The following is a 72089-nucleotide window of genomic DNA, read 5'->3' on the forward strand; positions in this document are numbered from 1 at the left end:
AATGAATTTAAGGTGTTTATGTCTCAAGTTTCTAATTTTTTCAAGTTTACCCAAATGACTTCTAATTTGACCATTAACTTAACTAAAACAAATTTAAGCTATTTTATTTAAATATTAACAATTGACGTACACATCAAGTTTAGTCAAGTCAAGCTATGTTCATACCTTTTTTTCCACTTTTGGCAAGTTTGGTCCTCCAACTTCTTAACTTTAAACTTTGATCTCAAAATGGCATAGAATAACATTTCTACTTTAAAAGCTCTGACCTAAGCCCTAAAATGTTATATCTTATCAATTTAGGTCCAAAACCTAGTTTACTTACTTAAGTCAAATCATGCCTAAATTTCTATAATCGACAAGATCAATCCTCACTTCATTTTAATCTAATAAGGCTAGTATAACCTAGATAACATTTCTAATATCTAATCTTCTAATCTAAGCTTAAATAATAATAATAATAATAATAATAATAATAATAATAACATATAAGCTTATATTTTAATTAAACGGATTTACTATCAAAAGAGTATTTGGCCTAGTGGTAAGGAGTGACGTTTTCAATCGAAAAGTCATGGGTTCAATACCTCCTTAGACACATAGGTGGTAATTTAGGAGTACATTAGTTTGTCGTTCCAAAAAAAATAGATTTACTCAAATGTTATTCCTTAAGTCCGAATCTTTAAACTTTTGACCTAACTTAACATATAATTAACTAATTAAATTTTAATTTGATTATATTAGCTTAACCAACTTTGAAATTCCAAATTAACCATTTCATTAAATAATTATTTTTATTTAATTTGATTTTAGAAAATATATTTTAATTACAAGGAATTTCACATAAAGATGAAAACTTCTAACCATAAATTAGGGGTGTTACACATTAGTTCTTTGAGATTTGTAGTTCTTTAGCCAAAGAGCAATTTTGTCTTAGATTTTTTATAAGATCATATAGATTTTTAGTTAAGTCTAAATTCTTTGTCTACCCTATTTTGCTACTTCAGAGATGTTTTCCTATCACATTTCACATCCAAAATATTTACGAGATTGACTATCAATGAATACAAAAACGAGTTTACGAGCCAATTACAGTTATTATATAACATATAGTATGAAAAACATAGATAGTACAACCAACCATATTGACCAAATTTTGTTAATATATCTTTTGTTTAATATAATGCAAAAGAAATAGAGAAATTAAATATCCTCCTACCTTTTAATCTTACAAATCTGCATACCCATTTAATTGATGACACGTGTCATATTAGTATCCTAAAATATCATTAAATCTCATTAAATGAGCATTACATGTTACACATGTCGCCATTTCATTGGGTAGGAAGATATATAGGAACAAAAAGTAGGAGGATATTTAATTTCTCAAAGAAATATATTTTCATCAAATTTTGTTAATTTTCATTCCATATATATAAAAAAAATCGTTTCTTTCTTTCATTTCACCATATTGTTAGCTAGCGTGGCTTTTACCACGATCCAATCAATCTGTAAAGGTCATCAAATTACACCAATCATATTGGCCAATTTCGATCTAGTTTCATGTTTTAAACATTGTTTAAAAAAGAAAAGTTGCTTCTATAGGGGTGAGCATCGTGTTGTTCCGTTTTCTTTTTAAACGAAACAATCATAATTGGTTTTTGACTTCGGAAAAATCATTATATTTGGGATTTATGGTTTTGGCTTTTGGTTTTCTCCATTTTTTTTCTTGTTTTTAGTTTTTGTATTCTATTTATTGAGTTTTTTTATAAGGAATGTCAGTACAATATACGTCAGCAAGTGATTTCCTAAAAGAAATAATAGACAACAAAAACACATTTCTACTATTTTAATTTTCAATACAAACTGTTAAATGCATATGAAGTATTTTCATTTGTAACATAATCAAATAAACGAATACATAAAATGACATTGTATTGGATATTTTGGATTCGGTTTTGCTTTCATACAACAAAATCCAACACAACCTAAAAGTTCGGTTTTTCTAAAAACCAAAAACCAAATTGGCAGTTTTCAAAAGTCCTATTACGTTTTTGTTCGGTTTCAATCATTCGCACGCCCCTAGTGTATATACTTAAATGATAAAATTAAGATTATAAAGTAACTGAACGTTCAACAACGAACAGTCTGTAAATTGTTCGGCGGAAAATTCGTTTATTTAATAAAAAACAAACATGAACTCGTTCAACGAACGAGTGTGAACGATGTTTGTTTAAGTGTATTTATGTTTGTTAAAGTTTGTTTGTCTACGTTCATTTAAGTTCGTTTTTTATGTTCTTTAATGTTAAAGTATGTTCGTTTAAATTCATTTGTGTTTATGTTCGTTATGTTCATTTATCAACTAAACGAACACGAACACACAAAATTTCTTAACTAACGAACAAGAACATAAAAATTTGTTCGTGTACGTTTGTTTATAGTTCAAAGTTAAATGAACGAACAAAAACAAACATTTGTTCTTGTTCGTTCAGTTCGTTTACAACCCTAAATAAAAACACTAGTTACCATTATGATCACCTTCCGCATCTATATTGTATTTTTATAAAAGATATCTTTATTTAAACATAACTTCTACAAAATTGGATACCTTCATGTATTCATTTGTGCCCACACTAAAAAATCACATTTCTCCTTCACAAAAATCATATATAATGGTCAATATCATCCACCATCGGAGGCGAGAGTGGCGGCACTGCCCATAAATTTGCATCTTCTATTTGTAAAACATTCCTAGCAGCCACAGCCATCCGAGGTTCTTCATTGCCAATGTTTCTAGAAGAAACACCTTCAAAGCCTTTCGAAGAATTATTAATAATCTCGTTGTTTGACAAAAACGTATCCTTTGATAAATTTGTTTGAACAGACGCAATTAAAGAAGCGTAAACACCCGCTTCCCGTAATCCTTGCATGATCACCTGTTCAAACATTGAATATTACAAATTAAATGAACTATTAAAATAGTCTGTTTTTGATACACGGGATTGTCTAAAGGGTTATTTGCGTCTTTTGTATATGTGAGAGATAGATAACGAGTCACTATCTCACATTTTTTGGTGGGGCAAAAATTGTATGTTTTGTCCTTTAGGCAATAGTCTGACTGTCTGAGTCCAATGCAGACCAAATGCAGTACAGTCAGTTGTGTCATGTCACTGTCGAGGATATTGTATGTACCATTGGAGCGTAAATGCGGATTAGAATTCCCTTTTTCATGAGTTTCTTTTGTAGCTCTTTGTCAGTCCATACAACGTGTTCACGGTACCTAAAGATTAAAACATTAGATGGAATTAGGGGAGGAATGGATTCGTTCATTCCAATGGGAAAAAAATGTTTGTTTCGTCTGATGGAATGGAATGGATCATCTGTTAAAAAGTTTGCAAGTGATCAATTATTAATTTATGTAGCTTTTAATGACACAGACTAATTTTAAATTTCATGATTCTAATTTAGTTGCAACTTTATTTTTATTAAATAACTAGAAAATATGGTTTTCATTAGAAAATATGGTTTTCATCATAGTGTCAAGCTAAAATTATATATTGTATCTACATCTAATCTAAAAAAAATCCTTACAAAAATTCATTTGTGTTGAAGCCAACTAAACATGATCATGTAATGACTCTTTTTGTTACATTTCATTCCATGAAACTATGAACAACTGGAGTCCAAATTTTGTTGATTATATGAAATCCCATTATGAGTTTAAATTATGAAATAAAATTAGTAATAATTCTTACCAATTTAGCATCTCCTCCTCTGTTGCAGTTGAAGCAATTATAAAGGCCTACAGCAAATGATGCTCTTAACTTATTAGTTTACATCATGTGATACATGGTGAGGCCATATATAAGTGAATCATCCCTAATCTCTATTCATGTAAATTACCAAGATTACCCCTGGTATGAAAACTTCATGGACCAATGGGAGCATGGGAAAACAATAACTTCATGCATGAAATGACTAATTTGACCTTCAAACAACACATGAGTATCAAGGAAGAAGGTTGAAAGAAGCTTTAATACTTACAGCTCTATCGAATTCCAACATGAAGCATCTTTTAACCTCTTCTTTAGTAGGCTTGCAGCCACATCGATCACGCCTTGATGTCAAATCAGAAAACTTTGTATATGTGTAATGTAAAACAGCAGCCTCATCAAATTTCACCTCACTAAATACACACACACACATAATAAAGTTAATGCAGAAAGAACGACTTAATAGAAAAACAAACTTTTACCACAAGTAGTAATGGAAAGTGTGATATATACACGGGAGTCTTCATATAGTTATGCCATCTATGTGCACCATTAGGGCGTAAATGTGGCTGAACACGTGCAGCTGATTTCCCATTTCCATATGTTAAAAAGTAATTTGGATTACCACGAGTTGATTCTTTATAATTTCCAAAGTATGTTTCCTTCATAAGGTGATCAAAATTCTTTTTGAACATTGACACCTGCATAAAAACATATATTCAGTTTAAGATACATATGTTACAATTAGATAGTAAATTAAGTATTTGTATTAAGATGAATACCTCACTAAAAGGTTCTTTTATGTCATCTCTTTCAACACTGCTCTCCTGAAACAATGAGGGGAAACATTAGAATTTACAATGAACTGTAACAAAGGGTTATAATATTGTTGTATATTGTTTGTACAAAGTGGTTATGATCTAAATTTAATATTGAAGCATCAATCACAAAAAAAAGCTACTTGAAAACTTACATAGTTTGGAAAGACAACTGTATCAACATTTTCAGAGACTCCAGATAACAGTTGTCTGAGAGAGTATTCACGAGTGCCAGCTGGATGAATTAACTCATCTGTGTCTAGATGAAGAATCCAGTCCATATCGGTTTCCTTGAAATGCAATAGAAAATGTTAAGAACTTCATAGAAATGTCTGTATGCATATAGATTAAAGAAAATGTTTTCAGAAAGGATGAAAATAAAAAAGATTATACCTCTGACATGGTAATAGCCATTTCCATATTGAGAGATTGCTTGACAAATAATTCATAGTTGCATGGTTTGTAGAAGAAGCTTGACAACCAAGTCTCGTTCCAAATTCGGCTGATGATTCAAAATTCAAAATTATACAGAAATTTGACAAAAAGAAGTTCAATTTTACAATATTCATAAGTAGATGTAGAAGTTAGAACCTTTTGGCTTGCTCTTCCTCGAGTTCTTTTGTCCTATGAATCAGCTTCACATTCTGCAGTTCAGTTAATTTTGTTTTGTAAATGTTACTCTAGGACAAAAGATACAATCTTCTAAATTTCAGGGAATGCAAAAGAGAAATAAAGTCTAAACTTACAGGAATGGACTCTAGAACTTTAGATACACCTGGACTTGCAGCTTTTCCTTCCACAAACAAGAAGAAGTTTGTAACACCAATAACTTTATGATAGAAAATCCATGGTAATATTTGTTCTAAGCCAGCAGAAGTGCTTGAAGTTATGCATATCTATCATTCAACAAATTACAGATGACATTAGTCTTGAGGATAACAGAACTCAAGCGCATTTAGTCTTATCCCCAAGAATTAATCATTCGTCAAAATGAAAAGAGAACTTGTTTTCACCATGGCATCATGCATGAAGATAGTGAAGCTACACCAAAATACATGCACCTCAAATCGCATAAACAGTGAGAAATTTACAGTTCATTAACTTACATTTCGTCATCAGAGTCATTCAAATGGTGATCCTAGTTGATTAAATCCGTAGCTTAATTGAACCACATTCGATACAATTCCGACTAAAGAAAACAATTATACAATCCTAGATATTGGGCACGAAATTGTACGTAAACACCAGGAATTCGTTCACATAAAATCAATCCAAATCCAAAATCAACTAGAAAATCGATTGATGACAACGATTTATACCTTAGGTTTTAGATCGGATTCGTAATTGAATTTCCAATCCCTAAAGTAAGGAAAAGAAACAGAACGGCTTTGCCCCAAGATATCCGCGCAACTGGAGGAAGTGCGGGAGGTGACTGTGGAGGAGGTGGTAGTATCCATACCCGGAAAATCAAGGCGATTTATAGAAGACCATCGGATTGTCGGGTCACTGATTTCGCCACGCCATTGGAGGACGAATGCGAATGCTGCTAGAGAGAGCGGGAGGAGTGTGAGTAAGAGTAAGATTCTGGAAGTGAAAGCCTGAGAAGATTGCGATAATGATGATGAAGATGGGCTGTATTTCATAGATGAATAAAGACCCGTCATTGATGTTCGAAAATGGTGATACCTAACGTTTCAAACTCATGGTATGTGTGGTTTGTTTGAATAGCAGAGCGATCATGGAAGGAGAGAAAGAGTTTCAAATGTTGGCCTTTATGAGTGAGCCGTTTTATAGTTGGTGACTTGGCGTAAAATCTTTTATTTATTTATTTATTTTTTCATTTCAATTTAATATAATTTTTAAAACTTTATATGTGTTTTTGGATTATTTGTCGACAAGTTTTTTATTAGCAGCCAACCAAATACTAGCAATAACCAAAATAAACAAAAGTCCAAAACAAGTAAGGAACTAGACAGCAAAACTTGCATTATGAGTTAAATAAAAAAACAAATTTTATATATAAGTTAAATCAAAAAAGGAAAGTTTATATGAGTTAAATCAAAAAAGGAAAGTCTATATATGAGTTAAATAAAAATAATAACTTTTAAGTTAATCTATCAAACCTATTTGATACTTTGAGAATGGAACATAAATCAAAAGATAGCAAAAATCGAGTCATAAAGGGTATCTCTTTTTTATGTTCATGTAATAAAGCGAAATAATCCACAAAGTGGTAAGAATAACAACATCAAACTTTTTTTTTTATGAATAGCCTCAAACGACAATTATCAGCCAAAGAAACCAACACCCTCGTATGTGTAAGCCACTGAATCAGAATACTTCGCTACAAACCACTGTTAGACTACAACTCCAACATAGACCCACTCTAAACAAACAAATGGTCCCATGACTCCACATATTGTTTGCAAATAGGATAAAGTAAAGAATGCATCTCAACTAATAGACTTTAATAATCTTCTCTCAATATAAAAATTGAACAAATGAAGAGGTATAAATACAAAAATACAACAGTAAAATCTGAGCTATACAAGGTAAATAGATATAACTTTGACTAATTTAATAAATCTAAATTAGGTCATGATTTATCTCCAATACCCCCTTCAAGTGAACAGGTGGTGGATGAACCCGTAACTAGTCACGAAATGATTCAAATAGCGGTCTTGGTAAGGGTTTTGTGAAAATATCAGCCACCTGAAGCTTGGTAGGCTCAAATTTTGTGTGCAATTTACCGGATAACACCAACTCATAAACAAAGTGGTAATCAATATCAATATGTTTAGCACATCTGTGAGCGACTGGATTTTGGCTAAGAAATATGGCACTAAAATTGTCACATAATAAAGTAGGACGTGAAGAGGGCAAGGCGTTTAAGTCACACAATAAATGAGAAATCCATATAAGCTCAGCAGCGGTGTTAGCCATTGCTCGGTATTCAGATTCGCAGCTTGATCGTGAAACTGTGAGCTGTTTTTTAGCACTCCAAGATATAAGATTTCCACCAAAGAAGATTGAGTAGCTGTAGGTGGAACGCCTGGTCTCAATGCATGTAGCCCAATCGGCATCAGAGTATCCAATGAGCATAGATTTGTCAGGACATGAGAAATGAAGACCATGAGTAATAGTGCCTTTGACATATCGCATAATCCTCTTTACCAATTGAAAATGTTGATCAGTGGGTGAGTGTAGAAATTGACTAGCCTGATTAACAGCATATGAAAGATCCGGTCTGGTGATAGTTAAATATTGAAGAGCTCCGACAAAGGATCGATATAAAGTAGGATCATGAAAACTTTGTCCGTTGGTGGTGAAAACGTCATTTGTGGCAAGAGGGGTCCCGACGGGTTTTGAATCTAAAAGATTTGCCCGTTTGAGAATGTCATGAGCATACTTACTTTGACTAAGAAAAAGACCAGCTGATGTGTATGAAACTTCAAGACCAAGAAAATAACTTAATCTGCCTAAATCCTTAATCGCAAATTCATTTTTTAAACAAGCGATAAAGCGTGTAATGGTTTGATCATGATTTCCGGTGAGGATGATATCATCAACGTACACCAACGAATATAAAAGGCATGATCCACGATGAAAAATAAAAAGTGAGGTGTCGGCTTGACTACACATGAAGCCCTGGTTGATCAGAAAAGAGCTTAAACGTTGAAACCAAGCCCTTGGGGCTTGTTTAAGACCATAAAGAGCTTTAAAACCCAAGTTCAATACATAAAGACCATCTTTATGCTTCCCTGTGGCTAGAATTCTTTTGTTGACCGAATCCTGTATAGCAAAATAAGACCGAGAAAATAAGAAGTCAACCGGGGTATAAATACAAAAATACAACAGTAAAATCGGAGCTATACAAGGTAAATAGATATAACTTTGACTAATTTAATAAATCTAAATTAGGTCATGATTTATCTCCAATATCAACCTCCTCTTATCAACATTAACCCAGATAGACAACTCATCTAGGTCTACGAATATAAACAGGTTTGGGTTGAGTTTTTCAACCCATCAACCCGTTTATTAAACGGGTCGTATATGAGTTTGCCAAAAAACATGGGCGGAGATAGCAGGGGGGCTGCCGGATGCTTTGCCCCCCCTCAATCTCCTTTAAAAATCCAAACTATAGTATAGATAAAGAAAGGATATATGTATAATTTTAAGCCCACATAGGTTTTCTGTGATGCAAAGCAAAGCAGTATATAGAAAAGTAATAGGGTTATGACTATAAGTAAAATTGGGGCCCACAACTAAAATCTCATAGACTTTAGTACTTCAATCATATTTTAGTTATCGATTTACCTCCATTTAGTTTAATTCATTTAATTTAATTAGTTGCTATTTGTTTTTCCAAAAAAAAACCTATTCAAACCATTTTCTGCTGTGCGGGGCAGCACATGCGCAACATTTTCCCTCTCGCAACAGTTTGTTTTTTGGAAGACTTTAGACTATAAAACCTCTGCGCGTGTGCTGTGTGACGCAACACTTGACTTGCCTTTTCGAACCTCTTCAGCTTTCATTTTTTCCAAGTGTTTTTTTTTTAGAATTTTGGTATAACTTATTTTTTTTAACGTTTTTTTAAACTTTGATTTTTTAAACTTTTATTTACGGATTCAATACAATTTTTTTTATAATTTCCACAATTTTTTTAAACTTGATTTTAAAAAAAAAACTTTGATCTTTTTAATTTTTTTACAGTTTCTGTTAAAAAAAAATTTACGAACTTTGTAGACATCGTTTGCAATACTTTCTTAATTTTTTTTATTATTTTCTTTTTATGTTTTTTAAAATTAGTTTTTTTTTTCTAGAATAGAACTGTTAGCTTCTTTTAAATTTTTTTTTATACGGTTTTATATTTTTGTTTTTTTTTACATGTTCTTTTTAGCATTATTTCAATGTTTAAAAACTAGAATTATTAAAATTTCGGTGTTAAGAACTATTTTCAGTTTATAAAATTAGTTTATTTAAATTTTAGTTTACTACAGCAGTTTGCAGATGTTAAAAAAACAAACATGCTTCTTATTATAGGCTGCAGCCGTTTGTTCCACCTCTTCTGCTACAGAGGATTGCAGAGATGGTCCGCAGACTTCATTAATTTTCGCTTCGAAAAAACAAACAACACCTTAGTTTAATTATGGCTCTTTTAACTACCGATTAACCAATATATTATATAAGTCCTATATATGTAAGATTCTTTTACACTATCGTCCAAGACCTTTTTCGGACACAATATAAGCCCACGTTATCCTCAAATCTTGGCTCCGCCCCTGCCAAAAAACATACAGGTTGACACGCCAGCCCATTTAAGATTTTAATGAAAAAATTATATACTTTATAAATGTATTACGTATTATTCTATTATGTAGGATCTGATTTGTTGTCTTCCTTAAGGTTATTGCTCGTGACCCTTAACCTGTTAAACATTTTTACCACATTTGCCCTAAATAATCTCACAAAGACAAGATCGAATAAGCCTTTGCCCTTTAGCCTTATATGCATACGACGACACTGATGAACGATTGAATTTATCTATATTTGTATTAATGTTCCAGTTTGAACATGTTTGCATGAATGTTTTACATTTTCATTTGGATGTTTAAGACTTAAGTTTTCTAAAATTAGGATATGTTTGCATCTTTTTAAATTTATGGAATTTATTCATGTTTAATTATCAATTTTATTTATGGAATCTGACCGATGAACCCACCAACCCAAATTTGACCAACGAACCCGAATCTGACCCGTCAACCCGTGAACCTATCTAAATAGACAAGTTGGCGAGTCATATATGAGTTTATGTTCCAAACCCGCCAACTCATGACCTATATAATTCAATGGGTCATATTCGGGTTAGTGTATTTTGACCCATCAATCCGAATACGACACAATTGTCAGGCCTAAACTCATCCAATCTATTTTTCCATCATAAAATGTTATGGTATGCTTGTTACAAAAAAATATAGTTAGAATAAAGAAATAAAATGAAAAGATCAAGATCAATAAAGAGAATTGATTTTACTGTCGTCTCTTGTAATATATAATTTACCATATAAAATATACTTGGTAATATTTTTTTGTTGTATTATACCATTTTTTTTCATTTTCAAACAACATTCTTGTAGAAAGTGTCATAGACTTATCATGTTATGTATTCTTATTTTTTTATTTTTTATTTTGTCGATTACCTTTTAACAATTATTTGTTATTCTTGTCGATTAACATTTAAAACCTTATATATATATATATATATATATATATATATATATATATAGAGAGAGAGAGAGCTAGGTTCAAATAGGGATTGACATCTATTGTGCGGTCGTGTGGACAGTGTTATTCTGTGAGAATGACAAAGAAATTATGTTGTTTAATAATATGAATGCGCTCATTCTTACATAACTATTGTCATTATCACACACTCTCATTAATTAAATCATATATAATGTTATTATAGACTTTTTATTATTATTCACATTCTTTCAGAATGTTTATTGAGCCGTGTTCTGTAAAAATAAAAATGAGTGAAAAACGATGCGTGAGAACAAAAATGAACACACTCTCAAACTACTTATTGGTTTTTTGAAAAAGAAAAGAATTCCTAAAATTTTTGAAAAATCATTTTTTAACTAAAAAGTTAATGTTTTCCAAACACCTTTTTAACTTTTTGGCTTTTTGAAAAGCCAGTAAGTCAATAAGTTATTTTAAAAAGCACTATCAAACACCCACTAAGGTATCATGACGATGTACCCGATCATCTATATTCATTTAAAATAAAGGTTTAAATTGAGATATTTCGATGAAACCATTTTTCATTGCTTAATATTTGGTACATAGAAAGGCACAGGCTAGGATATATCTTTTTTATTGAAAGTGTTTTTAAATTGCGAGAATAATTTATCATAAATCAATTACAGTAATAACCTAGCCTCAAAATCTTAGAGCAACAAATAACACAAATTGCTCAATCAATTAGTATAATGGAAGCTCAAGACAAACTACCACCTAAAAAGAGCCCATCACATAGCGCATGTTCCATTCCTTTGAAAGATGAGAAAAGTTATGATGACCCGAGAGTGTTATATGAAGAAGAGGAAGAAGAAGTGGAAGTGGAAGAGGTTGTCAAAGAAGAAGAAGAAATTGAAAAGGCTGACAATGAAACTATAGAGGAAGTGATACGGGTTAATGAAAGAGAGGTTGAGCCACCCACTACCATTGAGAAACTAACTCCAGTGGTAGAACAACCACAAGATCCGGAAACGATAAATCTGTTGGACCCTTCAACGGATACGTATCCCGAGAAAGAAGACGCCCAACCGGTCACCTACTCAACCACCATGTCAAAGAGGAAAGAGTTGGTCACCTTATTGAACAAGTACAAGAAAGAATATGGTTGGATGATTGCTATTATCAAAGGTCTAAGTCCGGTATGGTTCTCCCGTAAAAAAGAAATTCAAATATAAGAAAAGAGTCTCCATGGAGGTGTGGAAATTAAAAAATGTAGACACGGGGCAAATTTGCAAGGTTAATGGACATCGATTGAAGCCATTTAATGAAGGTTTTGATTCAAATGTCCAAGATGTCGTCAATTTGGACGCCCCAAAGTGTTAAAGTGAAGTTTGGAGGCGTCTCGCCAAACACATTAAAAAAGGGCATTTTTGGAAAGCATTGTGCTTTCGTGTTTTTAATTTGAATAAATGAATTTTGAAGATGTTTTTGGGATTCAAAAGAGTTGTTTTTTGAAGAAATCAAGAGTTTCTAGGTGTTTGGGGCCTTCCAAAGCAAGAACGGGTGAAAAAACGAAGTAAAATGAAGCAAAAATGAAGATCAGGATCAGCGGGTTGCGCGACCAGGTGTGATGAAGCTACATTGGGCCAAGACTTAACTGCAAGGTCTGCGCGACCCGCATGTTACTCTGCGCGACCCGCACACTATGCTAGGCAATTTGGGCTATTTTTGGCTATTATTTGACCAAGTATTGACCAAAGGTTTTATTGAGTTGACCTTTTGACTTTTCTTGACCAACATTGACCGAAATTGACCCTTGTTGACCCATAGATCAAAATGATCAGCTTCCCTTCTTCTTTATTTAACCATCTTGACCTCCCACTCCATTCCTCTCAAGAACATAACCTTCGAATACCCACCTCACCGAAAAAATCAAGATTGTCAGAGTTCTATCGGCCGGAATTTCACGAAACCACCGCCACATACACTTTTTGCCTCCTGATCCTCCGATTTAGGTCATTTCTGCCCTTACCTTAAGCATTGTGGACGATGCTTGTTCTTAAGCTTGGGGTGGGACATTTCCTTTTCCTTTTACTTTTTCATGCATTTTTAGTTAGGTTGCATGTCATTTTAGTTTTGGGCTAATTCGAATTCATTTTTTTTTTATAAAATTCCAAAAAGATTTTTTTTTTTCCGCTTTTTATTCTTGCATAAAATTTAGCTTAGGGCATTAGCATTCATGCATTTTTGTTGTCTTTTTATTCTCACCCCCTTGGATGCCATGTAACAGGTTCATTATTATTGGTCTAGGATCTTGTTGTTATCTCACCCATCGAATCGGGACCATTAGGCTGCAGTTTGAGACTTCAAATTTTTATGATTGTGTAACACCCCAAGGTTTGGAGAGTCAAGAAAAGAAAGAAGACCTCAATTTCAAGGAGAGACTCGGCGAGTCCAAGGAGGGACTCGGCGAGTCCGAGCGGGATCCGGGTCGAGGTGTAAGCGACCGACTCGGCGAGTCGGCCAAGGAGACTCGACGAGTTGGGTCTGAACGAGGAAAACCCTAAATCCGGGACTTGGAGCCTATTTAAGCGTCTCATTCTCTTTCCTAGGGTTCCTTTAGTGCCTCTTTACCCCCCAGAACATCAACCCTAGCCGCGATATCCGTTTTTGAGCTAGATCTTGCATTGAAGAGAGCACTAAAGCTTGGAGGAGGAAGAAAGACCTTGGAGGTGCAAGAAGGGACTGTAGATCTGGGATTGAGGAGTCATTTCAGACCAATTGGAGGTAATAATCTGTTGCTTGGACTCCCTTTGCATCTAGATCTATTCTTATGTGTGAGTTTTGGTCATTATTGGTATGATTTGTAACCAATTCGAGTTGGAGGTTCAGATCTGAGGTTGCTACCTCAGATCCATGTTGGTTTTGGTCTTGAATCCCCTAAAGTATCAGCCCTTGGTATGTTGAGGAAGTATGTTTGCCATAAACCCTAGTTTAGTGTGTTTTGAGCCTAGATCTCTTAATCCACACGTAAAGTTTGCCACTTTACGTGGGGGATAGGCTCTAGAAGTATGGATCTATGAGTTGGAAGCTCTGTTTGGCTCGAAAAGCCACTGCATGGATTGAAGACCGGATAGACTCGGCGAGTCCTTCGAGTGGACTCGGCGAGTAGCTTGAAGATGAGGAGGAACTCGACGAGTAGGATGAACAGCTCGTCGAGTCGGTTGAAGTTAGGCATGGACTCGGCGAGTTGGATGAGCAACTCGACGAGTTGGTTGAAGATTGTCTAGGACTCGGCGAGTCTGATCTTGGACTCGGCGAGTCAGATCGCGAAACCCTCAAACCCTTCGAGTTGAGACTCGAATCAGTGAGTCGGGTGGTGACTCAGTGAGTTGGACAGGACAGGACTTGGAGCTAGTTGGACTCGGCGAGTCATAGACTGACTCGGCGAGTCGGGTCGCGAATAAGAAAGACCCTGAGCTTATGAACTCGGCGAGTCTTTAGGAAGACTCGGCTAGTAGGGTTGACCTGGAAGGTTGACTTTGACCAGAGTTGACTTAGTTGACTGTCAGACTAAGTGTTATATGTATATTGATAGCTCGGAGAGCTGGAGGAGCAGCGGTTCAGGGGATTGTCGAGTAGCAGCCAGAGGTTTATCAGCAGGGTTCAGCAGTTCAGGTGAGTTTCCCTTCAGTAGGAACGGGTCTACGGTCACAATGCCGACCCGTTTAATTATCAGTAGTTCCGGACTTGGGTCTGATGCAGTAGTTAGAGTGCTTGATGTCTTTGTGATACAAGCATGTTTGTGCTATGTGTTCCGGACTTTGTTCCGATGTAGTATGCAGTATATGTGATTATAATAGTTGTTATGTTCTATGCTATGCCATGATCGATCAGTTCCGGACTTCGGTCCGATGCAGTTAGTTCCGGACTTCGGTCCGATGCAGGGGACAAGGTCCCAATCAGTTCCGGACTTCGGTCCGATGCAGTCAGTTCCGGACTTCGGTCCGATGCAGTTAGTTCCGGACTCTGGTCCGATGCAGGGGACAAGGTCCCAATCAGTTCCGAACTTCGGTCCGATGCAGCTAGTTCCAGACTCCGATCTGATGCAGTGGGCAAGGCCCAATATGTGCTTTATTTATGTATTATATGGTATGTGGTAGTTTGGGGGAGCTCACTAAGCTTCATGCTTACAGTTTTAGTTTTGGTTTCAGGTACTTCCGCTAGCAGAGGGAAGAGCTCGGGATGATGACATCGCACACACCACAACTTCAGCTTTTATCCTGGGAGTTGATTTAGTTTTTGATTTTTATATGACATGGATATGATACAGTTTCCGCACAGTGTTGTCTTTATTATGTTTGGGATACATCACGTATGATTTTTATGATATGACACTCAGATTATGGTTTTTGGTTATATTGAAAAAAATGAAATTTTTGGATCGTATTTTTGGGTCGTTACAGATTGTACTCATTTTGTAGAAAAATAAAATTTCAGAACTTTGGTTTTTTCAATTTTTTTTCAAAAAAAGAAATATGACCGAAAAACTAAACGTGTAGAAAAAAAAAATTAAACAGCCAATAAGTGTTGGACACTTGTCATGCTGGATGGGGGCACGTGTCAGCACATGGAGAGACAACAAGACTGAAATTTATGTTTCTTTTGTAGTTTAATATTTTGCTTTTGTCACTTGTACTCTCTGAATAATTAACTTTCCCTGAAAATTATCAAAATCTTGTAATTAATTACCAAAATGTCATATTATCTCAAGAGATTTTGACGATAAATAAAATCAAATATTGGCCATTTATTTTTTCGATCTTAAGTTCAGAAATTGTCTTTGTGGTTTATAACATTTTTTTGAGTTACTTGTTGATCATCTTTCTCTCTCTCTCTCTCTCTCTATATATATATATATATATATATATATATATATATATATATATATATATATATATATATATATATATATATATGTTTTATTTTTAAACAAAATATTCTTTTTTTTTTTTTCAGTTTTTGAAAAATAACCATTTTTTTCCGAATGCCTCATTCCGGACTACTTTTCAATTTTTTTTTTCAAAGAGTGCTCCATTTCGGGTTTTAAAAAATTATATATATATATATATATATATATATATATATATATATATATATATATATATATATATATATTCAATTTTTCATGACTGTGCTCATTTTGTAGAGAATTAAATTTCAGAACTTTGGTTTTTTCATAATTTTTTTTCAAAGAAAATAAATTTATGACTGAAAAAGTGAAAACTAAGCGGGTAAAAAAACCATCGGCCAATAAGTGTTGGACACTTGTCATGCTGGATGGGGGCACATGTCAGCGCATAGAGAGATAACAAGACTAAAATTTATTTTTCTTTTTTTATTTTAATATTTTTGCTTTTGTCACTTGTATTCTCCAAACAATTAACTTTCTCTGAAAATTATAAAAATATTGTAATTAATTACCAAAATATCATATCATCTCAAGAGATTTTGACGATAAATAAAATAAAATATTTGCCATTTATTTTTTCAATCTTAAGTTCAGAAATTGTCTTCGTGGTTCCTATCATTTTTTGAGTTTCTTGTTGATCATCTTTCTTTCTCTCTCTCTCTCTCTCTCTCTCTCTCTCTCTCTATATATATATATATATATATATATATATATATATATATATATATATGAGTTTTTTTTATAGATTTTTTTTTTCAGTTTTTGAAAAATAACCATTTTTTTCCAAATGTCTCTTTCCAGACTACTTTTCAATTTTTTTCAAAGAGTGTTCCATCTCGAGTTTGATCTTTAATTCCAGATTATTTTTTGTTTATTTTTTTGTTAAATTTAAGTAAAAACAGATTTTTTTTTTGAAATCTTGAAATTATTCATTTGATTTCAGACTTATTCTTGAAATTATGGAGTTTTTTTTTTCTTAAATCCGAAATTTTAGTTCAGAATTCGAAATATTGGTTTGGAATCTGGAATGCTATATCAGAATCAGTTAAAAAATATTTTATTCTTGTTTCAGAGCAAATGATTAATTTTACTAAAAAAAATACTGTATTATCTTATTGTAATAAATATTAAAAGTTGGTTAGTTTACTTAATTTTCCATTATCTAAGATTTACCATAAAGTATTTACAGTGGACCTGCGTGCAGGCTAGCTAATCTCAACCATCTCCGTTTGAGAAAGCCCCCTGTACAGAGAGGCAGAACAGTCGTTGATCATAAAAGATCGAATTCGAAGCTGCTCTCTTTGGGTTCAAAAAGGAAATACCCAGGCTCACGTTATCAGTCCATACCCACTACCCGCTTACATTAGCACCGAGCCCTCTTATCAAATCGCAATGCCAGCCCTTAGCTTCTTATCCTGCGCACCTCCTCCGCCTTCTTCTCCAACAGGCTTAGGGTTTCTTTTTCTCTCTCTCTACTCCCAAATAAAATTCATCCTTGTCTTCACAACCCTACGGTTTCACTTTCCTTCTTGTTCTTCTTCAGACTGCCGCTTTCGAACACCCTATGGACTCCGATCGCCATATCAAGAACTCGTATAACTATTCGAATCTCTTCAATCTTGAGGTATATATCTCTATCTCGCTCTACTTTTTTGAAATTTTGTTTCGCAACTTTCCCAATTGAAAATTACTGTTGTTTAATTCAATTGTTGCTGGATGGATTCACTTTACTGGAAGTTAGGTTCATGTGTTTCAAGTTTCTTTAAGTAATTATGGGTTTTTATTTATGGTATTATCTTTTCCGGTTTGTATTTGTAGTCTCTGACGAAATTTCAACTACCTCAAGGTGATGAGTTTGATTATTATGCCAATAGTAGTCAGGGTGAGAGCAGAGGTAGCCGAGGTAGGCACTTGGTTTCTCAACAGATGTTCAGTAGAATTACAATTGCCTGTTTCAGATTATCTTTCTTACCAGTATCCGTTTACTTCACAAATGCAATCAATTAGTTGTACCCAGTGGTTGAATCATTGAATCTTGACAAAGTTTAGAGTATTTGTGCATATTGAAGTAAAATGTACATGGTTTGGATATCATCAGGTGGACCAATGACTGACAGAAGTAACGGAATGATGTTGGAAAAGAGAAAGAGGCGAAACACATACAGCAGTGATGAAGACCATGAAGGCAGTTATGACACATACTTCTCTGAAGAGCAATATAGGGCAATGCTTGGGGAGCATGTTCATAAGTACAAAAGAAGGCATAAAAGCAATAACTTGCCAGCTTCTGCTTCCACCCGAAATGGAATGTCTGGCATGGAGATTATTAGTCATGGATCAAAGGACCATAAATCATTGAATGGGCGCTCAAGAGGGGGTCACAAAGAAGCAGGTTTTGCTGCAGAATATAACATGGAGAGGTTTGTGTTGTGTTAAGTGTATGTTTTTGTTAATTTGTTATGATACTAATATGGTAATATGCAATATGTCTCAGCTCTTTACCTCAATGTGCAGGTCAATTTCTGAACCTGGTTATTTGGATATTGGGGATGGAATCACTTACAAGATTCCTCCAACATATGAAACATTGGCTACCTCATTAAACTTGCCTAGAACTTCAGAGATTCGAGTGGAGGAGTTTTATCTCACAGGTACCCTTGATTTGGGGTCCTTAGCTTCAATGATGTCTGCAGACAAAAGACTTGGCCCCAAAAGTGGATCAGGGATGGGTGAGCCTAGGTCCCAATATGAGTCTCTTTGGGCAAGATTAAGTTCCCAAACTTTAAACAACTCCCCTCTGAAGTTCAGTCTTAAAGTAAGTGATGCTGCATTAGATTCATATTCTGCTCCTGAGGGAGCAGCTGGTGGTTTTAGGCGTTCTATCATGTCAGAAAGTGGAGTGCTACAGGTGCATTATGTGAAGGTCTTAGAGAAAGGTGACACGTATGAGGTTTGTATGCTGCTTTTCTATGGTCCATTAGGATTTGTTGACTCATGTTTCTTGTTGTTCTTATGCTTCTTGAAATTGTTTGACCTCCAGATTATTGAACGTAGTCTACCCAAGAAACAAAAGGAGAAGAAAGATCCATCAATGATTGAGAAAGAGGAGATGGATAGAGTTGATAAATATTGGGTGAACATGGTCAGAAAAGAGATACCAAAACATCATAGGTTTTTCATCAACTTTCATAGAAAACAATTAACCGATGCAAAGAGGTTTTCTGAGACATGTCAAAGAGAGGTAAAAATGAAAGTGAGCAGATCACTTAAGTTGATGAGGGGTGCTTCAATTCGCACAAGGAAACTTGCTAGGGATATGTTGGTGTTTTGGAAGAGAGTGGATAAAGAAATGGTGAGAAAACTTGCTCAAAAATATATTAGACATATGAATCTTGTAAAAGAAAGTTAAAAACTGTTTTTTCCTTCAGGCTGAGGTGAGGAAAAGAGAAGAAAAAGAAGCTGCTGAAGCATTGAAACGTGAACAGGAGCTTCGTGAAGCCAAAAGGCAACAACAGAGGCTAGATTTCTTGTTATCCCAAACAGAACTCTATGGCCACTTCATGCAAAACAAGCCAACTTCTCAGCCACCTACTGAAGGGGACAAAGTTAATGAATCAGAAGTTGGTGAAAAAGAAGAAGATCCTGAAGAGGCTGAAATGAAATCAGAAGCTTTGAAAGCAGCACAAGATGCAGTCTCCAAACAGAAAATGATCACAAGTGCATTCGATGATGAAATTTTGAAGTTGCGTCAAGCTTCAGGCACTCAAGACCCTGAACAACAAGATTCAGTTGCTGGATCTAGCAACATAGATTTGTTGCATCCGTAAGTTCCTTTTTTGCCCTTTTCCTTACCTGAGTTTGTTCATCTTCTATTCTTCTTAAATGGGTACCTCGTGAATATTCTTTCAGATCAACTATGCCAGTAGCATCATCAGTACAAACACCAGAGTTGTTTAAAGGTTCTTTAAAAGAGTATCAGCTTAAAGGTCTCCAGTGGCTTGTGAATTGTTATGAGCAGGTAAGAAACTATATGTCATATATGTTTCATTTCTGAATTTCTCAATTACTCATCTCTTTTTTACTGACCTGTTGACTTTTGTTGACTCAAAGGGTCTGAATGGTATTCTTGCTGATGAGATGGGACTTGGAAAGACCATCCAAGCAATGGCTTTCTTGGCTCATTTGGCTGAAGTAAGTAAACTGTAAACTATTCACTACCTGAAAAAAAAATCTCTGATATCTACTGTTTAATTGTAATAATATGTTAACATGAAATGATAATTTGCAGGAGAAGAATATATGGGGGCCATTTCTGGTTGTTGCTCCTACTTCTGTTTTGAACAACTGGGCTGATGAAATTGGACGATTTTGCCCTGACTTAAAAACACTTCCTTATTGGGGAGGTATTCAAGAAAGAACAGTACTTAGGAAAAACATCAATCCAAAGCGTCTTTATCGTAGGTACTACTCTTCTGTCACCATGGTTGTTCATTTCTTTACATTTTTATCAATATTTCTTTTTGTTTCACATAATTTTTACTTTACAGGGATGCTGGATTTCACATTCTCATTACAAGCTACCAACTTCTAGTATCAGATGAGAAGTATTTCAGGCGTGTGAAGTGGCAATACATGGTATTGGATGAAGCTCAGGCTATCAAAAGTGCAACCAGGTAAGAAGATTCATATGTGATGTGGCCAGGGGTGTTTTAGTAATTTCTCATTTCTATTTGTTTTGATTATGGCAAACAGTATAAGATGGAAGACACTACTCAGTTTTAATTGTCGGAATCGCCTGCTTCTAACCGGAACACCTATTCAGAACAACATGGCTGAGTTGTGGGCCCTTCTTCATTTCATCATGCCTACTCTATTTGATAGCCATGAACAATTTAACGAGTGGTTTTCTAAAGGGTATGATTTAAAAACCTTTTTATTTCTTTTAAATTATTCCATTAGTAAAATTGCTTCTTTGAATCCTGATATTTCTTTACCTTGTACAGTATTGAAAACCATGCAGAACATGGTGGGACTTTAAATGAGCACCAACTTAGCAGATTGGTAATTAATAACCTGTTCCTGTTCACCTTACTTTTAAATTTTTAATGTTCATAAGGTGCTTATTATTATCTTCTTCTTTTTTTGTTTTTTTTTTCAGCATGCAATTTTGAAGCCTTTTATGTTGCGGCGAGTTAAGAAGGATGTGGTATCCGAGTTGACTCGGAAGACTGAAGTTACAGTCCATTGCAAACTGAGTTCACGACAACAAGCTTTTTACCAAGCTATAAAGAACAAGATATCACTTGCTGAGTTGTTTGATAGTAATCGGGGGCAACTCAATGAGAAAAAGTTCATGAACTTAATGAACATTGTCATCCAATTGAGAAAGGTAATTTTTCAATCTTATCCTCTTCCCAAAACACATTTCTTATTCTGTTTTTGACTCATAATGTTCTCTTTTGTACGATGTGATGACAGGTTTGCAATCATCCTGAATTATTTGAGAGAAATGAAGGAACTTCATATCTCTATTTTGGAGATATCCCAAATCAGCTTCTTCCACCTCCATTTGGGGAACTGGAGGACATATACTATGCTGGTAGTAAGAATCCTATTACATACAAGGTAATTTATTGTGGAGTAAGTTACATTTTTGGTCCTTGAGTATTGCTGATTTTTTCAAATTTGGTCCCAGAAAGACATAGCCTAGCTGTTAAATTATCTAAAAAATGACCATTTTACCCTTAGACCAGAACTGAAAAAACAGTATATCACACACTTACTTGCTAATCTTGTTTACAGGTACCAAAATTAATATACCAAGAAGTGGTGCGAAATTCAGATATCTTTTTATTAAGAGGAAAGCATGGCATCAATAGAGAATCTTTTGAGAAACATTTTAACATATTCTCCCCGCTACACATTCACCAATCCATATTTGAGCAACAAGACAAAAATGCCCCTTGTAACGGATCATTTGGATTCACTCGATTGATTGACATGTCACCATCAGAAACGGCTTTCATATCAAATGCTACTTTGATGGAGAGGTTATTGTTTTCTATCGCAAGATGGGATTGGTGCTTTTCAGATGAGATAATGGATGATGATGATGATGATGTTGAGTACAATAGTATTGAAAAGGGAAAAGTAAGGGCAGTTACAAGAATGCTATTAATGCCATCAAAGTCAGAAAGAAATGTTCTTAAGAGAAGACTTGCAACGGGACCCACAGATGATCCTTTTGAGGCGTTGGTAATCTCACATCAAGATAGACTTGTATCCAATGTTCGCCTTCTTCATTCAGCCTTTTCCTTCATTCCACAGATAAGGGCACCTCCTGTAAGTGTTTTTTTTTCTCTAATTATATTTTATTATATCAACTGATTAAAAAAGATTATATAATTTTTTTTTGATGTGATTGGTAGATTGATGCGGAGTGTCCAGATAGAGATTTTGCTTACAGAAAAGCTGAGGAATTACATAATCCATGGATTAAGAGGCTGTTGCTTGGATTTGCACGGACGTCTGAATCAAATGGACCTAATAAGCCAAATGATGGTGCTATTCACCATTTGATACAAGAAATCGACAGTGAACTACCTGTTGTACAGCCTGCTCTTGAGCTTACTCACAAGATCTTTGGTTCTTGTCCACCTATGCAAAGTTTTGATCCAGCCAAGATGCTCACAGTAAGATTATTATTATTATTATTTAACAATAACATTGTTGATGTTTACATCTTGCAATTATTATTCATTCCTTACTTGAAATTGATGGTATGGTGATTAGGACTCAGGGAAGCTTCAAACACTTGATATACTGTTGAAGCGGTTGCGTGCAGGAAATCATCGTGTTCTCCTGTTTGCTCAAATGACCAAGATGTTGAATATCATCGAGGTATAGTATCAGTATCACCAACTTAATTATTATTATTATTATTCTTTTTCTTTTCTAAAGTGGTGATGTTTTGATGCAGGACTACATGAACTACAGGAAGTACAGATATTTAAGGCTTGATGGATCCTCTACCATAATGGATCGTCGGGACATGGTCAAAGACTTCCAGCTACGGTGAGAATGAATCACAGAATCACTCATTCCATTCCTCATCTGTTGATTCCATTCCCCCATAAAGTGATAAAATATTTATATACAATCTGTTGTAGGAATGATATCTTTGTATTCTTGTTGAGTACAAGAGCTGGTGGGGTGGGGATCAATCTGACAGCGGCCGACACAGTTATTTTCTATGAAAGTGATTGGAATCCAACTCTTGATTTACAAGCCATGGACAGGGCTCATCGCTTGGGTCAAACCAAAGATGTTAGTTTTCTTACTTCATTTATTTAACTGTTTTGTTTTTTTACCAAAAATAACCTTATCAATAACGTATGTATATGTATATGTAGGTTACAGTGTACAGGTTGATATGCAAAGAAACGGTTGAAGAAAAGATTTTGCACAGAGCGAGCCAGAAAAGTACAGTTCAGCAACTTGTGATGACTGGTGGTCACATACAGGGTGACATTTTAGCCCCTGAAGACGTTATTTCTTTACTCATTGATGATGCACAGATGGAGCAGAAGCTTAAGGAAATTCCAGCTCAGGTACACAATTATTGTTATAATATTGATTAATTAATTATTAAAGGTTGTCATTTTATAAATTATATGATTTATGAAATATGTAGGTTAAAGATCGACAAAGGAGAAAGGGTGGGACGAAAGCTATAAGGATAGATGAAGAAGGTGATGCACGCCTGGAAGACATTACGGATCCTGAACCTCCATCAGATCCGTTCAACACCTCTCCTTCCGAGAAACCAAGCTCGTCTAAAAAGGTATGTTGAAGGCTATTTTGGTCTTTTCATAAAAAACAACATGAAACGTGAAACGGAATCTTTTAGTTGCAGAGAAAAGGTAATACAGAGAAAGGGCCTGCAAAAGCAAGGGGGGCTCAAAAAGGTTCAAAAAACCCAAATTCAACAACGGAGGACGTTCAGCGCCAGAAACCCAAGAGACCAACAAAGAGTGTAAATGAGAATCTTGAACCCGCATTTACAGCTGTGTCTCAAGATTAGAAAAATTCCATTCCATATTTATATAAATGCACCACTCCTTGCTTTTAAAGCTCCAGAATATAAGGTATAAAAATTAAAAACAAACATCATCCTCAAGTCATGTCAGAAAAACAACATAACAAATTTGTCCACTGGACCAAGACTGTGTCCCACAATGCCAGTTTGTATCAATCTTTTGCGTAACATACAATTGGCACAGATTTTGAAAATAATCTCATTCATATCTAACTTTTTTTGCCCACAAAATTATAAGATACTCTTGTACAGGTAATATGTACTTTTTTTATTTTTTAAAACTTTGGCTGATCGACATGTTGCTACTCCACTTGGAGCAAGAAGTGTTAGTTTCGTGTACTGTACATACGATTTATTAGGCTTATTTTGATCCAATGCAGATGATGATAAAAAAACGTTTAATTTTGATGACATTATAAATAAACATTTAATTGATATCAAGTTCGGTTTGATAGATAGGCTTTCACGATACAGGCTCAACTCAATAAAGAAGATTCAAGTTCAATTACATTGGTTGGGTTAAGGGTGAAATCGCCAACCCGTTTAAAAATTTTAAATATATTTTGATTTATATTTATTTACTATTATTTGATTGATTATTATTTTTTAATGAGTTCTTATTTCTCAAAAAAAAAAAAAAAAAAAACGTTAGTTTGGTCTCGACTGTTCACCTTCACAAGCAAACAGTAACCATAAAATATAAATCGTATCTCGTATCATACCATTCGCCTCAAGTTTTTAAACTTTCACCTTCACTTTTGTTCCCTATCAATGTTGAAAACTCTAACTCATTCTAAATCTAACCCTAATCTTTCGAGTCTCGACTCTTCACTTTGCAAGCTTGAAGGATTATTTGATTATAAAGGTTTTTATTAGAAATTTAAATGAGTCAACTTGGGTTCATCTGGTTTGCTAAATAGGCTGGGATGAAAAAACAATACAAATGTTAAAGAGTTCAATCCATTTACTAAAAAGGTTAGGAATTTTCAACCTATTTATTTAAATAGGTTGGGTTGGATAGGGATTTTCAACATTAATTTAGTTAAACATGTCAATCCAATTCAACCAAATGGTACATATTTTTATCACAATTTTCAACATCAACTGCTATGCCACCTCCGTTAGTAGAATATAAAATGATACGTGTAGAGGTTAGATAACGAAATCTTGTTGATAGGACCATGTTAATTTTTTTTAACAACTTCATATTATAAAAAGAAAGCCTCTAGTAGGCCAAAAATCAAAAAATTACAAAGAATATGCATTGATTGATTTTTTTAACCCGTTAATCCAAGAGAACATCTTTTCCGATTTCTATAAACAATCCAATTAAACGAGTAATCTCTAATAAAATAAAAAATCATCATTTTTTATAGTTCTTTCCACCGAACACCACATCATGATGAAAGCAACAAAGCACCCACCATGTAGTAGAATCTGCTATCACCAAGATCATCATTTTTTTTCCTGTATAATGCTGATGCATCCATCAAAGCTATGAGATCTAAAATTCACCCTTGAATTTTAATAGAAACATCAACCAATCTTACAAATTTCATGTTCTAGCCGTCACTTCACATTTTAAGAAAAGACGATTCAAGTCTTTGGTATCCTTCGAATAAATCAGACACAACACTACTGAATTCACATCAATACCTTTATGATGACAGTCTTATCTGCGTTGAAGCCTATCAAGCAAAAGATGCCAAAAAGAGTATATTATAATTTCTAAGCATAAAAGGATTCCATCTAGTATTAGGCTATTAGCCGAACTAGGGATGAGCATCGGAACTGGCCCGGGAACCGAACTTGATAGAAAATAGAAACCGAACCGGACCGCCGGTTCTACCGGTTCTTGTCAGGTCTTCAACGTTGGAACCGGTCCTCGAGAAATAGCAACGTATTTTGAGAAATATTTTGGTTACGATTTCGGTTTTTGCCAGTTCTTGCCAGATCTATAAAAAAAAACAAAGAAAATACAATCAAACTTTCACGTATGTTGTTGGAAAAAAAATATTTGGTATGCTATATTCCAAGAGATGTAACTCCTTTAGTTTTTAACAAAATTAAGAGTTTTTATAGTGTAAAATTAATTACAAAACCTAAATAACATGTAGGAAAAAAAATCAGGTCAATACAACTTAAAATGAGTGAGATATGCACATTTTAACAAAAAAAGTCAGATTACGTTTAAGTGCTGAAACAGGAAAAAAGTCTGATTTGATATGCTTCCTTGCGGCTCTTGTAACTCATTCAATTTTTAACCAAATCAAGAGTTTTTATAGTCTAAAATTAGCTACAAAACCCAAACAACATGTAGGAAAAAGAATCAAATCAATACAACTTAAAATGGGCGAGATATGCACATTTTAACAAAAAAGTCGGATTACATTTTAGTGCTGAAAAAAAAAAAAAAAAAGTCTGATTTGATACGCTACCTTACGGGGCTTGTAACTCATTCAGTTTGTAATCGAATAAAGCGTTTTTATAGTCTAAAATTATCTACAAAAACTAAATAACATTAGAAAAAGAATCATCTCAATCCAAGTTCAAATGAATGAGATATGAACATTTTAAGAAAAAGTCAGATTACATTTTAGTGCTGAAGAAAAAAAAATCTGATTTCCTATGCTTCCTTACAGGGCTTGTAACTCATTCAATTTTTAACCAAATCAAGAGTTTTTATAGTCTAAAATTATCTACAAAACCTAAATAAAATGAAGGAAAAATAATAATATCAATGTCACTTCAAATTCGTGAGATATAAACATTTAAAAAAAAGTTAGATTGCGATTTATTACTCAAACAGAAAAAAAAGCCGGTCCGGTTCGGTTCCTGGTTTTGGGCCGGGTCCAATGACCGGTTCCTACCGGTTCTCGGTTCCAAAAATCCATAAGAATATCGTCCTGGTCCCAGCCCGATCGGTTCTATCCGGTTTCGGTCGGTTCCCCAATCCAAATGCTCTTCCCTAAGCCGAACCACCATCTGCTAATAAGAAATCATCAACCCATTTATGAACCGTTACCTTGAACCTGATTTCTCAAAACCAAAATTGACTATTTACGAACCGTATTTACCGAGATCAATTTCTTATGGCGATGGCTAGGTTGGATGTTGCGAAGTTTAAAAGGTATGTGGAGAGAGCAAGAATGGATGATGAGAGGAAGAAGCTATTGGCGGGCTTTCATGATATAAGCTCAAGTCAAGCTCTGACTAGAAAAAAGATTCAACAGCTTTAAAGTCTCAAAAGTAGTATTAATTGTAAACAATGATAAGTAAAGAAAAAATTTATAAAACTTGACTAGAACACATTCTAGTCATGTTTAAGTTTGAATAACAAAATGAAAAACCACTTCAATTACATCAGATGAAAATTCAAATCGACGTTTTTTAGGCTTAAAGTTTCTTTTTAATATTAGAACTTGATAAAATTTGAAACAAAAGAACGAATAACTGGACTTAAATACGTATTATATATACAATTAAATCACATAACCCTAAATAGTATAGTTTCTATTCTTCAAAGTTTTGTATAGAATTAACACTTTGTCATTTTTGGTCATTTCCCAAAATTTTCAAAGTTTTGCCACAAAAGCTTAGGGTGCGTTTGGTTGTGAAAAACTGTTTTCATTTTCTAAGAAAATGTTTTTAGAAAATAGAGTTGAGTTTTCGTTTTCAAATTTCAATGAAAATTTTAGAAAACGCGTTTGGTTGAAACCGGGGGAGTTTTCATTTTCCATCTTAAAAATTTGGAAAACTTTGGAAAACTGTAAAAATCACTTTTCTAATTTACATACAATTTGGAAAACTGAAAATTTTCATTTTTTTGGAAAATTTTGGAAAAATGAATGAACCAAACACGTTTTCAAAATTTCCGTTTTTCTTGAAAAATTTTCCTAGAAAACTGGAAAATTTTCCACAACCAAACGCACCTTTAGGGTGCTTGTAGAATTTCTTTTAGTTTTCTAGGAAAATTTTCCAAGAAAAACGGAAATTTTGAAAACGCGTTTGGTTCGTTCAGTTTTCCAAAATTTTCCAAGAAAATGAAAATTTCCAGTTTTCTAAGTTTTATGTAAATTGGAAAAATGATTTTTACAGTTTTCCAAAATTCTAAAATGAAAAATAAAAACTCTCCCGGTTTCAACCAAACGCGTTTTCTAAAATTTTCACTGAAAATTGAAAATGAAAACTCAACTCTATTTTCTGAAAACATTTTCTTAGAAAATGAAGTGCATTTTGTTGTGGAAAATTTTCCAGTTTTCTAGGAAAAATTTCCAAGAAAAACGAAAATTTTGAAAAAACGTTTGGTTTGTTCAGTATTCCAAAGTTTTCTAAGAAAATGAAAATTTTCAGTTTTCCAAATTGTATGTAAATTAGAAAAGTGATTTTTACAGTTTTTCAAATTTCTAAGATGGAAAATGAAAACTCTACCCATTCCAACCAAACGTTTTTTCATTGAAAATTGAAAATGAAAACTCAACTCTATTTTCTGAAAATATTTTCATAGAAAATAAAAACAGTTTTCCATAACCAAACGAAGCTTAACACTTTATCATTTTTGATTCATCCTTAATTTTTTTACCACATTAGTTCGTGGAGTTCACACTTTTAGTCCCCTAGCTTCGATATTCTTTATTGCTATCTACAAAAGTTTCAAGAGTCTACTACTTTTCGTCCCTAAGATTTACTAAATGTAACACCTTAAGTTTTGCCACTAGCTTCGATATTCTCTATTGCTAGCTACAAATGTTTCAAGAGTTTGCCACTTTTCGTTCCTAAGATTTACTAAGACTGAAAGGAGTGGGAGTCGTTACCCCACTCGCTAAGCACGCTAGGAAGCACTTTATCATTTTTGATTCATCCTTAATTTTTTTACCACATTAGTTCGTGGAGTTCACACTTTTAGTCCCCTAGCTTCGATATTCTTTATTGCTATCTACAAAAGTTTCAAGAGTCTACTACTTTTCGTCCCTAAGATTTACTAAATGTAACACCTTAAGTTTTGCCACTAGCTTCGATATTCTCTATTGCTAGCTACAAATGTTTCAAGAGTTTGCCACTTTTCGTTCCTAAGATTTACTAAGACTGAAAGGAGTGGGAGTCGTTACCCCACTCGCTAAGCACGCTAGGAAGACTTGAGCACCGCCCCCTAGCGCTCGCTAGGGGGTCGCTAACATTCGCTCGCTGCATCTTTGACGAGAAGAGAGAGAATTGGACGCACGAATCTGATTGGTTGAAGGGGTTGGACCAGATTGCTTAAAGCCTTTACCAAATTCAATTTAACTCATAAATTTAAGGCTATAAAAATCAGAAGGAAAACTTACAGCCGAGCTTCTGTGAGGCATGGTGAGAATTCTAGAGAGAGAGAGAGGGGGGGAGAGGCGGTGGGAGGTAGAGAGAAAATATATAGATGAAAATGCTATTACGTCAAAACCCTAAACCGTGATATCATGTATATATACGTAAAATATGTAGACCTTGGTTGTTGTATCTTATGCATAAGATATTGTACGTTGTTGTGATAACTTTGAATCAAATAACTTTAAATCAAATAACCAATTCCTTCATATATGTTTGTGCATAAGTGCTTATATATTTGTGTAATAAAATAAACTAATTTAATTAAATTAGAAAAAGAAAAAGTAGAGTATTAGAAGTGTTAGCACTCTTTACCAAATGCTAAGATTAAGTGTTAAAAGGAAAAAAATGAGGTGACATTCAAAAACCTGACATGGCAAGGTGCTAGGAGTGTTACCACTCCCTCCAGCTTAAATGTGACACCTTAAGTTTTGCCATGTCATTTTGTAAAATTTGAGCTTATTCTACTATACGACTTTACTTTCGTCAAAACATTATACACACCCAAAATAAAAACCACAAACGAGAAAAAGAACCAAAAAAACATCGAAATATGTAAACGAAAAAAAAACATACCGCCGCAAAGGCGCAAAGCGTGGATCATATTCTAGTTTTGATTATATCACAATTTTACCACTGAAAACATAGAGTATCGTACTATTCTCAAATATCGACTCATGATTCTCATTTTCCCAGCTGACGAGATATGTCCTGTGTGTCGCAAGACATGTTTGGACTATTTTGGAGAGCATGCAGTTCACTGTAAAGAACTCCCAGGGTTCAAATACAAGCACGATATGGTTAGGGATGTTTTGTTTGACATATTTAAGCGTGCCGGGGTTTCCGCTAAGAAAGAGGCACCTGTTAATTTCTTGACTGACCCGACAGAAGGAAGGTCAACCCTCAGACCGGCTGACATTTTGATTTTTTGATGGGTCGGAGGGAAACACGCATGTGTGGATCTTACAGGGGTATCCCCTCTCGTGGGCCTGAGGGCTGGGGGTTTCACAGCGGGACATGCTGCTTTAAAAGCAACCACAAGCAAAGTCACCAAACATGAGAGATCGTGCATGGAAAATCAACATGTGTTCATACCATTTGCATTTGATACGTTTGGTTTCCTCACACCGGATGCGGTAGAGCTTCTTAAAAGAGTACAACGAATCATGCATAGTAATGTTATATCCCCTAGATCTTCAGATGTAGTCTTTAAAAAAATTAGTTTTACCATTCAAAAAGGTTTAGCGCTACAGCTTGTTGCCCGTTTGTCATCTCACTCATTGTACGATAACAATTAATTTCTAATATTATTTCCTTAGTATAAGATTAATTGAAAAAAAAATTATGTTATCAAAGGTACATGAATTAAACAACCAAATAAGTAAATGCTATTTTCAAAAAAGAAGTAAAGGAAAATTAAACAGTCAAATAAATAAATACTATTTTCCTAATAGAAGTGAGGAAAATCAAAAGGAAATCACCTATAAAATTTTAATATTTTAGACCAATTTAGGTTTAATCTTAATTTTTATTTTTTAAATAAAAAATCCGATTATTTTATATATTTTTTCAAATTAACGAATAATTATTATTTTTTTCAACATATAATAATATAAAATTAGATAATTGAGATTTTTCTATTAAAAAATAAATGTTAAAATTAAACCATAAATAGACTGTCATTTCCCAAAATTAAACAACCAAATAAATAAATACTATTTTGAAAAGTCAACCTCTTCATTTTTATATTGGCTATATAGTTTGTTTTGAAGTATAACAACTTAATTAATAATATATAATTAAAAAGAATTGAAAAGTACGACAAGGTTTTTGTATTATTCTAAAAAAAAGCGTTCACAGTAAATTTACGACTGATGAAGGGCGTTGAGAATACCCCACAGGCCCACACGTCTATCGGAGTACCCATAATAGAAAAAGAAATATAATTTATGAATTCTCAATAAATTAAAAATATAATTCTGAAGAAAAAAAAACTAACAATTATATATGATTATTATTTTTTTTTCAAAAATAACTGTTTTTTTTTTTTCGCTTTTAAAACATGATAATTTATTCCAAATGTCTAATTCTAGATTTTCAATCAAATATATGTAAAATTGTCTTTCATATCAATAATATAATACAATAATATAAAATATGGTACTAATAAGCACATTTAAAAAGGATGTGCTCATTTGTAAATACATTCCAAAAAAAATATAATTGTTAATATAATTTTGTTCTCAGGTTTTTTATTTTCAACAAGAGGTTTTATTAAGCCGATTATGCAAAAATATTATTAATATTATTAACGATATAATGCAAGAATAAATGTATAGATATATGTTTTGCATGTTTTTAATATGTTTTATTAAGCTGACCATTGAAAATAACCATCTTACCCTTCTGTTTTGTATTGTTTTGTTTTGTATTGAATAAAATGTACATTTTTTTTTTATATTGATCAAGTTGTTAATCCAACTAAAAACATAAAACGTTATTAAATCTAGCAGTGCCAGTTAACGTAACGACTTTACTCATACAAACCAATAACAACATAAAACGTTGTTAAATATAGCAATGCCAATTAATGTAACTACTTTAATCATACAAACCAATAACCATTCCCAAATTCAAGGTTATCTCCATCACCATCACATTTACTATAATTTATAAGCTTGAAACCTCTTCTAACATCTTCAGATCACATGCCTGGTCATCAAAATGGAAAATCACCCTGCAAATATAATTTCACATAAACAAAATAAGATCACTGTAAATTCATGCCTATAATTAAACTTTAACAACAACAACAATGAACATAAAGCTCCTAGATTTGTGCTTAACACAAACTTTAAAGCTTCTAAAGAGTAGTTAATAGCAATAACCAACAAGAAAATAACAAATGTAAGATTCCATAATACTAGGAAGATCCAAGATTGAAACTGGAAATTGATCATTGCATATAACAAATGTGCAATTCCTTCCATCCGCTATAATATGTGAAAATTGTTGATTTTCAATATTAAATATAATCATCTGCAACTTAGTTGCAAAAATACTAAATGCAAACCCTTTCAATAGGCACATATGGTTCTAACATACACACCATAATACCTACCTACACTCATGGTTCTTTATACACTAAAAAAAAGGCGTGTTCAATACATAACCAAGTAGGTTTATAAATAAACCAAGAAACATCATATTCTTATAAGGGAATGAGATTATTGATTCTCGATATACTATGACTAGAACTATTAATGTGGCGATTGTAGAAGATGGAGATGACCGCGATGGAGGAAGTGGTCGGTGTTAGAGAGGACGACGGTAGATAGAGGTGGAAAAGATGGAGAGGACGACGATGGAGGAGCTGGTCATTACTGCATCCAACATTCAATTCCAATTTCACTAGATGAAATCAATAACAAGATAATAAGAAGACTTTTCCCAATCTTGTATGAATTGGAAGGAGACGGACCTTAGGGATGCAACGCTGGAAGGGGACGGCGAAGTCATCGAGAGGAGGGACACAGATGATGTCGTAGATGTTGGAGGTGGTCAAGGAGAATGAACGAGGAAAAGAGGAGAAGGGCATATATGGGTTTTTTTCTCAGTCAACGACTTTTTTTGGTGACCAAATAAGACTCTCCAGGACCGAGTACGAGGCAAAAATGGGCTTATCAAGCACATTTATTTGATTGGGTCAGGTTTAGCCACTTACCGGACCTAGTAAGAGGCAAAACAAACAACCCCTTAAAGTGAATTCAAACAAACCCTAAGATTTATAATCAATTGTTTGATCATGGCATGATAAATTGTCCATATAAAAACTAGGGTAAATACCACAAAAGTCACTAAGTTTACACGAAAATTTGATTTTGACACTACGTTATTTTTTGTCTGAAATTCGACATTGCGTTTCCAGTTTGTTACAATTCTGACCACTTGACTGGTCAACCCGGTTGAATGCTGACGTGGCATGTTGGCATGACATGCTGACGTCTCAAAATTGAAAAAAAATTAGACAAAATATATTAAGTTTTTACTTTTTAAATTTTGACACTAAAAGTTTTTTTTTTTTTTTTTTTTTTTTTTTTTTTTTTTTTTTCAATTTTGACACTCTATTGTTTTGTTCCAAATCGAACATCATTTTTTTCAGTTTTGTTCATTGTTGACCATTTTCTATTTTAAACTGTACAATATTTTTTTTACATTTGAAACCATATAAGTACATTTTTTTCATTTAAAAACCATATATATATTTTTTGTAAAAATACAAGGTTTTTTTACATTCAAACCATAATGTTATGTATAAACATGTATTAGTTACATTATAAGTGTATTTTTTTTTTATTAAATATGCAATTTTAAAATGAGTTTGCATGTGTGGAATGCACGATCAAATAAGTTAATGTGATCTCAGAAACACGAAAGTCTGGGGGTCGCTTCAGTTACCAAGGCACCGTTCTTTATATATATTCATGATTTTTGGTTCTTACATATATACCTTTTGATTTATTGGAAAATATTATATCACAATAATGCATGAAAAGTATGGCTATAATATAATTAATACATTTTTAGTTTGTTATCTATAAAATTGGTGTATTTAATTGGAATTATTCCATTCAATAAAGATAATCCATGTGTATTTAATTGAAATTCTTTCATTCATTACAAATAATCCAATTAAGATATACCAACTTTATAGATAACAAATCAAATATGTATTAATTATATTATAATTGTATTTTTCATCCATTAATAAGATTTTATAATTTTTTCCAACAAATCAAGAAATGTATCTATAGGCCTTGTGAGGCGGTCCGGTCAAATTATAGGACTAAGGAAGCGGTCCAACTAATGTAGGCCTTGCAAGACGGACCAGTAGACTATAGGCTCGGTAGAGCGGTCCAGGCATCATGTAGGCATTGCAAGGCGGTTCAGGTAGACTGTAGGCTCATGTGTGCATGAATTGTATGTGTATTGTTATGTGAGGTATTTTAGGGGGAACTCACTAAGCTTTGACTTACAGTTGTGGATTTAAATGTTTTAGGTACTTCAGAGGATCAAGGGATGGCGAAGGCTCGATCGTACACATCATCATGTGGATTTTTATGTTAAAAGATGTTATTTGATACTCTGAGTTTTATTACTATGTATTAGAAACAGTTATGGTTGACTTATGGTTTTTATGAAATGACTTTGGAAAATTAAAAAAAATTACAATGGATTTTGGGATGTTACAAGTTGGTATCAGAGCCTTGGTTTGAGGTATTTGTGTGATTCCAGACTCAAACTATGGATTAGTAAAAGATTTTTCATAAATAATTTCTAAATAACTAAAAGAGAGGATGTAATGTGTACAATCAGCTGGAGCTCAAGGAAAAGTTATTCCCCAAGATATCCACATTTGTTATATGTATATTGGTGATATGTTAGCACTACATGCTAGTTTATAGGCTAGGGGTCTTCAGGAAATGCATGATAGAATTGCATGATTTATGATGCTTGATAGCCTAGGGGATTTCTTGATATGTTGTATGAAACTTAGACATTATTGTAGCGGTTTAGTGTATGCATCATGATTGTACATAAATAAGATTTAATGCTTGATTTAGGCTTATTTCCTATCAATGCTTGATTTAGGCTTATTTCTTGTTCCTTGTCTAGTTGTGGGATTAAGGTAGAATTGATTATTCGACTGTCTATTGAATCCAACGTTATGTATGATTAGAGGGTTGTGGTGACATGGGAGCAGTTCACTTAGATGTTTTGTGTTGAGTATGTTCCAATGGTTGAAAGGGAGAGGTTAGCCTAAGAGTATCTATTGCTGAAGCAGACGACAAAAATGGTGACAAAGATCACCAAGATGTTTACTGAGAGAGCCCTCTTCTGCCTCGAGTATGCTGCCTCGAGTATGCTACTTCGGAGCAGGTTCAAATGTCTTGATACTTGAGTATGCTCAAGACTGAGATTCCGAAGTTTGTGTCGACTCAAAGTATCATTCTCTTTTAGAGTTGCAGTCATTTGCCTAAAGGAGAGAGATTGAGGTTGAGTTGCAAGCGAAAGAGAAGAGATAGGCCCCAGTTCAGACTCAACCATCAACCAAGCGGTTGAAGCTCGTTGATTCGTGATCTGGATGACAGAGAGGTCACACTTGTGGCAAGTACGGGGAGGTGCACAATGAAGTTTGTCATTCAGTGACCGGATGCTGCAAATGTGGCAAGGAGGGCCCTTTTCCAGAGATTGTCGAAAGCAACAACAACAACATCTCCCGTAGTAAGGCACCCGAGTTTGTTATCATTGTGATCAGGTTGCATGTGAAGGAAAACTTTCCATTGCTTTCTGTTACGACCGTGCATACACTGACTCCTACTAATCTTCGGATAACTGATGGCTGTCAAGGGAAGGTTGAGGCCCCAAAGGCCAGGGGTCGTGCATTCCAGTTGACTTTAGTAGAGGACAAGGCGACACTCGACGTCACTACTGGTATGTATTCATTTTTAATTTTGTCGAGTTAAATTTATGTATGCTTATTTATGCTTTTGATAGTTACCTTTTTAGTGAATTCATTTCCGGTTCTTGTGCTTTTCGATTCAGGTGTGAGTCGGTCCTTTGTGTCTCATTCTTTTAGTAGGGATTTTGATATGACCATTGGGGAGTTGGAGTGTCCGTTGCGAGTTTCCATCGCTAACTATCACAAGGTTTCTGCTTTGAGCGTTTTTCGTGGTTATACTTTGGAGATATTCGGGGTGCCCTACCCGATTGACCTGATCCCCATCCCTATGGGGACGTATACGTGGTTGTAGGGATGGATTGGTTGAGCAGATTTGGAGCCATGATTGATTGTGAGAGGTAGCTTGTGATGGTTCGGACCCAAGTGGGGGAGAACTAACCATTTATGGCGAGGGTATCCAGGGTTGGTACAAATTTTTGTTCGGTTACCAGGGCTAGATAGTATCTCTAGCATGAATGTTCAGGTTAGCTCGTTGTTAACATATCCCTCAGGGAGAATGTCAAAAAAGAGGAGTTAAACTAACGTCGAGCTTGGCCTGGGTAGAACCTGTTGGATTAGTGTCTAAGTCCATAACTATATTTGGTATATACTTGACCCGACTTGGCATGGTCCATTTGGGTTGCATGGAATCACGCATTTGGATAGACTAAAATGAGAGAAATAACACTTAAGGTTTGGTAATATATTATAAGTTCTAATATATTAATAATATTATTTAATTAGTATTGATCAAGAATTAATTTGGAATTAATTAAGTGATCAAAAGGAGACTAATTAAATATATATGGGTTGATTGTGTAAATCATCCATACTTGTATAGTGGGCTAATGCTCCATGGATTATCAAGTTGGGCTAAAACCCATAGGATGCTCCATGGTGTTTTTGTACCCATGGATCATGGAAATGAAAAGCCATGACAACTAGGGTTTACATGGTGTAACCCTAATTGTGACACACTATATAAGCATCTTATTCTTGTCAAAATCGGCCACCATGAGAGACTATGAAGGAATGGTGAGCGCTAGCCGATTTCATGAAGTGTATCATTTCTCTCTAAGTTATTCCAAGTGAATTTGATGTTGTGTGAACCATTTGAGGTGTCACACTTGGGGCACTAGGCTCTCGAGCTTCATGGAGATAAGCTACATCAACAAGGTATGTATTTCTATATAGTTTATTACCCAAGTATCAATGTTTTGTATGCTAGTTAGGGTAATACCTTGGAATATTCATATTTGCATGTATAATAGAGAAAACATAGATCCAAGGTATTTGAGGTTGCATGTACACATAGGAGTGTTAGAATGCTCATAACCCATCAGTGGTATCAGAGCCTAGGCTTGTTTTCTTGTTATACTTGCAAAATTGGCTGAAAATCGAAGTTTTTATATTGTCTGGACTGTAGACTCGCCGAGTCCATGAAGGGACTCGACGAGTCCAAGAAAAAACTCATCCAACTTGCTGAGTTGGTTCACGCACTCGACGAGTTGGACCCCCAGACAACGTATCTTCGACTGTTTTGGCTGGAATTGGACTAGGAACATTACCCTAAGCTATTATTCAACTTATAAACCTGTTTTTGATGTGGTAATGTTCATGCTAATCCAATTTCAAAGATAATTGTCAATAGATTCATGTTTTGTATTAGTTTAATGGTAGGCTAATTACATGAAAAAGTTTGATTAAATTATCTTTTTCTTATGAGTTTCTTAGATTAATAGAAAAGTCACGTGAAATTGTTGTTTTCAATCCAAATTAATCTAAGAGTTGATTCTAAAATGTGTTTTTGTAACTTGTCCTCAAGTTATATGAAAAGTCATATTTAAGATTCATAAAACTCATAAATATTTCCATAGGTTATGAACAAAGAAAGTAATATTCTTTTAATAGTTTAAAGTCTTCCGTAACTTGTCCTCAAGTTATGGAAATTGAAGAGTTTTGGGATTAAAACTACTTTAAACACATAAGTTATGCAAATTGAATCGTTTTGAATAGTTTCAAAACTTGCCCTCAAGTTTTGGAATTTGAAAAGTGTTCCCTTATGAATACTTTAATTTCAAGTTAAGCCCTTAGAAATTCAAAAGTTAAAATTTAACCCTTATACTTTATAGTATTATAAGTTTATAATTTATATATATATATATATATATATATGTGTGTGTGTGTGTGTATATATATATATGTATATATATATTTATGTATAAGAGCAAGTCAGTCTTACCGTTAGTAGGCCTCATTCACGAAGCTGGTCTATAAGGGGGTATAAAGTTACTGCATATAAAATGGCAGTTTAATGAGTGTCCACTCTCACCCACCGCTTTCTTGACTGGTGGAGGGTCGTTAGTTAGAATTCTCCCTTCATTAAAAGTATTAATACAAAGCAACTAAATGTTTTTATAATTCCCAATCTTAGTTACTTTAGGAAAATGTGAATAAGGTGCTAATCCATGAAATTACATTTTGCACTTTGCTTAAGTCGGTTACTGGAGCACGTGTGGTTAACCGGCACACTAGCTGGACTTAACAAGGTAGGTAAAGGGTAACTTAATATTTATCATAGTATCGGTGGAGCGCATGTGGTTAACCGACACATTGATTAAGGGGTAAATATTAAGGGTACCAAGTAATTTTCATGGTTACTTCATTCCTTGTTTTGTGATCATCGGCATCCCAGTCACAAAACCTGAAGGGTACACTTGAGATTGAAACATGGCATTGAAAGTTCAATGAATCTCAAAAGATCTAGGAGTTTCAAATCCAATTAAAACCTAATAAATTATTTCGTTTTTATGGTGGAAATTGGTGAATCGTCATTCACCTACCTTCAAATATTATGTAGCTTGGATTACGACATCCCTCTTCTAAGTTATAAAATATTGTGTTGGGTCCTAGCCTTAATATTTCATATTGGTTGTTATATTAAGGACTTTAGATCAACTATCTTGAATATCTCCTAAAAAGATGTCTAGTTCAGACATCTATGATCTGCCTAAATCTCTTGGAACTTCACTTCCTCCACCTCCTCCAATTATTCTCCCTAACCCACAAGTTCAAGGTCACTCAAGCCCTATTGGGAAGCAAGGTCTATGTGTTATCACATCTTGGAGATGAAGTCACATATTGACAAGCCGAGAGAGTTGGGTGTCAAAGTCTTAAGAAAGTTTGATGTTCAATCACTTTCTAAGTCACATAGTGAGTTCATTGGGGACTACTATGAAACAGACTATGACATGACCCTTAATGATCTTATCTATTTTGCTTGGTGCTGCTGAATCAGCAATGATTTAGAGCTTTGGTAAAGCAAATTTGATTAGTAGATCAAATTCCCAAACTACCATGGACATTGACTATGGTAACATTGGATATCTAGAAAAGCCTTCTCTTCCTAAGGTAAGGGATTGACCATAGTCAACTCGGTTGACCAAATGGTAAGGCAAGTCTGAGATAGTCCAGTGTACCATTCCCAAAGAGTCCATATGTTTCTATTGCCAAAAGTAAGGGGAATTGATTTCAAAGCTGCCTATTTACCTGAAAGATCATAAGGTTGATCAAATCAAGAAGTTTGACTCTACTTCTAGTAAAGTCCACTATCTAACTCTGTTAAGTTTCTATTATGAGATTCTTATTACATGATGTGACTGGTTCACATGTTGATGTTTGAAGAATCAAAGAAAAGTGAAGAAACTTAAAGGAAGTATATGTTGATTCTAATCGTGAAGATGGATTTCGATCGCATGGTTCGGTGATCAGAATTTTGAGCTGTTACTTAGGAGTTATGATATAATGCTTAGGAATAGATAACAACAAAGTTTTTCATATGCTTTTGCACTGTAAGGATAAGTTTTTCCGCAAAGTTTTAAAATAAAAAGTAAAAGTTTGATTTCATTTATTCTAAATATCCTTACAATAGCATTTGTGGAAAATTGTTGCTTATATGATTCCATTGATAGTAGTATTGGAAAATGGATTTGTTCCTTTCATTTGTGATAGTGTCTAAATTTACCAAATAAGGAAAGATTCTCATCACCTAAGGTTTAAGTTGGATAAAAACTTGGAAATCATGCAAGTTGTATAATATGATGAATGAGAATTTTCATCTTTGGAAAATTAAGACTAATTCCTTATTCACATGTATATGTGAGTCAAGTGAAGGACTAAGGGATCGAGTACACATTCTTGTGTAATGGTCAATTCCACCACAAAAGATTGATAAGACTATTCATCATGATTTAATAAAGTTTAGTAAATATGGTTATACTTACAAGTTTAAGTATAATTCTGAAGCATTGGAAAAGTTTCGATGTATGGCAGAACGAATGAGAAGAATCAAATTAGGCAGAAGGATAAAAGTTTCTCAAATCTGAAAAGATGGGAGAGTACTTTAGTATCAGGTTTTGTGATCATCTTAATGATTTATAAATCATATCACAATTAGTCCTCTAAGGACATGTTAGTGCATTCTTATGACTAAGAAGAGGAATCTTGAATTGTTTGAATGGTTAAATTAAGAAGATGAGTCATACTTCGTTCCAAAACAAGTCTTAGAGTCATACTCCAAGACTGTAAGTTGAGTGACATATCTTAAAGAAAAGTTTAAAACACTTGTCAAATGTAAGAGTAAAAGTGTCCTACTCTTGTACATTTGAAATTGGTAAGTTGTGATGTTTTGGATAAAACAAAGACCAACTGAGGCTAATTGTGTGAAGTGTTTGTCTTGATGAATTATCTCTTGAATATTTGGCAAGATAGTCTTATATGTCAAGAGGACCGTAGGAGTCTTAAAGATTCTGAAAGCTTTAAGATATAATCAAGAATAAAACCTGTAGTTTATCACTAGCACACGCCGTGAGGTTTATAACCTATCGTGTTGACATTTCTGTGCCCATTCCAGTTAAAGTTGGCTTTGCATGTGAGTTCTGAGAGTTGTCAATTGGTTGCATAACAACTTGGAAGCAATGGCAGACCCTTGAGCTTTCAGGTGGCAAAAAGTTCAGACTGCACAAGTTCAATCCGTAAGTGTTTGGATTTGTCACTAACCTTGTCTTGATATTATGGTTTTGACAAATTCACATGGATAGGAACACATGCACCATAAAATCTAAGTGTCATAAGGTTTCTCTCCGAATCATGAAAATGATGGTGAAGAAACGCTTTCACTAAGTAGATTTTAAGTAGATAACAATTGTGATATTTGCATTCTCAAAGTCGTTAGTGGAGCGTGTGTGGTTAACGGGCACACTAACATGGACTTATGAGGAATGGCAAAAGTCTAAAAAATTGAGACTATGATTACGACATCCCTTTTCATAGTTCTGAAAGTGTTTAAACACACATGTGGTCTATCTAAGGAAAGGTGTTTGATTTTGATAAAGTTTTATCAAATCATCTCGTATCAGAAATGTGAAATTTGGTAAAAAAAGTCAATAAAGTATTGATTTCTAGAAGTCCAGCTGATTTCTGAGTACATGCCAAAGCTAGTGGGAACATAAGTGTTATTCTAATACTCATCATGCTAGTGGGAGCATGATAATAAGTGTTGCAAGTTGGCAATATTAATTATAGAAAAAACAAAAGTTCAATTGGGAAAAGTTGTTATGCTATAATTAAGGGAGAGGAAATTATAATGCATTTCAATTCTAAAAGCTTAGATTGAGGTTTTAATCATCTTTAGTCAAGGATATATATGAATTTTGTGTTGGAATGACTCAACATAAGGAAATTCTCTCTCTCTCTCTCTCTCTCTCTATATATATATATATATATATATATATATATATATATATATATATATATATATATATATAGGTCCATTATTTGCGTTCTAAAATTCGATTATGATTACGACATCCCTTTTCATAATCTGAATTATGAGAACTTGGCAAATAGAAATATTGTAGCAAAAGGACTGGTCTAGTATCATGTCTTTATGTGAGACATCATGAATCGTGTCCCATATGCTTCAGATATAGGATCGATTGCATGTGCTATAATATTCATCCTTTCTAAAATTTTCCAAATGCGTGGGACATTAAGAAGGGAAAAGGTCTAGAATTGGATATGACTAAAATGATTAAGCAATTTTCGAGGACAATCTAAGGTTTACCAAAGATTGGTTGCTCAGGGACAGTTGGAAGTATAATGTTAATTTTGGAAGGAAGATATTGACATATTCTGAAAAGAGGCAACTCTTGTTCAGAAGTGATAGTCACAATGGGAATATGCAAATGTTTCCAATTTGTGTAAGATTAGAAAAACGTAATGCAAGATGGATGTTTCCATGGAGTTGATCTCCGTTGGAATACTCTGTAATGTCTGTTGACAAATATTTGTGACTTTGTGCATAATCATTACAAGAGGATCAATGCATATAAGTTTAAAATCTAACAATATTTCGGTAAATGGCATGAATTTGGAATTCTTGCATTTGTGGTAAGGAATTGGGACTGTGAAATGAGAATCATTGGAATTATGTTAAACCGATCTTTTTCACAAAGTAAAGATCATAGACAAACATAGTGTGCATACTTGGTGTATGGCATGACTAGTGTTTAGAAAAACATAGTGTATATGCTTGGAGCATGGGAAAACTATTATTTTAATTCAAGTATAAAGTTGATAGTTTGAAACAGTATGCAATGAATGTTGGGTAATCAATATGGTGATAAATAAAAGATGGTTTATTTATATTCATAAGTTCTGAGACCATATTGGATTCGATTATTCTTGTGTTTCACTTTGCATGTTTTGACTTCCAGAATAACTAGGTCGTTCTTCCTGAATGACTAAGTTATTCAAACCATCTGCAATCGCTCATATGTTGGAAGTAGATATGAATCAAGGTTGTCATGGGTTGGCTTGTAGAGGTCTAAGATGTTGGACAAAGTGGTGCTACAACACTCATGAGTGCTCATAAGTTCTGAGTATTGGATTCAACCCACGCTCATTGGAATCACTTCATGGATTTTATCATGAGTGATCATGAGAAGATAATATCTTATATTCTTCAAACCTAGAGATATGAGTTGTTACTATGAGTTGGTTATACATTGATTGCTCGAAACCGCATTGGTAACTCGATGTTATAAAACGTGCCTTTGTGTATGATTCAACAAGTAGTAGAACAAGCCATATGAGTCGAAGTTTATCCATTCCTTTTATCTTTGGGATAAAAGCAATATATGTGGGCCCCTCGATGATTTAATGATGATACTTGTAAGTGCTTGGCCAAGCCAGGACTGATTTGATTTGTTCAATCAGTCAGTCATCATGAATCGGAAATTGGGAAACAACAAATGGAAAGAGAGAATGATTTATAATCCATGTCTCAGTCCATATGATATGTAGAATGGAGGAATACATGATCCCTTATCTAATGGACAAGTCATTGACAAAGGTCAGAGTTCAACAGCGGCTTTTGAGAGCTACAATTGCCAGATAGTTTTGAATTCATCCGCAATAATAGTTTTAGACTTATCCAAGTGGGAGAATGTTGGATTAGTGTCTAAGTCCATAACTATATTTGGTATGTACTTGACCCGACTCGGCATGGTCCATTTGGGTTGCATGGCATCATGCATTTGGATAGACTAAAATGAGAGAAATAACACTTAAGGTTTGGTAATATATTATAAGTTCTAATATATTAATAAGATTATTTAATTAGTATTGATCAAGAATTAATTAAGTGATCAAAAGGAGACTAATTAAATATATATGGACTAATTGTGTAAATCATCCATACTTGTATAGTGAGCTAATGCTCCATGGATTATCAAGTTAGGCTAAAACCCATAGGATGCTCCATGGTGTTTTTGTACCCATGGATCATGGAAATGAAAGGCCATGACAATTTGGGTTTACATGGTGTAACCCTAATTGTGACACACTATATAAGCATCTTATTCTTGTCAAAATCGGACACCATGAGAGACTATGAAGGAATGGTGAGCGCTAGCCGATTTCATGAAGTGTATCATTTCTCTCTAAGTTATTCCAAGTGCATTTGATGTTGTGTGAACCATTTGAGGTGTCACACTTGGGGCACTAGGCTATTGAGCTTCATGGAGATAAGATACATCAACAAGGTATGTATTAATATCTAGTTTATTACCCAAGTATCAATGTTTTGTATGCTAGTTAGGATAATACCTTGGAATATTCATATTTGCATGTATAATAGAGAAAACATAGATCCAAGGTATTTGGGGTTGCATGTACACTTAGGAGTGTTAGAATGCTCATAACCCATCAGAACCTGGTTATATCCAGTTTGAAGCCAAGTCCGGGCCTTTGCCAACGCAGAATCACTGGTATGGTGGTTAAGGGGCAGAACTGCTCCTTGCCCTCTTCTCCTAGAAATAACACCCCGACAAACATGGGACCAATCAGAGAGTTCCACTTTTCCATTTGACGATAGCCATGATGATCATAATATCAAAGATTCCCCTTTAGCCAATGAGGGGGCGAGGCAAAAAGGCGTGATGGAAGATCCTTCAATATGGATCCGCCACATCACACCTCACGAGGGAATGCTCAACATAATCAGTTATGAGGCACACACCCCACAACCAGGTATAAAAGGACCCTTCTTCTTCATTAGGCGAGGGGACTGAACTCTTTTTCTTCAGATTTTACCCTTATTTCTCTCGGAATCCATTCTAACTTGATTGTCGGAGCTTCGTTCCGAGGATCCCTCCCGGACGTCGACTAACGATTATCTTTCTCTTTTGTACTGTGATATCAGGAAAAGGAACTAGCACAATTCTCATCCTCAATCTCAATTCAACCCTCTCTGACATATCACAACATTTGACGCCATCCAGACGTATCTCCAGAATGATATATCCACGAAGCACAATCCTAAGAGCAAAAATGGCAGGCGACATTCCAGCAATGTCAAGAGCACCGGAAACAAGCCCAGTACGTCCAATATTTTGTGTTCAGCAACGACGTCAAGAGCACCGGATCATTCCTTGTGAACGGTATATCTGCTCTAGTCTTATTTGATTCGGGGCCTACCCGATCTTTTATGTTGCTTGCTCTCAAAAAGCGGTTCATGGGAGCTCCAGGGGAGCTGGACTGTCAATTAGATGTAGAGATAGCAGATGATAGGACCGTTCAGGTTGCGAGGGTCCATCGGGGATGTACACTGCAGTTTTTTGATGAGTAGTTTTCAATGGATTTAGTCCCTATTCCCCTGAAAGGGAATAAGGTTATAGTGGGTATGGACTGGTTGAGCCCCAATGGGGCAGTGACCGACTGCGAGCAGCAGCTGGTGCGGGTTCGGACCCCAAGTGGGGGAGTTTTAGTGATTTAGGGCGAGAGGCCGTAGGGTGGACCGACTTTATGCTCAGCAGCGAGAGCGAGGCACTACTGTAACGACCCGAAAATCAAGGGTAAAAAATTTATTTTTATTATAGTCAAAACACAGATATCTTCTAAATCCAACCATTACAAAAACATGATTAATTAAAAACATTTATCAGAGTTCATCCCAAAATCATATATTGCGGAAACATGGGTGTGTGCGTTGCAATCAAGATGGGCCCTTCTTTTCCAAACCGATGATACCTGAAACCATAAACAATATTGTAAGCACGAAGCTTAGTGAGTTCCCCAGAGCATACCCCACATAATCACATAACTATATCAATCGCGTAAGCCATGCATATCAACATATAAGGAAACCATGGAAACCCTCCAAGGTCTTACACACATAATCACTTAATCCATATCAACTACACAAGTCATGCATATAAACAAATAGGGATACCCTAGAAACCCTCCAGGGTCTTAGCCCACTGTCATATAAATCATACATACAAACATATAAGGATGCCTTGGAAATCCTCTAGGGTCTTTCTCCGAGTGCCATCGGAACCCCCACATGGTCTTAACCCAATGCCATGGGAACCCCACATGGTCTTAACTAAGGATGCCATGGAAACCCTCTACGGTCTTACACCCTAGTGCCTCGGGAACCCCCCCGAGGTCTTTACTAAGGATGCCATGGAAACCCTCCAAGGTCATACACCCTAGTGCCTCGGGAACCCCCCGAGGTCTTCCATGCAAGTATCACGAAGACAACTAACATATCACATACCACATAATCACCTAGTATACCACATATAACTAATTGCCATGGGAACCACCGCATGGTCTTCACATAAACACATAATATATCTATAGCACAACCGCAATAATCATTAGAACTAGATAAATGGGTCGGCCTTGGTGCCTTCAACCCATTCGTATGGTGAGAAGACTTACCTCACACTGCCAAAGCCCCGCAGATAAAACTCTAGCTGCTGGTTGACAGATTCCTGAACTGTCAACATCAAAACAACACCCAATTAATAATTGGGTTCCAATACATAACCATAAGTCCATGCTTAAGGTGAAAGGCTACTTTACCGCCAACCTAACTTGATTCAAAACCAGGGCCCAAACTCACACTCTGAAGGCCCAAAAGCCCAAAAATCAACCAAGGCCCAACATATGGCCCAATTTTCCAAATTGGGCCCGAACCTCTACATGGACTTATCTTGAGGCCCAACCATTTATTCTAGTCCAAAAAATTGGCATTTCGATGGTCCAATATCTCATAATCATCAAGGCCCAATTATGGCCCAATTTTCTAAATTGGGCCCAAGCCTTCCCAATGGGCCTTATCCTAAAGCCCAATAATTTCCTTAGTCCATAAACATGTTCCCATTTGGCCCACGAAGGCCCACAACAACCGAGTCCAAGTAATGGCCCAACAAGAACCCAAACCCAATTAGGGTTTTTTCCCATAAAATGACGATTAGGGTTAAGTGTTCCTACTTAACCCATTAAGGACTTAATCCATTAAGTACACCACTCCAATAGTCCAAACACATAATGTGGTCAGGCGTAATTCAAAATTCCAAATCCAATGGTCCAAACGTGGGTCCCGACAAATCCATAACTAACAAATCCAAAATCAGGGTTTTCAAAACCCTAATTACGGTTTCCAACCCAATTGTGTGCCAATTAGTCAAATGGTTAGGTTTTTAGGTCAATTAGGGCTTCATGAGGTCAATTAGGGTTAAATAAGTCAGGCACCGCCCACTACCACCTCAGGTAGTGGTGGTCAACGGCGGCTCACGGAGGCTGCCACTACCTCGTGGTGGTGGTGGTTATGATTCTAGTCTAAAACATGTCCAATAAAATCAATTAACAACCCAATCACACATAAATGCACACCGCCACCCAACACGACGACTGGTGGCGGCAGCCGCTACCTCACGGTGGTAGTAATGTCGATTTTTGCCAAGAATCCACACACTAGACTCTACATGAACAATCCTCGCCAAAACACATACACACACATATATAAGCACACAACCACCTAACATTATGGTTGGCGGTGGCAATCACCACCTCATGGCGGTGGTGATGGCCTTTATTAGGTTTTCGGATGAGATACACCCATACAACCTCCTGAATACTAAAAACACAATGCAAACACGTCCCCTTGACACATAAACACATCACATTACATCAACAAACACACAACTGATGGAGAAAATCGAACACAATCGTCTTTCACGATGTCATGCGACAGTCATGGCGATAGGCAGCAGCTCATGTCGATTGCTCGGAATGGCGTTGGCGGCGATGGCGTGCTAACAGATGGCGAAAGGTGGTCGGAGTAGCACTGACGACTGTCGTGATTGGTCTATGGATGGCGACAAAAGGAAGAAGAAGAAGAAGACACGGAGGGATGGTGGCAGCGGACGTTCACAACTACGTCGGTGGTCTTCAATAGCTCATTCCCGGTGGTCCTCGTTGTCGCCGGTAGCAGGAGCACAATGGTAGTGCTAGTTGACAGCTCACATCGGTGGTTATGGAGGGATAATAGATGGAGAGACAAGGTAGTGAAGGCGGCGGCTGCAAAAATATATGGTAGGGTTAGGGTTGCGAACAAAGTAACGAGTTTATACCCAATCACATGCAATCTTTGTCCATAATTGATTTTTAGCCCCTCCGTCCATATTCTTTTTCAACTTCAATCCATTATTTACCAAATAAACCCCATCTTTAAAAATTCACTAAAATTCTAGTACCAAAAGTTACCACTTAACCCTCAACATTCCAAAATCCTTTCAATCTAAGTCCAATAATTACCAAACACCCCCTGACTTTTGAAAATCATTACAAAATAAATCCTGGAATTACACTTTAACCCGTGGAAATCCAAATTATATCATTTGGCTCTCCTGAAACCAACGCCCCGCTAAAGATTATGGATTTTAGGGCTATTAAAAAAATAATATAAAATATAAATTTACATCTTGGATTTCTGGGTTTATTATTTAATTACTCTATTTCAAATGGGATGTTACAATTACCTTCAGCAGGGTTGTGCAAGTTATGTCGCCTATGTTATGGATACCCGGGATAAGGGTAAGGCGACCGTGGATGATGTAACGATCGTGCGGGAATACCCGAACGTGTTCCCAGAGGATTTGTCTGGGATATCTCCAGAAAGGCAGGTAGAGTTCAAGATTGACATAGTCCTAGTGCGGCTCCGATAGCCAAGGCACCGTATCAGTTGGCTCCTCCCGAGATGCAGGAGTTGTCTACACAGTTGCATGAGCTGTTAGACAAGGGATTTATCAGGCCGAGCAGTTCGCCATGGGGAGCCCCGATCCTATTTGTGAAGAAGAAGGACAGGTCATATCGGATATGTATAGATTATCAGGAGCTAAATAAGGTAACGGTGAAGAACCGTTATCCCCTCACGAGGATCGATGACTTGTTTGACCAGCTTCAGGGTGCATCTTGGTTCTCCAACATTGATCTGCAATTGGGTTATCACCAGATGCGATTCAGAGACGACGACGTGCCGAAGATAGGCTTTCAAACTCGCTATGGTCACTATGAGTTCGTGGTGATTCCGTTTGGGCTCACCAATGCTCCTGCCGCATTTATGGACCTCATGAACCGCGTGTGCAGACCGATGCTGGACAGGTTTGTAATAGTCTTCATCGATGACATCTTGGTTTATTCGAAGATTCAGGATCAACATGAGGTGCTGAAGACATTGAGGAGGGAGAGACTGTTCGAAAAGTTCTCCAAGTGTGAGTTCTGGTTGCACGAGGAGCAGTTTCTAGGGCACCTTGTCAACCAGAAGGGTATTCTGGTCGATCCAACCAAGATAGAGGCTGTGATGTAGTGGGAGGTTCCGAGGTCTCCATCTGAGATTCAGAGTTTTCTTGGTCTAGCGGGTTACTATCAGAGTTTCATACAAGATTTCTCCAAGAACGCTGTTCCTCTGACCCGACTGACCAAGAAGTCGGTGACATTACGTTGGGGGCCTAAGCAGCAGGTAGCCTTCAAGATTCTCAGACAACGGTTTAGCGAGGCACCAATTCTGACTTTGTCGGAGGGCATTGATGACTTCGTGGTTTACTGTAATGCCTCGATCATGGGTATGGATGCAGTGTTGATGCAACGGGGTCACGTGATAGCATACACTTCGAGGAAGTTGAAGCCTCACAAGGCGAACTACCCAACACATGATTTGGATTTGGGGGATGTAGTTTTCTCCCTTATGATTTGGAGGAATTACCTCTATGGGGTCCATTGTTCCATTTACATGGACCACAAGAGTTTGAGGTACCTCATGGATCAACAAAATCTTAGCATGAGGCAACGTCGGTGGTTAGATGTGGTGAAGGATTAAGACTGTGAGATCCTTTATCACTCGGGGAAGGCCAATGTGGTGGCCGATGCTCTTAGCCACAAGGTAGTGGTGGCTCCGATTTGAGACGTATGTCTGAGGATGACAGTGACTACTCTGTTGCTGGCGCAGTTCCTAGAGGCGCAGGTCGAGGGTATGAAGAAGGAGCGTCGGAAGTGTGAGCGGATCATAGATTAGGTGACCTCATTTGATTATGACAGTCGTGGGTTTTTGAGCCTGCATGGGAGGGTTTGGGTTCCATACCGGGGCGGTGTACGCCAGGTTCTGATGGATAAGGCTCGCAAGTCGAGGTTCTTCATCCACCCTGGGGCGACGAAGATGTATTGGGATCTTCGCCCTGACTATTGGTGGCCCTGCATGAAGCACGACGTAGCATGGTACATAGAGTGGTGCTTGACTTGCAGGAAAGTCAAGGCTGAACACCAGCGACCACATGGAAAGATGCAGCCGTGAGACATTCCTGTGTGGAAATGGGAAGATATCACTATGGATTTCAGCACGAAGCTTCCCAGGACCACACATGGAGTAGATTCAATATGGTTCATCGTGGATCGGTTGACCAAGAGTGCTCATTTCATCCCGATCTAGGAGAGTATATCAGCTGAGAAGCTGTCCAAGATCTACGTATGTGAGGTAGTGGCCTGACATGAAGTTCCTGTTTCGGTTGTGTCATACCGAGATGTTCATTTTACTTCTAGATTTTGGAAGCGGTTTCACGATGAGATGGGTACTCATCTTCACTTCGGTACCGCTTTCCACCCTCATACTGATGGGCAGAGTGAGAGGACGATTCATACTCTAGAGGACATGTTGCGTGCGTATGTATTGGATTTTGGAGGCAGTTGGGATATGTATCTTCCATTAGTGGAATTTTTGTATAACAACAGCTACCACACCAGCATAGATCGACCTCCTTTCGAGATGCTCTACGGGAGGAAGTGTAGGACCCCAATCTATTAAGGCGAGGTCGGTCAGAGAATCATGGGGAGTACTGAGGTAGTACTCAAGACTACTGAGAGGATCCAGTAGGTCCGGAGCAGGCTCCAGACTGCTCAGAGTCAGCATAAAAGCTTTTCCGACAAGCGTCGTTCATACTTGGAGTTTTAAGTGGGCGATATGGTTCTCCTGAAGGTGTCACCTTGGAAAGGTGTCTTCCAGTTCAAGAAACGGGGCAAGCTGGTCCCTAGGTACATTGGTTCGTTCAGGGTTTTGGCTCGGGTGGGCTTGGTTGCTTATCGTTTGGAGCTTCCAGTAGAGCTTAGCCAAATGCACAATACTTTTCATGTCTCCCAACTACGAAAGTGCTTAGTGGATGATTTTGTAGTTGTGCCTTTAGAGGATATATAGGTTGATGACAACCTGAATTACATCAAGAGACCGGTAGCCATTCTCGACAGGAAGACGAAAGAGCTCAGGAACAAGAGGATAGAGCTGGTAAAGGTGCAGTGGCAGCACCACAAGGGCTCAGAGTGGACTTCGGAGCCCGAGGAGGAGATGAGGGAGCATTACCTGGAGTTATTCCCAGACGCAGCGGACTTTGACGATGAAGTCTGATTCAAGTGGGGGAGAATTGTAACATCCGTCACTTCAGGTATTATTTATTTTAAATGCTTATTATTTATTTGTTGGGCTATGAAATAGATAAGTGGATTATTGAGTTGGACTTTAGCAAAGTAGGCCGATAAGTTGGGCTAACCGAAGACGTACGTTGGGCGTAAGCATGGCATACGCGGGGCATAGTGCAACATTCGATACGGGCGGCGGAGGCGCATATGCATGCATACTCCAAACCCTAATTTTAGGTTTTAAGCCATATAAAAGCAACATTATAACTCAAACCCTAACTCCTTACCAGCCTCTCAACCTCAGAAACCCTAGATAGCCTCTAATCCTTCATCCTTGTGTGTTTTTGGCTTTGTGGATTTCTTAGTGGTGTTTAGAAGCTTGAAAGAAGAAATGAGTAGTTGGAGAAGAAGAACTTGAGAATCTTGAGCTCAAGGATCCGATATTTCATCACCATTTGGCACTCATTGGAGGCATAAAGCTTTCAACCTGCCTCATGAATTCTTAGATCTATGTTAATGGAGTTTTAGATCTCCTTAGGTTCCAATAATGGATTTTTACAATTCAACTTTGTTTCTAGGCTTGGGGTTACCACGGTTAGTGGTAAATGTGTCCCTATGGCAGTAAATTTTCAATCTTTAAGGTCCTTTTATGACCATGCATGAGTTCTTGTCATTTCCATGGAAGTTAGTTGCTATATTCCAAGTTTGTGTCCATTTGGTGGGTTGCAAGCCACCAAGTAATCGACTTTATGGGTTAAGACATGTTAATGGACTCAGATCTGTAATTTGAACTTAAGGTCTTAAGGGATTAAGCAGTTTTGAAGAATAAGGCTTAACAGGGTAGTACGTTGGGCGTACAAGCCATGCAAGCTGTACGCTTAGCGTATAGAGGAGGACACCCTGCGTACTCATAGTTTTGGGCTTTACGTCTTTTGGGCCTCGGATTGGGCCAATCTTTAGACTTATCAGCTATTGGGCTTTAATGGGCCATCAGAAGTCAGTTAATGGGTCAAGGACATGTTTGGTCTTAGGGGAAGGCCCATTTGAGGAGATGGGCCCAATTTAGAAAATTGGGCCATTAGTGGGCCTTTAGTTGTGTAACATTCTATTTGAAATAGAATAATTAAATAATAAACCCGGAACCCCAAGATGTAAATTTATAATTTATATTATTTTATAGTGGCCCTAAAATCAATAGTAATATAACAAGGTGTTGGTCTAGAGGAGTTAATTATTACAATTTTAGAAATTGGGGGTTAAAAGTGCAAGTTCCGAGATTATTTTGTAAAGATTTTTAGAAGACAGGGGGTGTTTGGTAAGTATGGGACTTAATATGAAAGGATTTATGGAAGCATGGGCTAAATAGTAAATTCTGGACCTAAGTTGAAAAGGTTTTGTAGAGGAGGGGCCATTTTGTAACATAAGGACTTCAACTGAAAACAAATTGTAGAGGGAGGGGCTGCTTGGTAAATTTCGGACTTGATTGGTAAAGGATTTCAGAAGGTGGGGTCTAAAGGGTAAATATTGGAGTGAATTTGAAATGATTTTCATGGAGAGGGACCATTCTTGCCATTATTGAATGAAGTTTGATAAGGGGACAGGGTATATAACCCTCCGTGTAATCCTGACCCTAGTTGGGCCTTGGTTGATTATTGGGCTTTTGGGCCTTCAGAGTATGAGTTTGGGCCTTGGTTTTTAACCAAGTTAGGTTAGGGTTAAAATGGTCCATTTACCCCAAGTGTAGAATTATGGTTATGTATTGGAACCCAATTATTAATTGGGTGTCGTTTTGATGATTGACAGTTCGGAAACCTGTCAACCAACAGCTAGAGTTTTATCCGCGGGACTTCAACAGTGTTAGGTGAGTCTTTTCACCATACCAATGGGTCTAAGGCACCAAGGCCGACCCATTCAGTTAGTTGTAGTGTTTATTTTAGATTCACAACTAATATGTCTGGTATGCATGTATATGTGGTATGCTAGTGATTATGTGGCATGCTAGTTATCTTTGTGATACTTGCATGGAAGTCCATGGGGGGGGGGGGGGGGGGGGAGCCCATGGCACCTGGATGTAAGACCATGTAGAGAGCCCATGGATTTCCTATTAAAGACCATGGGGGGAGCCCATGGCACTTAGGTTTAAGACAATGTGGAGGAGCCCATAGCACAATGGAGTAAGACCATGGAGGGAGTCCATGGCATCCTTATATGTTTATGTATGAGTTATGTAGTATGATAGATACTTCTGTGATATATGATATGCTAGTTGATTATTATGTTATTGCATGGCAGCCCCCCCCCCCCCCCCCGGGGGGGGGGGGGGGGGGGGGCGTGGCAGTTGGATATAAGACCATGTGGGGGAGTCCATGGCATTCGTAGGTAAAGACCATGGGGGGAGCCATGGCATGAAGGTATAACACCGTGTGAGGATGCCACGACATCCTTATATGTTAGTATGCATGGCTTATATTATATATGTAGCTTTTATGACTAATATGATATGTGTTATGTGGATTGAGTGTGGGGTATGCTCTGGGGAACTCACTAAACTTTGTGCTTACGATTTACAACTTTGGTTTCAGGTATCATCGATTTGGAAAAGAAGGGCTCAGATTGATCGCAGTGCACACACCTATGATTTCTACAATGAATGATTTTGGGATGAACTCTAATAAATGTTTTAATTAACGCTGTTTTGGATGTTTGGAATAAATGATATCAATGTTTTGACTATATTAAAAACGAAATTTTTACCCTTGATTTTTGGGTCGTTACAAGTGGGCCATTATTAGGCTTGGAAGATTAGATGGAATTGGGCCTAGGTTATGGTCCAAATTAGACCAAGGGTAAAATGATCATTTTACCCTAAGAAAGATTATGGGATTTTGACTAAGAGTCGTTGTGACAATGATAGTCGGGGAGTCGTTGGAGCATCCGGTAGAGATTCCTTACTGAGAGATTTCTACAGTCAGATTTGCGAGGTGAGTTTCCTCCTGATTTTGAATGGGTCGAAGGCACCAAGGCCGGCCCGTGTATGTTTTGATTAGTAGCTGAGTGTGGGTGGGTCTTGTATCTCATAGATAGTCGAGTGTGGGTGAGGCCCGTATCTCCTAGCATTATTTGAGTATGAATATAATATTGATTGATAACTTTGATTATACTTGTTGTCTGTGTGATGCTTGTATGTATGCTTAGTAGCTGAGTGTGGGCGGGGCCTGTATATCAAATTTAGCCGAATATGTGCGGGGCCCATATCTCGTAGTTAGCCGAGTATGGTCGGGGCTCGTATTTTGTAGTCAGCGGAGTGTGGGCGGGGCCCGTATATCCTTGAGTGTGGGCGGGGCCTGTATCTCCTAGTAGCATGATTATGTGTATGGTATGTGGTAGTTTGGGGAGACTCACTAAGCTTTGTATTTACAGTTTTTCAGTTTTGGTTTCAGTTACTTCCGGTAGCATGGGGAAGAGCTCGGGATGATTGCAGTGCACACACCATTTGTTTAGCCTGGGATGCTTATACTATGATATATTTGACATATGTTTATGATATTTTGAGATACACGCTTATGATTTTTTTTATGATGTTTGATAACTATGGTTTTCTGAATGATTTAAAATGAAAATTTTGGACTATATTTTTGGGATGTTTCATGAAGAGCGGGTGCAAGATTAAGCACCGCCAACAATCAATTAATCGAAGAGTTAGATACTAATTTGAAAGGACATAAGTGTTACGGTTATTACATAGGATGAAATGATAACATATGAAGTCATTTTACAAGCCCTATTCCGTTGATGATTTCGGGACGTAATCATCCTAAAGGGAGATAATTGTAACGCCCGCAGATTGAAGCTAGTTAACTTAGAGATAATAAGCGCTAAAAATGATTTTCTGATAGAAGATTATTTAGCATAAATAATCTTAACCAAATTTATAGTATATGTCACAAGGATTTTGTACATATAAAGAACACTGAAATCCGACTTATAGCGAAGAAGTTATGATCCGTCTAAATTTTGCGATTAAACTGGCACAACTTCGCGTATCGTAAAAAGTGAATTTTTGATAAGCTACTTTTTAGCCTTAGCGATATAAACAAAAGTCGTAGTATATGTTAAATCGAGAGCGTTCATGTATAGAACGTCCAAATCTGACTTCGTTTGAGGAAGTTATGATTTTTCTAAGATTTTGCATTGTAGTATACAACCCGTAAATCGAATTTTAGACCGATCGATTTTTAGCCGACACAACCTAAACAAGAATCAAATATCTCGTTAATAGGAGCTCAACGATATAAATACAGTCGAAAAGGGACGTCGGATGACAAAATTATGAATTTTTAACGGACTTTAACTGTCTAAGCCTGTTAAAATATAAGTTAAAAAAGTCAAAATTAGACGACAGAGTCTAAAAAAAAGTTGTAGATCATGTTTCTACCTACACGTGGATATAAAGAACGTAAAAAACCGAGCTCGTATGAGAAAGTTACAAATTTTAGAAGATAATTAGTTTTTGGAGTAACCAGCAAGTGACATGTGGTGCGATCTGGGCCGCACCTTTTTCCCCATGGCTCGGAACAAGATTGTGACACCTGGCATTGGAACGCCCAACATTCAGCTATTGGACGCCCCACATTCGTGGCTATTCAAGCCTATAATTAGAAGGCACAAATCACTCCATTCCTCACACCTTTCTAACCTATTCTCTCTCAAACACCCCCAAACCCTCTAAGCCTTTCCCTAGCACCTCCTAGGTGTTAGTAGTGAGTCCCGAAGCATCAGAAGGCCCCGAGAAGAAGAGCTTTCGACTCAGAAGTTCTGCCCATGCAGAGCCCGGTTCTATGCTAAACCCCCTTGTAAACGAGTTATGTTTACCATACTTTGAGTATAACTTATGTTTAAGTTCATTATCATTATTATGAACCTATAAACAAGATTTATCAGTGATTCCAAGTCGTTATAGTGATTGATCTACTTACGGGGATGATGTATAGGCTGTGATTTAGTGAGGTGTTTTAAGTGAGATTTCCAAACAGTATACTTCGTCACCAAACGGACCCTTCCTCTGATATGATCCTAACTGGTTGTTCATAGATCTTCATGTAGAATTTGAGTCAATGGTGAATCTAGACTAATAATTAGTCACAATAAATATTAGACTGAAACATAGTGATAATGATACTAGGTTATGTCAAAGGAAAAGACAATTGTTAGAAGCGAAGCGTTGTCCGAATTTCGAGTCGTCACTTTAACAAGGGATTACATAGTCCCTTTCAGAAACATGATTTCAATACAAGTATTAAATACATTCGTCCCTAGTACGAGAGTATGGAGTGGGCATAGTCATTTGTCATTGATCCGAGAGCATGGATTAGATATACCTGATCCGGGAGTATAGATTAGGTGAAGCTGTTAATTTTAGATCCGAGTGTATGTATCGTGTCGTTGTGAGGATCGACCTGGTAGGGTAAAATTGCTTATATGAGGTGAAATTGTATATTGAGAGTTCTAATATATATATATATATATATATACACACACACACACACACATATATATATATATATATATATATATATATATATATATATATATATATATAAAACATTGTGTGATTGAAATCCCTATGTACTCACCAAGTTTCCCAACCTAAACCACTTAGTTTATTGTATCACAGGTGGCTATATGAAAGATACATTCTATTGAGAGATTCAATGAGTATTAGACCACTAGTTTAATTACTGTAAGGCTTGTAATATTTCGTTATGATTATGTTTCTGTATTGACGATGACATCCCAATGTTTTAATATAAATAAAAATACATTTCTTTGGAAATGATTTGATAATATCTTTATCATATTTTATGGGAACAAATTCCGCAATACTATTTTTCAAAAAGGATACTCTGATTTTTTAAATAAGCATAAACAAATCGATCTTTTTTTGTCGTGAAAATGGGGATGTCACAGAAAGCCTTATGGAAAGTGTAGATGTGTAGCTAGAAGGATTAAGAGCTTAATGAATTAAGCTGGTAAGAACAGATCCCACGACATGGAGATTTAGCCTCGACGACGTGGCGTGGGTGGCCTTCGCGACTGTTTGGCGTGAGGTCACAACAACATGGCAAATTCTTGGCCACGTCGAGGCGACCAATTGGTGGCTTTTGACCGTTAATGTTTTGACTTTTAACCAAGTTTTACTTTAGGTCAATTTGAGGCTTTTGGGATGTAGTTTAAGATCTGGTCTCTGATTGTTGTATAGGAAACCTGTAGAACCAGTTCTTAGATTTTTTGAGCTGAGTTGTTATCTGCTAGACTGCAAGTTGGGTTTTCTCAATATACTTTGTACTACAGTATATATCCTTAAGTGTAGGATATTGGTGTATTGTAGTGATCTATTAGAGTGGTAGATTTGTATGACTACCTGTGTTTGCTGGTTATTGTTTATTTATTTTCATATGTCGACATATTGTGGTTGGTTGGGTTGAGGCGGTCCTACTTTGTGTTGTAGGTCAATATACCCGGGTGGTCTAGTGTATTGTATGCTTTGCGAGGTGGTCTAGTCAGACTGTAGGCCCAAGGGAGCGGACCAGCTACTGTAGGCCTTACGAGGTCGGCCATTAGACTGTAGGCTCGATAGAGCAATCCATGCATCATGTAGGCCTTGTGAGACGGTCCAGGCAGACTGTAGGCTAATGTGTGCATGAATTGTATCTGTATTGTTATATGGGGTATTTTGGTAGGAACTCACTAATCATTGGCTTATAATTGTGGATTTAAGGTAGTGTTTGTTTTTTGTCTACAGATCTGCGTGGCCTCTTCTGTCTGCGCCGCGCAGACCACACACAGACATTAGCCTTCGCAGACTATTTGTTTTTTGAAGATTGCAGACCTAAAAATGTATGTGCGCCCTCTTCTTGGCGCAGATGTGGACCAGAGTCTTCTAACATCTTTAGACATCTTCTAGCCTAAAAAAACATATATATCTTTGTTTTTTTAAAGTTTTTTTTTAATTTATATTTTTTCCAACTTTATTAATGATATACAATTTGAAAAAAAAATTACAAAACTTAAAATAACACGTTCGACGATACACACATAGTATTTTTGATAAATTTATAAATAAAGATTTATTACAATAATAGTCATTGAAGTTGTTTATATAAATATGAAAAAAAATCATAATATATTCTTATATTTTTTTGCCAAATTTTGTAAAACATTATTTAATACAGTATCGTCAATTTCTAGAGAAAATATTTATGGTACGTTTTTAATGGATTTAATTGAAAATATCGAAGTTTATTTCCATCCATTTATGTATCAAATTCTTTGATCACTAATTATAATGTTTGATTATAACTTTGCAACCAAAGTTGTTGGTTTTTATTAAATATATACGTTAATTCATACCATTTTTATTTTTATTTTTTTATACAATAATACATAAAAGTTGATCTATATTCGTTAATTATTTATAACAAAGTCATAAAAATATTAAAAAATCACTTCGAAGTTTAAAAAAATCAGTTTATTTTAGTATCCCGCAGATGTTAAAAAAACAAACAATCTTCTTTTTTCAGACTGTAGACGTTTGGTCAACTTCTTCTACTGCAAAGGTCCGCAGATGTGGTCCGCAGACTGCAAACATTTTGCCTCAGAAAAAATAAACAGCACCTAAGTGTTTCTAATACTTTAGAGGATCGGGGGAAGGTGAAGACTTGATCGTACACATCATCATGTGGATTTTTATGTTGAGAGATGTTATTTGATACTCTGAATTTTATTACTATGTATTAGAAACAATGATGGTTGACTTATGGTTTTTATGAAATGACTTTGAAAAATTAAAAAGTTTACTATGGATTTTGGGACGTTACAAAATCTCATTTTACAATATATTGTGTCAAACGTTTATATGTGAGATATTTATTCCCATTGATTATATTCTATATTTTATGCAACAACAAACTAAAACTTCAAAAATAATACCAATATGTTTATATAATTACATTTCAAAAAATGAACAAAACGATAAAAGAAGCGTAAAAACCTATTACACTGTCATTACATTGATTATAAACTTATTTTTTGGGCTACACATCAGAAAATTATAAGGGATGCATTGCTTTTTCGTGGTCAATAAAATTTCCTCTAATTCTAACAAGATCTGCAAAATGATATCGTTTTGCCATAAGTCAATCAATCTCATGCATCCACACCGCCAATCTATTTTTCCTATTTGTTAAAGGTTTTTTTAGCATAAATTTCCTATTACTACCTCCGTCCCATATTGATAGTCCACTTTTGAATTTTGAAGTTTTTTTTCTTCAATTTTGACCTTAAATATTTTTGTTTTTTGATAGATAACACTTGATGCAAAATATATGAATGAATTGTATTTTAATGTTTTTTCATTGTTATAAGTTTTATCAAGTAATATATAACACCAATAAAAATATTTAAGATCAAAGTTAAAGAAAAAAGACTTAAAAAGTCAAAAGTGGACTATCAATTTGGGATGGAGGGAGTATGTTTTTTCTTTCACCTCTGCTAAGAGAACGATGCTATCTTCCTTAGGTATACAATTCGCTTATGGATCCCTTCAGATTATCTTCTTTAGCTCACGTCATTGCTTCGAATATAATCACATAACTGGTAGTGTGGATAGTTCGAGCCAAAATCAATAAATGGGTTAAGATTAGAGTGGCTGGGTTGGGTTCATGTTCAACTCATTTATTAAATGAGTTGAATATTTCATCCCAATCCAACATGTTTATATAAATGGGTTGATATTTCCAACCTAACCCAACCCAACCTTTCAGATAAATGAGTTGTTATCGAGTTGGCCTATTTATATAGTTCTCAACCCAACTTATTAAACAAATAGGTTAAAACTGGGTTAACCCTAACAAAATTAAAAAAAGTAAATAAATTAACTAAAGATTACAAAACTTAAATTAGTACCAAATTTAAATAAAATTTCAAATTATAAAAAAACACAATCCTTATTCACAAATACAAAGAAATTGTTCAAATAACATTAAATACATTTAATTTCGAAGTGATTTTGGAGAGTGGATAATATTGTCAGCGCCAAGAAAAAAATAGAAAATAGATTTGCATATTTAAAATACATAAATAATAATACAACATTGTATATATATATATATATATATATATATATATATATATATATATATATATATATATATATATATATATATATATATATATATATATATATATATATAGGTTTAGGTTCAATGGAAAACAAAAAACCATAAAAAAAACCCTAAAAATCATAAAAATGTATAAAAAAATTACTTAGAGATCACAAATCTTTTTTTTGAATTTTTTTTTAATAAAAAATCGCAGCTATTTATTAAAATTCGTTGAAAAAAAATAAAAAATCAATTTTTTTTTTTTTTTTTTTTTTAACCTAACTAAACCTATTTAATTAAACGGGTCAAATGGGTTGATCCATTTAACTTAGCTAAGTTGAAAATCTCAACACAACCTGTTCATTTTGAGTTGGGTTACTCGATTGAGATTTTCAACCCAAATTGTTCATTTTGGGTTGAATTCAGATTGGGTTGATGGGTTGGGTCAAATTTTGTTGGTTCTAATTAAGATGGATTCAAATATAACAACTTTCATCTTACAATGCTAAATGTCAAGTTTAGATCAACTAATTTTACAAGGAATAAGAAAATGTTAGAATTAAAACAATTTATATAGCACTAATAAAAATCATATATGAATTGTAATTAGTCTTATTTGAATTTATAAAGAAGACGATAACTAGGAAAAAAAATACCGTTAACTTAATTATAATCGTATTAAAAATAGTCACATTTATCAGCCATTTTGCATGACATGTGATAGCTCGTAGACTACATTTTCGATATTGATAATATCTTTGTAAACTTTATAAATTTTTTATAAAATTTTGTAAAATAATAAATAAGATAAGTCTAATTTTGTAATTATTTTAAAAAAAGGAAAACATAAAATGTCTTGAATAAACAATACGAAACATACTTGTAATCGCTATAACAAGAGCTGTCATATATTAAATTTATCATATTTTAAAATTGTCGTTCAATTTGTAAAATAAGTTTTTCGAAATTATTTTTGTATGATTGATCATATTTTGCAAAAGGAAAAACAAGTATGGAAATAGCAAGTCAACTTTTTGTTTGATCGCGGCGGGTGAGACGAGGCTAATTAATAGTTGACTTTGCGTACAAAGTCAACCATGATGGAGCAACTTATGCCTGACTGATTGGTTTACTCTTTTTGATATATATATATATATATATATATATATATATATATATATATATATATATATATATATATATATATATATATATATATATATATATATATATATATATATATATATATATATATATATATATATATCAGATTTAGATCTAAAATCTGAATTGGTTCATAAGATTGAATGAGCGATTCTCTTCTGGGCTCTTGATTTAATTATTTTTCCAAGAATGATGTTTATGGCAATTCCAACGTCGGCATAAACACATTAAAATGGTACTAATTTCTTTTGCAACTCGGATCAATAATTGGTGTTACGATGTAAAGCAGCTAATATTACACCAAATTAATATATTATTATTCACCAATAGTTGGTTTTTTGGTTTTGTTAGGATAAAAATGAATGGTAGTCTAATGTTTTTTGACGGTCAATTGGAGTTTGTCTAATGGTGCACAAAGAAACATCAAAATACTATTCTTTAATGTTATATGACTTTAAAAAAAATCTACTACTATACATGTTTGAAGTTTGAAGTAACAATAACTTTTTCAATTATCGTTAGGAGAAGTGAATGCTCAAAAAATATACGTTTATATTTTAGCACTTTGCTTTTTCTTTAATAGTTGAATATCTAATATAATTCGTTATGTATTTTTCAAAGAAGTTAAAAATATACGTGCAAGAGGGGTTTTAGTTTGATCCTTATCCTACCGAATCTTTCATCTTTTTTAAATGGTCACAACTCATTGGTTGAAGTAGAAATGTCATGATTTTTTAAATACATAGTTTACTGTGTGTACTTCATTTTAAGATTATATAAACATCTTATTTGGTTACATATTGATTGAGTTACAACTCCCGAGACATAAGATATCAAAGCTAAATCTATGTTGTTTCAACATTGAGTTTACTATTTATACTTCATTTTAGACTATATAAACACTTTATTTATTTATATATTGGGTTAATTTTTGTTGGTTGATTTAGTATTTTCAAATCATTTTGGCTAAAAGCATTAACTAAATCTACCAAATGCATAAGAACATGTACCAGTTCCAATAAGGTATTTGACCAAAAATCGAGTCTAGCATTGTCATCTATGTAGGCTAACTGATCCGGTTATTGGTCCTTATTGTTTGTGTGAATTGGTTTGGTTCCAAATCGATTGCTCAACTTAATTATAGCTAAGCATCATTGGTTTTCTCAGCCTTTGGCTGACCAAAATCGGGATACCGTTTTGTTAGTGATGTGCATAAACTATTGTAGAAATGGTTAATGACTTATAAGGGTAACATGTTTTGCTCACAATTACTCAATTATTACTTTATGTTTTTTTGTTCATATATTACCATTAAACTTGTTTGGATTGTTCACATTACATCTTTATGACATACAAAAACCTACACTAACTAGTCATATGGATATAATATGAATAATACAAACAAGTTTAATGGTAATATGTAGATAAAAAATAACTTAAAGATAAATGTTAACAAAACATAAACTACATTACTCTTTTAGATCATTCACTCCTCTTTACTTTTAATAAAACAATTTATGCATAGATATAGCAAAAAAATCCCAATAAAAGAAAAACATTATTAACACTAGGATGTTGTAAAAATAGTTCATGATGGATGTATAACTACTATCAAGTTATCAACAACATAACTAATAAAAAATTGCAATTTATATTTAAGACTCGAAATGAAGCTGAAGTGTCCCTCTAAAAGTCCACAATTGTATAAGGTCAAAACTATAACTTGATATACATATCAAAATTATTAGGATGGGAAAAGCTAGTGAGACGTACAATGACTGATAATAAATAGAGGTAATGTCGTAAAAACCTTATAATTGTATTAGATAATTGTATGTGAAAGAGAACTATGAAAACTTGCAAAAATACACTATAAGTTACATTGTGACAAACACATCATAAAGAAACATTATATATATATATATATATATATATATATATATATATATATATATATATATATGCCATGCATGATGCGTCATTGTACTTTATGTTAGAGATTAAAGGGATCAAAATAACAATAAATACAAACTTGGATAGATTCAAGGATCGTATTTTCAAACACTTTTTGAAATCCGTAATTCATCCCTTTTGTCTGGGGTATACAAATTCAGATGTGGGATAATCCAAGAATGAACCAACCCGTATTACAGGCCTAATTCAGATTGTGAAACACATAATACATTGTTAATGTGTTCTTGAAAGATTGAACAAATCTTGATAAACATATTTTGAGAATATATTTTGTAACCTGTTTTCTGGAACATGAAGAGTGTTCTTATACAAAAGGGAAATGTGGTTATTCGCGGTTTCATGCAGATTTAGCATCAAAACGGGTAGTTAACAGACATAACTAACCCATGGATCATCATGATGCCATCAACTAACGCTTGCATCACCATCATGATGATGTCATCTGCCCCTTGGACCTCGCTAGGGGCGCTGCCCCTAGACCCTGTTAGGGGATTTGCCCCTTGGAACCCCGTTCCCAGGGGAGCTGCCCTCAGACCCCCGTATCTTGAGCTCATATTAACCACTCTGAGTGTGCACCCTGCACCTCTAATCTCGGTGAGTGAAATAGAACCCTTCCTATCTGAATAGTAATAACAACTACACCAAAACATGTTGATAACACTAAAATCACCAATATTCCTCCACCATTTTTTTGTAATCCTCAATTAACTAAAATCAAACACAAAAGAAGCTCATGTATAAATGAAAATATCTTGAAGATTGAATTTTCATATTAGTATAATACACATTTCAAATACTCGAGAATCAGGGTGTCCTAACAATTAAACCCTTCAACTTATTTGAGTAACTTAAGATACTATACACATAAGTCAAACACAATATTTAATGTTTCATACTTGACACTATTATAGTCATGTGTCCAATCGATTCATGAGTGCATAAAAGCCTAGACCAAGATTTCTGAAGTGGCAACACTTCACACTCACATAGGTAGTCCTTCTATATCATGCACATGTTAAAGCACTATTTCAAAAGAACTAATAAGAACTTAATCAACCTACTTTAACTATACATGTTATAAGCACATACCTTGGGATGTAGTAAAACATATGTGCTTCAATCTCCATAAGAAAGCTTTCTACAGTGAATTCAACTTCTAACCTTGTATTGGAAGGGAATTGGGTATCTCACCCATAGAGATATCAAGTGGGCCTTAAACCCATCCATACAACAAATTTATTTACCAAGTCTCTAGTTAATCCCTTCATCAAGTGATCAACTAAGTTTTGTTGAGAGCGAAAAAAACTCAATAGAAATGATACCATGAGTAATGAGCTCTTGTACCATATAGTGCCTAACACCCAAATGTCATGACTTTCCGTTATAGACTTGAGTATATGCTCTTTCCAAAGTGGCAGCACTATCACAGTGGATATAAATAGGTGATATAGGCTTTGGCCACAAAGGAAGTTTATAGATCAAATTCCTTAACCATTATGCTTCTTTTCTAGTAGTTTCAAGGGCTATAAATTCAAATTCCATAGTTGAATTTGTGATGCATTTTTGTTTCTTAGAAGCCCATGAAATGACACCTCCACTAAGAAGAAACACCCAACCACTTGTAGAAGAGCGATCCTCAACATTATTAATCCAACTAGCATTTAAATATCCTTCAATAATTGAAGGAAACCGTACATAAGTCAAACCAAAGCCCATGGTTTTCTTAAGATACTTAAACATTATCCTTACTGCTTGTCAGTGATGAGCACTAGGATTACTAGTAATCCTACTTAGCTTTCCTATAAAAAAACACAATATCAGGTCTTGTGCTAGTCATGGCATACATTAAACACCCAATAACCTTTGAATACTCAAGTTGTGAAACTGCTTCACCAGTATTTGGAATAAGTTTCATACGTGGATAAAAAGGAGTACTTAAATGAGAACAATATAAACAATTAAACTTTTTAAGCACTTTGTCAATGTAATGAGACTGTGAAATTGAGATTACCTGATACGCTTGATTTATTCGAAGAATCAATTCTGCCTCCCCATATCCTTCATGGAGAAGTGAGATGATAAAAACTCTTTGGTCATGTCAACTTACCTTTGATCAGTACCAAAGATTAACATATCATCTGCATACAAGCATATAATCACTCCTTTATCAAACTCATAAAATTTGCTATATACATACATTTGGTGAATCACCAAATTATGACATGTTTCTAATTATGGAAATTACGGGATTTGACACAGAGTTAGAGGTCGGTGTTTAGCAGCAGTGTGACTAGAGGATGATTCTTCGTGCCAGGTGAGTCTTCTCACTATACGTTACCTAGAGTGGTACTTATGTGTTGACTAGAGGGTCTTATGTGCTATGTGTTATATGTATGTTATATGATTGTATAGACCGGACCGGAGGGTCCAACGATTCAGACTGGACCAGAGGGTCCAACGATACAAATCGGGCCGGAGGGCCCAACGAGCTATGACCAGACCAGAGGGTCCAACGAGCTACGGGACTGGAGGGTTCCGCTGAGACACATCGACCGAAGGGTCGTACTGTAGCCTCGAGTGGCGTATGTGTTGTATGTGGTATTTTGGGCAACTCACTAAGCATTTATGCTTACACTGTTTTGTGTTAAGTGTTTCAGGTACCAGTGAGGATCGCGGGAAGGTGCCGGCATGATCAGTATACACACATGATGAGATTTTATACATTATGATCTTGGGCTGTAGTTATGAATTAATATGTGAACAATGACATTTTATAATATTAATGAATGGAAGTATGTTTTAAAAGTGTGAAAAATTGCTTTGAAATTTACGTCGTTACAAGTTTTGGCCATTTGATGAAAGTACAGTGTTATATTTCAAAGTCGGGTTCTTTTTGGGCATGCAAAGTCACCAAGTCAGTGACTTTATGGTTATAGACATTGATTATGACTTAGATCTGTGATTTGAGCTTTTGGTCTTAAGCATTATGTGCTTATTGTGGATATGGACTTATTGGGTGAGTATGATGGGTGTACAAGCTTGTACGCACGACATGCAAGCCGTTTAGTCAGTACACTTAGCGTACAGATGAGTACACCCCATTATAAAAGAATGCTTGAAATATCTAAAAATAGGTTAATGCCATTTTTTAAAGATAACATAGAAAAATGTAAAACTTTTATGTTAACTAAAATAACTAGACAACCTTTTATTAACGTTAGAGGAATTATGTTATGCTTGAATTAATTCATAGTGACCTATGTGATTTGCATTGAAATCCATCCTTAGGAAATAAGAAATACATAATTACTTTTATAGATGATTATTCTCATTTTTTTCTACGTATATTTGTTACATTCCAAGGATGAAGCCCCTTGATAAATTCAAAATTTATAAAAATAAAGTTGAATTGCAACAAAATGATTTAATTAAAAGATTTTGCTCTGATCGTGATGGAGAGTATAGATCTAACCCATCATTGATCAAGTTCATATCTTGTTACCTCAAATAAGCTTGAAATGAAGCAAAAGATCGAGATCCACAAGCTCCTCCTTGATCCACCACCATGCACCAAGCTTCTACTTTTTGAATATGGAGTAAAACACACCAAAATGGACACAATGATCTCAAAATACAAAGGAGAGGCTTATGGTTTCGAATACGGGGATAAAAAGTCCAAGGAGGCTTAGAAATGAGGGTTTCAAAAGCCATAAGGATGATTATATAATGTCCATTCTCGAAATTTAGGGTTTTCATTAAACACACATACGCCCTGCGTACATGGTTGTACGCCCCGCGTACGTGCCCGGAACCCGGATAACCCTCACATGAGTACGCTAAGTGTACCATGTGGTACACCCCGCGTACTCACGTTGCAGCTTGTATGCAAAGCGTACCATTTGGTACGCCCTGCGTACAACATAAAGACAAAAATGTAACAACGTCTCAACTAGATCAAAAAGAGAAACTTACCAAAATTCAAGTGTTACAGTATAACACTTATTCCTTAATCATTATATGTTCAGGATGGTGTTCATGTTGGATTAAGGTATCTAAGTCAGTAACTAAATTGGCATATTCTTGTAATTAGAAGCAAAGTCCTTTTTGGGTTTCCCTCGTAACTAGAACTTGATTACAATGAAATTTATAGAGAGAAGACGATTTGTTAGATTATTATATGATTAATAAACTAGTTAGAAATTATGAGGAAATGATTTATTAATATATTATATGATTAATATATTAATTGGAAATAGATCGTTGATTTGTTAATTTATTATGTGACTAATAAATTAATATGAGATCAATTGTTAAAGTAATTGATTTGCTAATTTATATTATTAATAAATTAATGAGAAATTAATTAGAACTGATTAATTAATAATCAAAATTAATCTGGAACTAATTTTTGATTACTTGGAATTAATTCAATGTGCAATGGGTGAATTTTAATTATTCAATAGTTGAATAAAAGAGACAATTATATAACGATCCTATGGTGTACAGCTTTGGGAGCCCTTCTAGGGTTTCCAAAAAGCTCTTGGATCTTAATAAGGTAATTATTTGAATTGGAATTAAATCTGTTATTTAATTATTCAAATTTTGAATTGTCTCTAAGTTACCTAAACTATAAATAGGGCCCCTTGGACACTCAAATTCATGACTACTATTGTAACATCTCAAAAATACAGGCCAAAAATTTCATTTTAATTATGTTATTACATAAAACCATCAGTATAAAAACATTCATAATAATGTCTCATGTCAAAACCCAAATGTCAGTAATCCAAAACATAGTATCATAAATCCATATCAGAGCGTAATCCCCAAGGATCTCATGTGCGGAAAACATAGTGTGATGCGCTGCGATCGAGCCGACTCCTTTCCTTTGAAAACGAAGTACCTGAAACCAAAACTGAAAACCGTAAGCACAAAGCTTAGTGAGTTCCCCCATCATACCACATACCATACAATCACATAGCATACATACTGTCGGGCAGTTCTGGGGTGCCCCACCTACCCGGTACAGCCATTCTGGGGTGCCGATCTACCCGGTACGACCATTTTGGGGTGCCGATACCTGTGTCAAGCCATTCTGGGGTGCTGACCTACCCGTGTCAAGCCGTTCTGGGGTGCTGACCTACCCATGTCAAGCCGTTCTGGGGTGCTGACCTACCCTTCGGTCCTAACAACCGAACCTCGGGGATTATTCCACCCCTACTGCTACTATCACATATATCATAACATAAACATACTGTCAGACATATCTGGGGTGTCTGACCTACCCTTCAGTCCTAACAACCGAACTTGGGGACTATTCCCCTTCTATTACCACTATCACATATAACATATCATGCCAGCATATAAACATATCATAACATACTGTCAGACATATCTGGGGTGTCCGACCTAACCTTCGGTCCTAACAACCGAACTTGTGGACTATTATCCCCCTACTACCACTATCATATATAACATATTATGCCAACATATAACATATTGAGTAGTAGCAAACCTAGATGAATATCACAAAGACAATCATCTAACATACAACCCTACTGGTGGGTCGGCATTGTGGTCGTAGACCCACCGATACTGGAAGGTAACTCACCTCACACTGATGAAGTTCCGTAGACACAACCCCACACTGCTGAAGTCCCGTAGGCTCAACCTTAGCTGCTGGATGACAGATTCCCGAACTGTCAACACAAAAACAACACCCAATTAATAATTGGGTCCCAACACATAACCATAATACATACTTGGATAATTACTACATTACCCCAGGCTTGGCTTATTTAAGCCCAAGGCCCAATCCATAGGCCCAAAGCCAACTAGGAATCAAAGCCCAACATATGGCCCAATTTTCCAAATTGGGTCCAAGCCCATACATGATCTCATTCTGAGGCCCAACATCATATAGTCATTAAGGCCCATTTATGGCCCAATTTTCCAAATTCGACCCAACTCCTTATATGGGCCTTACCTCAAAGCCCATTAATTATTCTAGTCCATTTGCTTGATCTTCGATGGCCCATTGATACTCAATCATCAAGGTCCACTAAAAAGGCCCAACTTAAGGCCCGAGTGAAATTAGGGTTTTACGTAAAATGATGATTAGGGTTAAGTTTCCTACTTAACCCATTAAGGACTTAATCCACTAAGGACTTAATCCATTAAGTCCAATATTGCTTAGATTAATTTCTGCCAATGATTATTATTTAATATCACCAGTTATCAACTAATTCCCGTGTGTCCCGATTAATTCCCCAAATTAGGGTTTTATTGGCATTATAGTTTTTCCAACCCAAATACTAGCCCATTTATCAATTTGTTGGGATTTTAGGTAAATTAGGGCTTTGTTGGGCCTATTAGGCCCACTAGAATATCATTAAGCCCATTAGGGTTTTATTGGGTCAATTAGGGTCCATTAAGCTTCATTGGGCCCATTAGGGCTTACAAGGCCCACTAGGGTTTTGTGACATCCCCAAAATCTCAGCCAGAAAAGACCGATTTCATTTATGCTTTTTAAAATAACTTCAGAGTAAATCCTTTTGATTTAAAAGTGTTGCGGAATTGGTTCCCAAAACAAAACATGATAAAATAATATTTATCAAAACATTTCATCAAGAGATGCATTTTCATTATATAATCAAAACTCGGGATGTCATGTTCCGATACAGACCATAAAGCATAAACGATAACATTACAAGTCATTCAACAAATATATACATATACAGACTTGTAAACAAAACAACTCGATGATTCATCCATCTTACGCCCTTGCGCCACTTCCTGTAATACAAATAAAACTGAGTGGGTCAGGCTTGGGAGCCTGGTGAGCATATAGGGTTTTCAACCCACAATAAATTAATTATATTTAATTTCACCAACCAATCACTATCCCGATTACCCATTCCCGTTATCCTCACTTTACGTCCCTAAAACAACATCTATCTCAAGGGACCTAATCTAGGATTTTCATCGGGACGGACATTACTGCTAAGGGGTTTCCTGAACAATAGATATCCTAAAGGCAACCATGAGGGGGATAGAGTACCCGGTGAACACATCATTCACAACACCTGCAGGTTATGAACCTGCTAGCGTTCCACAAGACTGTCTAGAAAAAGTCTGTGGTCGTTATCCATACTCCGTTGAATAACTAGATCAACAACAACAACAACATCGAGGCCTCTCATCTGTTTATTACACACCAACTATCTACCCATGTTCTACCCAACATATTAGTAGATAAAAATATATATTTTCATACATAGTTTAAAACCTGTATAGTATTTTTATTCAATACATATTCCACATAACAGATGAGGCACACCCACATAACACGTATTTCATAGAAAATAAATCAGATCTATGAGATAGAAGAGAATGAATATACATTCACACATATAGCAACAATATTATACACATAACACGTATTTCGTATAAAATACTTCATAATTACGCGTTAGAAGAAAGTAACCACACACTCACACGTATAAACCACAATATACTTAATACACTCAAACCATACTTGTATTATTATCGTGTTTATGAAAGGTAGTATACACTCACTTTATCAGAAGATGATCGGACAGCACTACGACTTGTAGAAGTAGTAATCCTCAGCAGATCTGGAAGATCTCTACAAAAATCGAACTTCTCGCGGGCAGAGCTTCGGCTCGGGAATCTTACTTCTCGGGATCTTCGGGATCTCGGGACTTGATTCGGGGCTCGAGAATGATACCGGGGCTTCGGGGTACTTCTGGCACGCAAATCGATGCAAAACGGGAGAGAGAAGAGAGAAAAATAGCAAAGGAGTCGGCTGCCCTCGCATCCTATTTATAGGATGCTGGAGCCTCGGAGTACGCGGGGCGTACTGCGTTACGCGGGGCGTACTGCCTCATAATCGTCATTGATTACGTATCCGAAGAACTCGAGTGCGAGGCGTGTCATGCTTCGCTGTACGCGGGGAGTACGCTAGTACGCTGGGCGTACTTCGGATGAGTCCGATGACTCCTCTTCGGATAATGCCGAATTTTCCAATTAAATTTAAATACAAAATATTTAATAAACTTCGGAAAATTCATATCTTCTTCATACGAACTCTGTTTTCGACGTTCTTTATATACACGCGAAGGTGAGACTACGCTCTACAACTTTCGTTTAGACTCCGTCGGCTAATTTTGAGTTTATTTTTATTATTTATTTTTAATAGGTCAGGATAGAAAAACTTCGTTATAAATTCATAACTTCTTCGTTTGACATCCGTTCTCGCCTAACTTTTCATCGCTTCGATACCAACAACGAGACCTTCGATCCTCGTTTAGATTGTTTCGGCTAAAAACCGCTCGATCTCAAATCGAGTATTTCAGGCTGCATACCGCTAAGTCGAAACTTCAGAAAATCATAATTTCCTCATACGAAGTCAGATTTGGGCGTTCTATATATATTCAGAAACCTCGTTTCAACTACTACAACATTACCCAAAGACAACGAGTCTATTTTACACTTAAATTTTGACGCTTGCTTTTATTCTTAATTAATCAAACCACATAATTAAGCAATTAGGCACAAAACACATAATACTCAAATAATATACTTCTATTATTTCAAAACGGGTTACAAAAGTTAACCTAGACTATTACATTGCTAAAAATGGCAAGCCCGGAAACACAGGTGTTACAGGTTTCAAGCACCCCAAACGAATC

At 35.5% G+C, this 72089-nt stretch overlaps 3 protein-coding genes and 1 long non-coding RNA gene across 8 annotated transcripts; 1 reads left to right on the forward strand and 3 right to left on the reverse strand.

Annotated features, from left to right (window-relative positions):
- Nucleotides 1–2587: 2587 nt before the first annotated feature.
- On the reverse strand, nucleotides 2588–6336 carry LOC111889588 (glycosyltransferase-like At2g41451). 2 transcript variants are annotated; one of them, XM_023885731.3, is made up of 11 exons: nucleotides 5908–6336; nucleotides 5335–5484; nucleotides 5180–5232; nucleotides 4982–5090; nucleotides 4744–4878; nucleotides 4553–4597; nucleotides 4284–4471; nucleotides 4042–4183; nucleotides 3753–3799; nucleotides 3190–3277; nucleotides 2588–2933 (listed from the first exon to the last, which is right to left on the reverse strand). In XM_023885731.3, exons 1-11 carry the CDS (start codon nucleotides 6250–6252, stop codon nucleotides 2661–2663), a joined length of 1575 nt encoding a protein of 524 aa, XP_023741499.1. In that variant the 5' UTR covers nucleotides 6253–6336; the 3' UTR covers nucleotides 2588–2660. The 2 variants fall into 2 exon arrangements, with proteins under 2 accessions (XP_023741499.1, XP_023741500.1); XM_023885732.3 differs by having other exon boundaries at nucleotides 4042–4134; nucleotides 4253–4471.
- Nucleotides 6337–7240: 904 nt separating this feature from the next.
- On the reverse strand, nucleotides 7241–8914 carry LOC111889563 (uncharacterized mitochondrial protein AtMg00810-like). Its single transcript, XM_023885707.3, has 2 exons — nucleotides 8909–8914; nucleotides 7241–8380 (listed from the first exon to the last, which is right to left on the reverse strand). Exons 1-2 carry the CDS (start codon nucleotides 8912–8914, stop codon nucleotides 7241–7243), a joined length of 1146 nt encoding a protein of 381 aa, XP_023741475.3.
- Nucleotides 8915–17068: 8154 nt separating this feature from the next.
- LOC111889564 (chromatin-remodeling ATPase INO80) lies at nucleotides 17069–24114 on the forward strand. Of its 3 annotated transcripts, none has more exons than XM_023885708.2 (22): nucleotides 17069–17427; nucleotides 17622–17706; nucleotides 17902–18223; nucleotides 18318–18753; nucleotides 18844–19155; nucleotides 19232–19626; nucleotides 19713–19821; nucleotides 19914–19994; nucleotides 20092–20264; nucleotides 20351–20476; nucleotides 20556–20717; nucleotides 20807–20864; nucleotides 20962–21192; nucleotides 21282–21428; nucleotides 21606–22145; nucleotides 22232–22495; nucleotides 22596–22703; nucleotides 22783–22877; nucleotides 22973–23129; nucleotides 23216–23413; nucleotides 23497–23646; nucleotides 23713–24114. In XM_023885708.2, exons 1-22 carry the CDS (start codon nucleotides 17368–17370, stop codon nucleotides 23884–23886), a joined length of 4383 nt encoding a protein of 1460 aa, XP_023741476.1. In that variant the 5' UTR covers nucleotides 17069–17367; the 3' UTR covers nucleotides 23887–24114. The 3 variants fall into 3 exon arrangements, with proteins under 3 accessions (XP_023741476.1, XP_023741478.1, XP_023741477.1); XM_023885709.3 differs by having other exon boundaries at nucleotides 17071–17427; nucleotides 23719–24114; XM_023885710.3 differs by lacking the exon at nucleotides 17622–17706 and having other exon boundaries at nucleotides 17070–17427.
- Nucleotides 24115–26546: 2432 nt separating this feature from the next.
- On the reverse strand, nucleotides 26547–29496 carry LOC111889586 (uncharacterized). Of its 2 annotated transcripts, XR_002849583.3 has the most exons (3): nucleotides 29226–29483; nucleotides 26979–27114; nucleotides 26547–26886 (listed from the first exon to the last, which is right to left on the reverse strand). It is a non-coding gene; the product is annotated as an uncharacterized LOC111889586 (long non-coding RNA). The 2 variants fall into 2 exon arrangements; XR_006183495.2 differs by having other exon boundaries at nucleotides 26970–29496.
- Between the last annotated feature and the right edge of the window lie 42593 nt (nucleotides 29497–72089).

The sequence above is a fragment of the Lactuca sativa genome, chromosome 5 (assembly GCF_002870075.4).
Source record: "Lactuca sativa cultivar Salinas chromosome 5, Lsat_Salinas_v11, whole genome shotgun sequence".
NCBI lineage: Eukaryota > Viridiplantae > Streptophyta > Magnoliopsida > Asterales > Asteraceae > Lactuca > Lactuca sativa.

Coding starts and splice junctions, on each gene's coding strand:
- LOC111889588 (XM_023885731.3), bottom strand. CDS start 6,252: ATGACGGGTCTTTATTCATCTATGAAATACAGCCCATCTTCATCATCA. Junction 5,233..5,334: donor AAGTTCTAGAGTCCATTCCT/GTAAGTTTAGAC, acceptor ACTGAACTGCAG/AATGTGAAGCTGATTCATAG. Junction 4,598..4,743: donor CAGTTGTCTTTCCAAACTAT/GTAAGTTTTCAA, acceptor TCATTGTTTCAG/GAGAGCAGTGTTGAAAGAGA.
- LOC111889564 (XM_023885708.2), top strand. CDS start 17,368: ATGGACTCCGATCGCCATATCAAGAACTCGTATAACTATTCGAATCTC. Junction 20,865..20,961: donor AGCACCAACTTAGCAGATTG/GTAATTAATAAC, acceptor TTTTTTTTTCAG/CATGCAATTTTGAAGCCTTT. Junction 21,193..21,281: donor TTGTCATCCAATTGAGAAAG/GTAATTTTTCAA, acceptor ATGTGATGACAG/GTTTGCAATCATCCTGAATT.